The sequence below is a fragment of the Amblyomma americanum genome, chromosome 10 (assembly GCF_052857255.1).
Source record: "Amblyomma americanum isolate KBUSLIRL-KWMA chromosome 10, ASM5285725v1, whole genome shotgun sequence".
Classification (NCBI taxonomy): Eukaryota; Metazoa; Arthropoda; class Arachnida; order Ixodida; family Ixodidae; genus Amblyomma; species Amblyomma americanum.
Genome location: NC_135506.1, coordinates 25,003,997 through 25,075,157, shown reverse-complemented (window position 1 = coordinate 25,075,157; position 71,161 = coordinate 25,003,997). Strand labels below are relative to the sequence as shown.

The 71,161-nt window shown below is 49.2% G+C and overlaps 3 protein-coding genes and 1 pseudogene across 3 annotated transcripts; all 4 read left to right on the top strand.

Moving 5' to 3' along the window:
• Positions 1-15,663: 15,663 nt before the first annotated feature.
• Positions 15,664-20,366, top strand: LOC144107615 (uncharacterized). The gene is made up of 2 exons (XM_077640718.1): positions 15,664-16,226; positions 20,104-20,366. Exons 1-2 carry the CDS (start codon positions 15,811-15,813, stop codon positions 20,339-20,341), a joined length of 654 nt encoding a protein of 217 aa, XP_077496844.1. The 5' UTR covers positions 15,664-15,810; the 3' UTR covers positions 20,342-20,366.
• A 6,286-nt stretch (positions 20,367-26,652) lies between these two features.
• On the top strand, positions 26,653-36,588 carry LOC144107699 (uncharacterized). The gene is made up of 3 exons (XM_077640829.1): positions 26,653-27,293; positions 35,045-35,312; positions 36,100-36,588. The coding sequence occupies exons 1-2, from the start codon at positions 26,878-26,880 to the stop codon at positions 35,280-35,282; spliced, it is 654 nt and encodes a 217-aa protein (XP_077496955.1). The 5' UTR covers positions 26,653-26,877; the 3' UTR covers positions 35,283-35,312; positions 36,100-36,588.
• A 2,332-nt stretch (positions 36,589-38,920) lies between these two features.
• On the top strand, positions 38,921-39,060 carry LOC144108961 (U2 spliceosomal RNA; annotated as a pseudogene).
• A 1,774-nt stretch (positions 39,061-40,834) lies between these two features.
• Positions 40,835-59,068, top strand: LOC144108086 (uncharacterized). Its single transcript, XM_077641367.1, has 6 exons — positions 40,835-43,415; positions 46,023-46,257; positions 53,545-53,649; positions 54,734-55,146; positions 57,674-57,941; positions 58,721-59,068. Exons 1-5 carry the CDS (start codon positions 43,282-43,284, stop codon positions 57,858-57,860), a joined length of 1,074 nt encoding a protein of 357 aa, XP_077497493.1. The 5' UTR covers positions 40,835-43,281; the 3' UTR covers positions 57,861-57,941; positions 58,721-59,068.
• Positions 59,069-71,161: the final 12,093 nt, after the last annotated feature.

The window sequence follows — 71,161 nt, the reverse complement described above, 5'->3', positions numbered from 1 at the left end:
ACAGACGCAAGATTTCACGGTACCTCGGTGGTTTGGGATGTATCGGTGTTCCGAGCCCGGCGAGCAGACCTTTCTTGGTATCTGCTTACTAATTCGAAGCGTGTATTGCCTGTTTCCCCATGTGTGTGGTACGGGAAAGTTCATATATTTGTGTTTTGTCGTTTGGGTAGTTACTTGGAGCAGCGTTTTGCGGTGATGATGGAGCTAACGATAGCGAAACTGTGCTGTTTTGTGTATGGTCACAATTTCACGGCTGCTTTTTTGGTTGCGCAGGTGGCGTGAATGTGGAACAACCTTCAAGAATTGTGAACTTATGAACAACGAGCAATATTACGACGAGGCTTGCTTTTCTGAGTTCTTGTGAGCGAGCTTAAATTTTGTTTTTGCCTTGCAGGTGTCCCTGATGACGGTGAATGTTCGGAGGTGCAGAGAATTCTCGAGGACATTTTACCAAGCTGCTTGCAACTGCTGTGGGGTGGACTGTGAAGATTACAGCTTCGTATGGTCGCCGAGGACTAAAACTGACATTCGCGCCGCGAAATCCTACATGGCTGCGTGTCAGATATGCTATGCATACAGTGACATGTTTGGGCTTGCTATCTAAGTGTTCTAAGGGGCGCGGTTTGTGTGTGCTGCACCTTTGCTAACGTTTTGTCATGAATGATGTTTCTCTGCTGCTCTCATCGCCATGCATGTTTTCACCCTCTCTGTTTTTGCTTGTTTTTCTTCACAAGTTTTTGCGCATGCATTTCCAAAGCATTTTACCAGCCAGCTTCAATTAACGTCTTGAAAATTTCTCTTGCTGTCTACTTGGTGTGCATGGCCCTGATATATTTCTCATTAACGGCTGCTGATTTCATGTTCTGTCGCATACTGGTTCTTGCTAACAAAATGTCTTGGAAACAAATTTTTCATTACGACACCCCGGTTTCTGTGCGACAAAAGCAAGGCGCAAAAGTGCGTACTCTTCGGGTATTCCTTTAACGTAGCCTGCAGGAGAAGTCACAGGGGTCTCCAGTACTAGGCTTCCTACATTTGCATACCAAAGGCTCGAGTGGAGCACGCAGTACACGTACAAATGAACGGAGGCCCGGCGTTGTAAGGTAGCAGGCAACATGGTGATTGACAGATGGCTGCCAGATGCCGCAGCAAAGTGTACATGTGATTCATTCTTACATGTCAATAATATACTTATGTGTTAAAGGCTGCGGAACCGCTGTAACTGTCTTGACGGCTGCTCTTAGCTAATACGTCGCTCATCAGAAGGGGTACTGGAGACGTAATCGCGTCACCTCCCATCATCACGTGCACATGGCAAAATCCTACCGGGGGTCAAGATTTGAAAAGCTGCCAGCTCGCCAGTAACTTGCGGATTCGCGGTTCGTGAAACCCTCAGCAAGAAAATTGCAGCGGGTTGGGAGTCCGAGTCTGGGACCGCCAGTCTCACGATACGGGTCCCAGATCCACCGCGCTTGCACATAGCTGAAATCTAGAGTTCTGTACATGCGCAGTGTAGCCTAGCTGGCAGCACCATCCGGTGGCCAGAATCACACCCTGCCCAAAATGCAGTGTTTTCGCGCGGTCGCAGTACGAGAGAACTACCACCCGGATCATGAGAGTTTCGCTGGTCCTGGTGACAGGCGCTTCGGCCAGTACCTGGGAGCTTCTGCAGTGAATTTACAGGGGCGGCGAACCGGTGGAACGGCGCCGGTGGTGGCGAGTGGCCCCAGTGCCAGCTGTGCGGCGGTGTGTTCGCGCACCTGCAGGACCTGTTGGAGCACAGGGCCTCGGTTCACGGCGAGAGGCCCTTCGGCTGCAACCTGTGCCCCAGCCCAGTTCGCCAGCAAGATGCTCCTAAACAAGCATGTGCGCAGGCATGCGGGAGAGAGGCCCCACCTGTGCCACGTGTGCCAGCGCCGGTTCACGCAGAGGACGCACCTGGTGGAGCACATGCGGCTCCACACGGGAGAGAGGCCGTTCAGGTGGGCCAACGATCTGCGTCGATATTTGTGCAGAAGGCTTTCTCTCGGCTAGAAGGGGCCGCTGTTGGCTTGGGATAGGCTGACTGAAAAGTATGGAGTTCGCCTGCTTCTGAACATGTGTCCTCTGTGGTCATATGATTTGCAGTCGGATACAACTTGAGAACGAAGCGGCTAATGCCTCCCTAAGGATGTCCTCCAACCTATGCCGTCTAGTAATATAGCCATTACGTCACTGTCCACCACCTGGCCAGTGATACTCCATTCGAGAAATTTTCCCCTTTGCAGGAAATATGCTCCATTCTTGTTGATTAGCGCGTTAAAGCACAGGGACAGAAGAAACACAGAGGACGCTGTCAACAAGAATGGATCATTACCAACTAGCCCGGCAATTTGTCCTATTCAGGAAATATGCGCCAAGTTCGGAAAAAAGGAATTTTAGGGGATCGAAATTGTAACACTTCTTCCGACTTGCCGAGTTTGCAAGCTACGCAGTGAAAAAGGCCTGGCATATATATTTTTTGGTATAATTGAGGAAATTTTCGGCTACGTCATTGAACATCACCTCATCATCCCCCTTCTACAGTGGCCAAGGCTGGTGCAAGACGATTTACCGCAGTTTCATGACCATAAGTAATTGCATTAATTGGACACTCAGGACGAATTGATGATGGCTTAATAATAAATAATACTTGTTTGGGGGGGGGGGGGGAGGAAATGGGCGCAGTATCTGTCTCGTACATCGTTGGACACCTGAACCGCGCTTTAAGAGAAAGGATGAAAGAGGAAGGTGAAAAAAGAAAGGGAGCAAGAGGTGCCGTAGTGGAGGGCTCCAGAATAACTTCGACCACCTGAGGATCTCTAACGTGCACTGACATCGCACCAGCACACGGGCGCCTTAGCGTTTTGCCTCCATAAAAACGCAGCCGCCGCGGCCGGGTTCGAACCGCGGGCGGGCTTCCATCGACAGAGCACCGCGCTGAAATGATAAGGAGACTGCCTTCCATAGAAACGCAGCTTTCATGATCTAGGAAAAGGCAAAAAATGAAATACAGGTGTCGTTGCAAACTGCGGTGCTTCAAAATACTTTTTGAGTTCAAATTGGTGACGCTATCCTGCATCACCTGTGACTTCAAAATGGCGACCACAGAGTCTTTTGTGGTTTACCAGCCGCGGTGGCTCAGTGGTTAGGGCGCTCGATTACTGATCCGGAGTTCCCGGGTTCAAACCCGACAGCGGCGGCTGCGTTTCGATGGAGGCAAAACGCTAAGGCGTCCGTGTGCTGTGCGATGTATGTGCACGTTAAAGATACCCAGGTGGTCGAAATTATTCCGGAGCCCTCCACTACGGCACCTCTCTCTTCCTTTATTCTTTCACTCCCTCTTTTATCCCTTCCTTACGCGCGGATCAGGTGTCCAATGATATGTGAGACAGATACTACGCCTATTCCTTTCCCTAAAAAACTAATTATGGTTGACACTTTCGTGGTACGAGCAGGTGCGGCCAAAATATTACAGAGCACGCATCGGCGTTTGAAAATTCCTTCCACATTCAGCGTAGAAGATATAGTAGATTTTGGAGTGCGAACAAGGGCGTGCCAGTGGCATGCGCTAAGATATGCATACAGCTATTCATAACTTCACAGTATATAGGCAACGTGTGAGAGGAGTTTGATTGCTGAAGCGGGCTCCATGCTATTACGGCCTGGACTGTACGTCACAAGTTTAGATCGAATGGCGGGAAACTTTTGAGAACTGATTTCCTCTCAACAATAGATATGGACAAGCACCCGCATAGCCAGAAAAAACCACAGGATCAACTTTTACTGGTAACAATGTTTGAATGGAGTTGAACTTAGTATCTTTAACAAGCATCCCGTGATTGTTGCCTATGGACTGGGTTGCCATGCATGCGCAATTGAACCTCAAATACTAGTACTATTAATATAGGTGGTCGATACAATTGGCAGGAGAGTTCTACATGGGTGGCAAGCTGGGAGACGTGGTATGCATTCACACTGTTTAAGCGCCACGAAGACGACAAAGACGCACAAAAAAAAATAATAATTGGTTTTGGGGGGAAAGGAAATGGCGCAGTATCTGCCTCATATATCGTTGGACACCTGAACCGGCGCCGTAAGAGAAGGGATAAAGGAGGGAGTGAAAGAAGAAAGGACGAAGAGGTGCCGTAGTGGAGGGCTCCGGAATAATTTCGACCACCTGGGGATTTTTAACGTGCATTGACATCCGCACAGCACACGGGCGCCCTTAGCGTTTTTTCCTCCATAAAAACGCAGCCGCCGCGGTCGGGTTCGAACCCGGGAACTCCGGATCAGTAGTCGAGCGCCCTAACCACTGAGCCACCACGGCGGCGGGCCACAAAAAAAAGCTGGCTGTGAAAAGATGTAGTGAAAGTTTAGTTCTTTTTGAGTTTTCTGCCTGCGTCGTGGTGTGGTTTGGTTTATGGGGTTTAACGTCCCAAAGTGACTCAGGCTATGAGGGACGCCGTAGTGAAGGGCTCCGGAAATTTCGACCACCAGGGGTTCTTTAACGTGCACTGACGTCGTACAGTACACGGGTCTCTAGAAGTTCGCCTCCATCGAAATTCGACCCGCCGCGGCCGGATCGAACCCCCGTCTTTCCGGTCAGCAGCTGAGCGCCATAACCACTGAGCCCCGTCGTCTTTGTGGTGCCCGAACACTATAAAGGGAGGCCCTTGTTTGAGAGGCGTTTGCCTCTTTCTTGAGTTGTATTCGGTTATAAGTATCTACAGCACAGCCGGCAAATCTATTCGATGGTCACAGACTGTGTGCCCCCAAGTTCCCCTCACACTGCAAGCAATCAGCTGGCTCGCGAACTCGCCCGCAATACTCTACACCGGGCACCGGCGGTCCCCCAGGTCGAGTCCAGGCGCAACGATGACGGTATCCTCCTCTTCAAGAAGCATATCACGAACATTTGCACGCATGTTTGCGCATTCCTTTGGACGCCCTCATTACCGAGCAAAGTCTCTTCGTCACCCACACCCCAGCGTGTTCTGATAAATATATTTCAGCACCTTCCCCCTATCCAGCCCTACTATTCCTGGACGCCCCCCCCCCCCCCCCCACCTCCCCTAAATAAATTATGGAGAGCAGTACTTCTTTCAATGCCGAGTGACCATTCAATACCCCTACTTTCCTCTCCCCCTCCAAAAGCTGGCGGTCTTGGAAAGGGGTCGGCTCAACATTCTGACCAACCATTCCAGCTGTGGTAGGCCCTAAGACTTGGCCAGTGCAACATCCTGCAACTAATTTTGCCGTAGTAGCAGTGTGCAGACAGTTCTATTCACTGCCGAAACAAGAGTGAACGTGGATTTTCGCTCCTCGGGAAATTTATTGGGAGTAAATAGCTGCTAGATAGAGTGCAGTTGATGGCTAACCCCCTTTTTTTGTAGCTGCCAGATTTACAGCGACGGCTGTATGAGCAACGTTCACCGAAATCATGAGCATCGCCGTAGTCCCTAACACACACACACACACACTTTCTACCCAACGCCACACCACCGCCTACCTTGCTGTGCCTCTCCTGGCCTAACGCTCGTCTTAACGTGCGTGACGTACCCATGTGGCATCTTCGATGAACTTGCACCGGAGTTACTCCGAAACCAATGCAGTTGCTAGTGACCCATGCTATGCACGCCCGGTGCGAACTATTCCGCGCCAGTGCACACCGGTTTCGTTTATCGAAGATGCTCGTATCAGATTGAAACCCCATACCCAGAGTTACTACGCACTCGAACTGGAATCAGCATTTCGCACCCACTCCAGCTTTTGTTGAAATTCGCACTGCCGTTAAAGTAAACCTCAGGTGGATTACTTAAAGAAATGTCTTGCGAAGCGGTCCATTTTCCATTTCTTTCAACCGCTGCGCACAGGTGCGACGTGTGCCAGGCGACCTTCGTTCAGAAGACCCACCTGGTAGGCCACATGGGGACGCACATGGGCGAGAAAACCGTTCCGCTGCCCCAACTGCCCTAAGGCGTACGCTTCCAGAAGCGCGCTCAACAAGCACCGCTTCGCAACCCACTTCGTCCGCGGCGAAGAGGAGGCAGGGCAAGACGAAGAGGATCGACCGCCAGTTCCCGCCGCCGGCGATGGCTTCCGGGATCCCTGACCGGACTGAGGAAACTTCCGAGAGAAACACGTAGGCACTTTCTTGGTTCTGCAAAAGCGCGTAAAAGAAGACTGAACAACATTGACTAGAAAACTCAGTGCATTGCCATAAACCTTATGCGAATGTGTATTGGCAGATGTGCACGTGCAACTTACTGCATCATGCACATGAGCCAGAGCGTCAGAGAAGGCAAAATATGCCTGTGTGCTGCGCCATGTTAGCGCACGTTAAATTACCCAGGCGGTCTAAGTTAATCCTGAGCCCTCTACTATATACGGTTTTACTCATAGTCCATGCCTCTGCTTCGAGACATTGAAACCTCGCAATTTACAATTTGGAAAGCAGAGACAAGAGAAGAAAAAAAAACTTCACAGAACCACGTCACATCATTCAGAAAATTCTTGACACCTGCGTATACCGATAGCTGTCGACGTAAATCACAGCTATGGGGGGAAACGCGCCCAAGATTATGTGAATTATTTTACTTTATTGTAATGCGATAGCATGTCACAGTAAATTGGGAAAAAATTTTGTCGACGGAAGCTGAATTCGCTGATTGGTTGGAGGGAATTGACGTCCCCAGACCGGAGCATTCCGACTGGCTGGAGGGATATGACGTCCGTTCCTGTAAAGGCTTTACCAGCTTCGAATGCTATCGCACGTCAGCACATAACGTAGTTGGGTATCCCTGCGAATTTTGGCTCCTGCTTCTGCTGACTCGCTGATGTATATGCATTCGCAACGTGCAGCAGTAAAATCAGGTGCTAGTGAAGCGGTATTGCGTAGCCTTCTCTAACCTGTTTGGTGTCTGTCATGTGCACTGGTCCAGGATCAGCGTGTTGCATCCAGCAGCTCAACGATTCGTCTCAAGCACCACCTTTTCGTGTCCGTGTGCTTCCCCGCCCCTGCCACGGCTAGTTGGGCTGCGCGTGGAAGATGGGCGGTGATGACTTCCGGGACGTGGTGGATGCTGCGAATTGTCATACTTGTCTCCACTTTGAAGCCTACCCTATAGTTTGTTGTGTGTGAAGACACATGCATATCGCATTTCTTTGCAAGGGTCCACATCGTTCGCAAGGAACCTCACGAGGTCGTTGTAGTTTTGCCGCGATGACATGTCACATGACTGCTCGTCTCTGTATTCCTGGAAGATGTTTTCCACATTTGCAATGAATTTGGAGATGTGTGCGATTCTTTGAGTTTTTTCTTAATAAACCATAGCACCTTATAAGCTGTGCAAATGAAAAATAATATTCTATGCAGTATGCCTCACGTAAACTCGTGCTAAGGCTTCTAAAAATGCAACGTATAAAAGCTTGTACATGAATCTAGTATCAAAGTAAAGTTTTTATAGTTATAGGCTTCCAGCTTCCACAGATACGCTGTTGTCTCAATGGCTTGCCATGCATGAATTTTCCAGTCCTGAGGTTCTTTAACGCGCGCCTCACGTCACACAGTACACGGATGCTTTTTTTGCATTTCACCTCCGTCGAAGTGCAATCGCCACGGCTGGGACCGAATTTGGGACCTTTGCCTGACGAACGCCCAGACCGCCTGGCCATAGACGCAACGCCTGAGACCCTCTTTAAAACATCACCTCCCGGGCCACCACTGCACAAGAGCCCTGTACATGGGCTCTGGGAAAACAACATCACAAAGATTTTGGTTAAATGTTATGGGCCAAAGCCAGGCAATGAAGGAAGAAAGGGAGAGAGATTTTTGCCGATGAGTGCAGGCCCTTTGCGCTAAGCAGGACATTCTATGCCACCACTTATCTGAAATTTGAGAACGCAGAGAAGGACAAAAGGACAAACTGATAGACGCGCCGCGGTGGCTCACTGGTTAAGGTGCTCGTCTACTGAGCCGGAACGAGACCGTGGCGGCAGCGTGTCGATGGAGGAAAAACAGAAAAGACGCCAGTGCGCTGTGCAATGTCAGTGCACTTTAAAGATGATCCTAAGGTGTTCGAAATTATTGCCGAGCCCCTCCACTACGACACCTCTTTCCCTCTTCTTTCATTCCTTCCTTTATCCCTTCCCTAACAGCGCGGTTCAGGTGTCCGCCGATATATGAAAGACATACAGCGCCATTTCCTTTCCCAAATCCAATAATCCAATATTATTAAATTGATGGACGCGCCGCGGTGGCTCAGTGGTTAAGGCGCTCGTCTACTGAGCTCGAGTACCTGGGATCGAACCCGACCACGGCGGAAGCGTTTCGATGGAGGCAAAATGCAAAAGGCGCCCGTGTGCTGTGCGATGTCAGCGCACTTTAAAAATGATCCCCAGGTGGTCAAAATTATTCCGGAGCCCACAACTATGGCTCCTGTTTCTTCCCTTCTTTCTTTCAACCCCTCCTTTATCCTTTCCCTTTAACCGCGGTTCGGGTGTCCACCGAGATATGTGAGAGAGCCAGTGCGTCATTTCCTTTCCTCAACAATCAATTTCTGCATGCATTTCCTCGCGGAGATATATATGGGTGTCACACACAATAGGATATCTAAAAATAAAATCATGAGGGAAAGAGGCGTGAAGAAGGCGACGTGAATTTGCCGAGGACTGAAGAAGATGAAGAGGCATTCGGTGAGGTGGAGAGAGATGACTGGTGGAGAAGCATTCGGTGAGGTGGACAGAGATGATTGGTGGAGAAGAGAAGAAGACGACGACAAGGCTTACGTGGACTAACGCCAAGGTTATAAAAGGGCGATTGAGAGCGAGGCACAGGGGGAAGAACAGAGAAGTGGAGGCTCCGGCGGGTCAGGGACGCTTTGGTTGGAAAGCGACGCCGGCTACTGCTCCGGTGAGCTCGCTTTCAACGGCTTCGCATCGTGGATTTCCTGCGGTTCCTGAGCCTGTGCCGGGGAGTTAACTGAGGACGCTACCACCTGCCACGGCCGGGGTGTCTCCAGCGCTGTGGCCACCCGTCCGGGTGGTGTCCCCAACGCCAACAACACCGGCTTCACATCCACGGGCGCGTGGACCGGGAGTTTGTACGACGCTGCCAGCGACGCCGCCAGCGACGCTCGCCGCAGCACGTCGATCGCCATCTCGACGCCGGCTACTGGACCGTCCAACGCCGCAGCCACACGGAACCAATCGTGAGCACGAACGCCCGCCGCTAACAGTATAACGCTAGTAGTAGACGCTGGTAGCAGTGTTGCCGGGCCGTGTGTATTTATAGACAGTGTTTCGTGTTAGTTTGTTGGTTAGTTTTGTGTGCTAGTGTGTGTGTAACGTAGGGTGTATTAAATGTGCGTCTGTGTGGGTACACCTGTCGCCTAGTCCATCCTTTCGGTCCTGGTGTTTTTCGGTGAGATCCGTGACAATGGGCAAGCGTCTATATTACAGATACCGCTCCGTCCTTTCGTTTTTTTCCTACTATTATCATCCGCCTGGAGGAAGCGGTGGTGGCACTCGCCCTCACGGATCTGACGTGCACCACGGTTCTTTGTGACTCGCGACAAATGGTCCGAAACTTCGCCAAGGGATGGATCTCGCAGAGCGCAGCCGAGTCCTGAGACAGCGGGAGGTAGATTTTCATACCAGAATTCAGTGGTTCCCGGCGCACATGGGAGAAGTATCGAAGACACATAGCAACCGAAACGAGGCGGCACACGTCAAGGCGCGCGAGCGACCGTCGTCCATGAGAGAGCACCAAAGACTGCTTGACCAGCTGCAACGAGATTACCATGGCCCTCTGCCTGGCCCGCCGAACCTTCCCTCCTCCCAGCGACGAACTGGGCAGGGCGGACGTGGTGGCCCTCAGACAACTGCAGACGCTCACGTACCCCAAACCGGAACGACACCAGTGGCTCTACCCCGGCACTTACCCGACAAATATATGCAAGGTCCGCCACACGGATATCGCCACTTTAACCCACATGCTCAGGGACTGTAACAAAAACCCGCACCGTGCTAACTCCGGAACCCTCCCGCCGCGGTGGGCCGCTGCCTTGCGCAGCCCCAGCCCCGGTGACCAACTTTTGGCCATCCAGCAGGCCGGCAAGGTGACGACGAGGCAACACCTCGACGTCCCCACTTGGGAGACCTAAGGCCTCGTCGGCGAAAGCTCTGCAGGACATTAGATAAAGTTGTTACCAACAAAAAGAGGTAGTTAACGTGTGGTTGTTTTCTGAGTTCTCTGCCTGCGTAGTCTTTGTGTTGCCCGATCAGTATACAGGGGCGCCCTTGTTTGAGGCGAGTTTGCCTCTTTCTGGAGTTGTATTCGGTTATAAGTATCTACAGAAGAGTAGGCAAATCTATTCGATGGCCGCAGACTGTGCCCCCAAGTTCCTCACACTGCAGGCAATCAGCTGGCTCACCAACTCGCCCGCAATACTCTACACCGGGCACCTGCGATCCCCTGGTCGCGTCCACCCACAACTGTGATGATATCCTCCTCTTCAAGAAGCATGTCACGAACATTTGCACTCATGTTTGCGACTTCCTCTGGACGCCCTCTTCCCGAGCCAAGCCTCTTCATCACCCACACCCGCCTGTTCTGATAAATCTATTTCAGCACTTTCCCCTCTCCAGCCCGACTCTTCCTGGACGCCCCCCCCCCCCCTAAAGAAATTATGTACAGCAGTACTTCTTTCAATGCCGAGTGACCATTCAATTCTCCTACTTTCCTCTCCGCTTCCCCACCTGGCGGTCGTGGAAAGGGGTCGGCTCCACTGTCTGACTAACCATTCCAGCTGCGGTAGGCCTAAGACTTGGCCAGTGCAACATCCTTCAACTAATTTTGCCGCAATAGCAGTGTCCAGACAGTTATATTCTCTGCCAAATCAAGAGTGAACGTGGCATTTCGCTCCTCGGGCAATTCATTCGGAGTAAACAGCTGCTAGAGAGAGTGCAGTTGATGGTTAACCCACTCCCCCCCCCCTCCCCCCAGTTTTTTTTGTTGCTGCCAGATTTACAGTGACGGCTGCTTGAGAAACCTTCATAGAATCATAGAATCGCCGTATTTCCAAGACACACACACACTTCTATCCAAACGCGAACCACAACCTACCTTGCTGTGCCTGTCCTGCCTAACGCCCGTCTGACCGTGCGTGACGTACGCATATGGCATTTCGATGAACTTGCACCGGAGTTACCCCGAAACCAATGCAGTGCCTAGGGAGCCATGCTATGCACGCCGGTGCGAACCATTGCGCGCCAGTGCACACCGATGTCGTATATCGAAGATGCTCGTATCCTTTTGAACCCCATACCCAGAGTTACTACTACTACTAATAATAATAATAATTGGTTTTGGGGGAAAGGAAATGGCGCAGTATCTGTCTCATATATCGTTGGATACCTGAACCGCGCCGTAAGGGAAGGGATAAAGGAGGGAGTGAAAGAAGAAAGGAAGAAGAGGTGCCGTAGTGGAGGGCTCCGGAATAATTTCGACCACCTGGGGATCTTTAACGTGCACTGACACGATAAGTGCCGGCAACACGACGAAAGTGCTCCAGCAAATGGCTTCCCACCACGGACATCTGGATCGCAGATTTGTGTACGTTATTTTCAGCTTTGAGCCCATTCAAATTCTTTATAATTTTTTTATTTTAAAAGTCTTGTTATAATAAATTAGAAACATACGCGTAATAACGTTTTTTTATTTTCTTCATGTGCGGGCTTGCATTGAGGCCGAAGCCGGAGAAAGGCGCCACATTCAAATAGGACTATGAAGCAGAACAATAATATGCCGCATAGCAAATCAAAGAAAAGGGGTGAAGGAAAGAGATTTATGCCGACGAGTGCAAGCCGTTGCTCTAAGCAGGATACTCTGCCACCCCTTATCTGAAATTTGAGAACGCAGAAAAGGACAAAAGGGCAAATTGATAGACTCGCCGCGGTGGCTAAGTGGTTAAGGCGCTCGTCTACTGAGCCGGAGTACTTGGGGTCGAACCCGACCGCGGCGGCAGCGTTTCGATGGAGGCAGAACGCAAAAGGCGCCCGTGTGCTGTGCAATGTCAGTGCACTTTAAAGATGATCCCCAGGTGGTCGAAATTATTCCGGAGCCTTACACTACGGCTCCTCTTCTTTCAATCTCTCCTTTATCCCTTCCCTTACAGCGCGGTTCGGGTGTCTACCGAGATATGTGAGAGAGTTAGTGCGTCATTTTCTTTCCTCAAAAAACAATTTCTACATGTGCTTCCTCCCGGAGATATCTATGGGCTAGCGTCCATATTACAGATACCGCTCCGACCGTTCGTTTTTGTCCTAAAAGGCAGGAGGTAACGTGGCGCCGGCTTCAGACGCGAGCCTTCTCTAACCCGTCAAAACCAGCTCACATGCACCCAACACAATACAATCCAACTTGCAAAGAATGCGGCGAGATAGCCGGATACGATCACATTCTATGGGGCTGCAAAAAGGCGCCGCCACCGGCGGACCTACTACCAGTCCCTTCTCTAGAGCGGTGGGAGGCTATACTGGCCAACTCAGACCCGTTGACAGAAGTCCGGGCCACTGAGTGGGCTCACAAGATCGCAGAGAACCACGGGCTCGAGGCCATATAGTATAGCGCCCATATAGGGCTCAATGCTGACAATAAATGTTTTCCAATCCAATCCGCCTCCTCTGAGCTTTCGTTTGTACAGTAGCGCTCCTTCGGGTTAAAGTGACATGCAGCTTAAATTTAAAGCCAGTGAACGCCATTTATGAAAGAAAAGAAGGGCCACACTTGTTCGTCGTACTTCCGAAAAAGAGAACAATGACGCTTGACGAAGGTGACGTCCGCCACGTACACGTCACGCCACGTGCCTCGCCCCCGTGTCTACTACACGAGCAAACACTTCGAAACGTGTGCTTGTTCGAGCGCTAGCGCTACTTCCAGGTAGCAGCTGCCGTTTTTTTTAATCATTCGAATCCTTTCTACTCCAGGGCTCTTCTGGTAACCGGTCCAAGGAGGTTGCTCGCCCGAAGGTAAGACCTCGTCATCGAAGCATCTCCGTCATGGCCTCGGATCGACAACGATGGAGGAGGACCCTGTTCAGCGAGGCTTCCATGTCAAGTGTACTCGTCCAACGGTCAGACCCGAGGAGTGTTCGCGTGGCCAGGCCTTCAGCGGGACAGTAGTGAGTGTTGCGCGGCTCTTGGGACACGACACGCCGAGGGACTCGAACTGTCTCCCGAAATGCCCCGTGCATACCGTTTATAGCGTTTGCTTCGATCCTGCTATGCACTTAAGCATCTTCTTTATGTGGACAGTTCGACGTCTCGCTTGCATCGAACTGCGTAAATTTGAACCTTTAAATAGATATTGTTGCAGCCACATAGTCTTGTGCGCGCTTGTGTAGATGACGCATGACAAGGGTTTTTATTTTTTTTCATCGCTGTTTACTCATGAGTAGCCGCGGTGTCACGTCGTATGTACTGCATGCTTGGTATTTAGAGTATGGCTTTTACGTTACAGCTGCATTCGCGGCGTGCTCGGTGTAGCAGGAACCCGCTGGATGTAGGGACACGCACAGCGATGCCAATGCCGCGCGCTGGGTTCCTAGACTCTGATGGTCGTCCTGGGTTGAGAACGTGTTCATCTGGTCCAGCCATTCGAGCACAGCGGCCATAAATGACTGTGTTATGTAAAACGGAATGTGGCGCTTGCAAAAATTATTCCTCACTTTACAGCGGCGCCCTGTCCTGACCCCCGTAGGTGCATAGTCTTCGCGTCCTTTGCCATCTGCCGCGGCATCCTCAGTTCCTGCGCCACAAATTCCGCGCGGCGTGTACCGACGGCGTGTCGCTACTCGTAACATGTGACCTCACCCTCGTGTGCAGCGGAACGTTTGATGCAGACTGAAGGTACGGAAGGAAGTTTTCTATGCTTTGGTGGAAAGCCACGTGTTGGACGTTCACAAGAACTGTTACACTGTGCACCCACTAGAGGCTACTTAATCAGCCGCAGTGTTGCCACGTGTTGGGCACTATCGTCAAAGGAACTGTTACATTGTGCACCCACTAGAGGCTCTTTGATCAGCCGCAGTGTTGCTTGTGTTTGATGGAGTGGCTTTTGTGCTAAGTGATATTGTGATATCCTCGGTTTATAAGTTTCTACATTTATAGAAACTTGGGTCAGGTGGCAAATGTTGGTAGAGGGGCCGGCTCGGCTTGTCCGGTTAAACACCGACAGACGCAAGATTTCACGGTACCTCGGTGGTTTGGGATGTATCGGTGTTCCGAGCCCGGCGAGCAGACCTTTCTTGGTATCTGCTTACTAATTCGAAGCGTGTATTGCCTGTTTCCCCATGTGTGTGGTACGGGAAAGTTCATATATTTGTGTTTTGTCGTTTGGTAGTTACTTGGAGCAGCGTTTTGCGGTGATGATGGAGCTAACGATAGCGAAACTGTGCTGTTTTGTGTATGGTCACAATTTCACGGCTGCTTTTTTGGTTGCGCAGGTGGCGTGAATGTGGAACAACCTTCAAGAATTGTGAACTTATGAACAACGAGCAATATTACGACGAGGCTTGCTTTTCTGAGTTCTTGTGAGCGAGCTTAAATTTTGTTTTTGCCTTGCAGGTGTCCCTGATGACGGTGAATGTTCGGAGGTGCAGAGAATTCTCGAGGACATTTTACCAAGCTGCTTGCAACTGCTGTGGGGTGGACTGTGAAGATTACAGCTTCGTATGGTCGCCGAGGACTAAAACTGACATTCGCGCCGCGAAATCCTACATGGCTGCGTGTCAGATATGCTATGCATACAGTGACATGTTTGGGCTTGCTATCTAAGTGTTCTAAGGGCGCGGTTGTGTGTGCTGCACCTTTGCTAACGTTTTGTCATGAATGATGTTTCTCTGCTGCTCTCATCGCCATGCATGTTTTCACCCTCTCTGTTTTTGCTTGTTTTCTTCACAAGTTTTGCGCATGCATTTCCAAAGCATTTTACCAGCCAGCTTCAATTAACGTCTTGAAAATTTCTCTTGCTGTCTACTTGGTGTGCATGGCCCTGATATATTTCTCATTAACGGCTGCTGATTTCATGTTCTGTCGCATACTGGTTCTTGCTAACAAAATGTCTTGGAAACAAATTTTTCATTACGACACCCCGGTTTCTGTGCGACAAAAGCAAGGCGCAAAAGTGCGTACTCTTCGGGTATTCCTTTAACGTAGCCTGCAGGAGAAGTCACAGGGGTCTCCAGTACTAGGCTTCCTACATTTGCATACCAAAGGCTCGAGTGGAGCACGCAGTACACGTACAAATGAACGGAGGCCCGGCGTTGTAAGGTAGCAGGCAACATGGTGATTGACAGATGGCTGCCAGATGCCGCAGCAAAGTGTACATGTGATTCATTCTTACATGTCAATAATATACTTATGTGTTAAAGGCTGCGGAACCGCTGTAACTGTCTTGACGGCTGCTCTTAGCTAATACGTCGCTCATCAGAAGGGGTACTGGAGACGTAATCGCGTCACCTCCCATCATCACGTGCACATGGCAAAATCCTACCGGGGGTCAAGATTTGAAAAGCTGCCAGCTCGCCAGTAACTTGCGGATTCGCGGTTCGTGAAACCCTCAGCAAGAAAATTGCAGCGGGTTGGGAGTCCGAGTCTGGGACCGCCAGTCTCACGATACGGGTCCAGATCCACCGCGCTTGCACATAGCTGAAATCTAGAGTTCTGTACATGCGCAGTGTAGCCTAGCTGGCAGCACCATCCGGTGGCCAGAATCACACCCTGCCCAAAATGCAGTGTTTTCGCGCGGTCGCAGTACGAGAGAACTACCACCCGGATCATGAGAGTTTCGCTGGTCCTGGTGACAGGCGCTTCGGCCAGTACCTGGGAGCTTCTGCAGTGAATTTACAGGGCGGCGAACCGGTGGACGGCGCCGGTGGTGGCGAGTGGCCCCAGTGCCAGCTGTGCGGCGGTGTGTTCGCGCACCTGCAGGACCTGTTGGAGCACAGGGCCTCGGTTCACGGCGAGAGGCCCTTCGGCTGCAACCTGTGCCCAGCCCAGTTCGCCAGCAAGATGCTCCTAAACAAGCATGTGCGCAGGCATGCGGGAGAGAGGCCCCACCTGTGCCACGTGTGCCAGCGCCGGTTCACGCAGAGGACGCACCTGGTGGAGCACATGCGGCTCCACACGGGAGAGAGGCCGTTCAGGTGGGCCAACGATCTGCGTCGATATTTGTGCAGAAGGCTTTCTCTCGGCTAGAAGGGGCCGCTGTTGGCTTGGGATAGGCTGACTGAAAAGTATGGAGTTCGCCTGCTTCTGAACATGTGTCCTCTGTGGTCATATGATTTGCAGTCGGATACAACTTGAGAACGAAGCGGCTAATGCCTCCCTAAGGATGTCCTCCAACCTATGCCGTCTAGTAATATAGCCATTACGTCACTGTCCACCACCTGGCCAGTGATACTCCATTCGAGAAATTTTCCCCTTTGCAGGAAATATGCTCCATTCTTGTTGATAGCGCGTTAAAGCACAGGGACAGAAGAAACACAGAGGACGCTGTCAACAAGAATGGATCATTACCAACTAGCCCGGCAATTTGTCCTATTCAGGAAATATGCGCCAAGTTCGGAAAAAAGGAATTTTAGGGGATCGAAATTGTAACACTTCTTCCGACTTGCCGAGTTTGCAAGCTACGCAGTGAAAAAGGCCTGGCATATATATTTTTTGGTATAATTGAGGAAATTTTCGGCTACGTCATTGAACATCACCTCATCATCCCCCTTCTACAGTGGCCAAGGCTGGTGCAAGACGATTTACCGCAGTTTCATGACCATAAGTAATTGCATTAATTGGACACTCAGGACGAATTGATGATGGCTTAATAATAAATAATACTTGTTTGGGGGGGGGGGAGGAAATGGCGCAGTATCTGTCTCGTACATCGTTGGACACCTGAACCGCGCTTTAAGAGAAAGGATGAAAGAGGAAGTGAAAAAAGAAAGGGAGCAAGAGGTGCCGTAGTGGAGGGCTCCAGAATAACTTCGACCACCTGAGGATCTCTAACGTGCACTGACATCGCACAGCACACGGGCGCCTTAGCGTTTTGCCTCCATAAAAACGCAGCCGCCGCGGCCGGGTTCGAACCGCGGCGGGCTTCCATCGACAGAGCACCGCGCTGAAATGATAAGGAGACTGCCTTCCATAGAAACGCAGCTTTCATGATCTAGGAAAAGGCAAAAAATGAAATACAGGTGTCGTTGCAAACTGCGGTGCTTCAAAATACTTTTTGAGTTCAAATTGGTGACGCTATCCTGCATCACCTGTGACTTCAAAATGGCGACCACAGAGTCTTTTGTGGTTTACCAGCCGCGGTGGCTCAGTGGTTAGGGCGCTCGATTACTGATCCGGAGTTCCCGGGTTCAAACCCGACAGCGGCGGCTGCGTTTCGATGGAGGCAAAACGCTAAGGCGTCCGTGTGCTGTGCGATGTATGTGCACGTTAAAGATACCCAGGTGGTCGAAATTATTCCGGAGCCCTCCACTACGGCACCTCTCTCTTCCTTTATTCTTTCACTCCCTCTTTTATCCCTTCCTTACGGCGCGGATCAGGTGTCCAATGATATGTGAGACAGATACTACGCCTATTCCTTTCCCTAAAAACTAATTATGGTTGACACTTTCGTGGTACGAGCAGGTGCGGCCAAAATATTACAGAGCACGCATCGGCGTTTGAAAATTCCTTCCACATTCAGCGTAGAAGATATAGTAGATTTTGGAGTGCGAACAAGGGCGTGCCAGTGGCATGCGCTAAGATATGCATACAGCTATTCATAACTTTCACAGTATATAGGCAACGTGTGAGAGGAGTTTGATTGCTGAAGCGGGCTCCATGCTATTACGGCCTGGACTGTACGTCACAAGTTTAGATCGAATGGCGGGAAACTTTTGAGAACTGATTTCCTCAACAATAGATATGGACAAGCACCCGCATAGCCAGAAAAAACCACAGGATCAACTTTTACTGGTAACAATGTTTGAATGGAGTTGAACTTAGTATCTTTAACAAGCATCCCGTGATTGTTGCCTATGGACTGGGTTGCCATGCATGCGCAATTGAACCTCAAATACTAGTACTATTAATATAGGTGGTCGATACAATTGGCAGGAGAGTTCTACATGGGTGGCAAGCTGGGAGACGTGGTATGCATTCACACTGTTTAAGCGCCACGAAGACGACAAAGACGCACAAAAAAAATAATAATTGGTTTTGGGGGGAAAGGAAATGGCGCAGTATCTGCCTCATATATCGTTGGACACCTGAACCGCGCCGTAAGAGAAGGGATAAAGGAGGGAGTGAAAGAAGAAAGGACGAAGAGGTGCCGTAGTGGAGGGCTCCGGAATAATTTCGACCACCTGGGGATTTTTAACGTGCATTGACATCGCACAGCACACGGGCGCCTTAGCGTTTTTCCTCCATAAAAACGCAGCCGCCGCGGTCGGGTTCGAACCCGGGAACTCCGGATCAGTAGTCGAGCGCCCTAACCACTGAGCCACCACGGCGGGGCCACAAAAAAAAGCTGGCTGTGAAAAGATGTAGTGAAAGTTTAGTTCTTTTTTGAGTTTTCTGCCTGCGTCGTGGTGTGGTTTGGTTTATGGGGTTTAACGTCCCAAAGTGACTCAGGCTATGAGAGACGCCGTAGTGAAGGGCTCCGGAAATTTCGACCACCAGGGGTTCTTTAACGTGCACTGACGTCGTACAGTACACGGGTCTCTAGAAGTTCGCCTCCATCGAAATTCGACCGCCGCGGCCGGGATCGAACCCCCGTCTTTCCGGTCAGCAGCTGAGCGCCATAACCACTGAGCCCCGTCGTCTTTGTGGTGCCCGAACACTATAAAGGGAGGCCCTTGTTTGAGAGGCGTTTGCCTCTTTCTTGAGTTGTATTCGGTTATAAGTATCTACAGCACAGCCGGCAAATCTATTCGATGGTCACAGACTGTGCCCCCAAGTTCCTCACACTGCAAGCAATCAGCTGGCTCGCGAACTCGCCCGCAATACTCTACACCGGGCACCGGCGGTCCCCAGGTCGAGTCCAGGCGCAACGATGACGGTATCCTCCTCTTCAAGAAGCATATCACGAACATTTGCACGCATGTTTGCGCATTCCTTTGGACGCCCTCTTCCCGAGCAAAGTCTCTTCGTCACCCACACCCGCGTGTTCTGATAAATATATTTCAGCACCTTCCCCTATCCAGCCCTACTATTCCTGGACGCCCCCCCCCCCCCCCACCTCCCCTAAATAAATTATGGAGAGCAGTACTTCTTTCAATGCCGAGTGACCATTCAATACCCCTACTTTCCTCTCCCCTCCAAAAGCTGGCGGTCTTGGAAAGGGGTCGGCTCAACATTCTGACCAACCATTCCAGCTGTGGTAGGCCTAAGACTTGGCCAGTGCAACATCCTGCAACTAATTTTGCCGTAGTAGCAGTGTGCAGACAGTTCTATTCACTGCCGAAACAAGAGTGAACGTGGATTTTCGCTCCTCGGGAAATTTATTGGGAGTAAATAGCTGCTAGATAGAGTGCAGTTGATGGCTAACCCCCTTTTTTTGTAGCTGCCAGATTTACAGCGATGGCTGTATGAGCAACGTTCACCGAAATCATAGCATCGCCGTAGTCCTAACACACACACACACACACTTCTACCCAACGCCACACCACCGCCTACCTTGCTGTGCCTCTCCTGCCTAACGCTCGTCTTAACGTGCGTGACGTACCCATGTGGCATCTTCGATGAACTTGCACCGGAGTTACTCCGAAACCAATGCAGTTGCTAGTGACCCATGCTATGCACGCCGGTGCGAACTATTCCGCGCCAGTGCACACCGGTTTCGTTTATCGAAGATGCTCGTATCAGATTGAACCCCATACCCAGAGTTACTACGCACTCGAACTGGAATCAGCATTTCGCACCACTCCAGCTTTTGTTGAAATTCGCACTGCCGTTAAAGTAAACCTCAGGTGGATTACTTAAAGAAATGTCTTGCGAAGCGGTCCATTTTCCATTTCTTTCAACCGCTGCGCACAGGTGCGACGTGTGCCAGGCGACCTTCGTTCAGAAGACCCACCTGGTAGGCCACATGGGGACGCACATGGGCGAGAAACCGTTCCGCTGCCCCAACTGCCCTAAGGCGTACGCTTCCAGAAGCGCGCTCAACAAGCACCGCTTCGCAACCCACTTCGTCCGCGGCGAAGAGGAGGCAGGGCAAGACGAAGAGGATCGACCGCCAGTTCCCGCCGCCGGCGATGGCTTCCGGGATCCCTGACCGGACTGAGGAAACTTCCGAGAGAAACACGTAGGCACTTTCTTGGTTCTGCAAAAGCGCGTAAAAGAAGACTGAACAACATTGACTAGAAACTCAGTGCATTGCCATAAACCTTATGCGAATGTGTATGGCAGATGTGCACGTGCATTACTGCACATGCACATGAGCCAGAGCGTCAGAGAAGGCAAAATATGCCTGTGTGCTGCGCCATGTTAGCGCACGTTAAATTACCCAGGCGGTCTAAGTTAATCCTGAGCCCTCTACTATATACGGTTTTACTCATAGTCCATGCCTCGCTTCGAGACATTGAACCTCGCAATTTACAATTTGGAAGCAGAGACAAGAGAAGAAAAAAACTTCACAGAACCACGTCACATCATTCAGAAAATTCTTGACACCTGCGTATACCGATAGCTGTCGACGTAAATCACAGCTATGGGGGGAAACGCGCCAAGATTATGTGAATTATTTTACTTTATTGTAATGCGATAGCATTCACAGTAAATTGGGAAAAAATTTTGTCGACGGAAGCTGAATTCGCTGATTGGTTGGAGGGAATTGACGTCCCCAGACCGGAGCATTCCGACTGGCTGGAGGGATATGACGTCCGTTCCTGTAAAGGCTTTACCAGCTTCGAATGCTATCGCACGTCAGCACATAACGTAGTTGGGTATCCCTGCGAATTTTGGCTCCTGCTTCTGCTGACTCGCTGATGTATATGCATTCGCAACGTGCAGCAGTAAAATCAGGTGCTAGTGAAGCGGTATTGCGTAGCCTTCTCTAACCTGTTTGGTGTCTGTCATGTGCACTGGTCCAGGATCAGCGTGTTGCATCCAGCAGCTCAACGATTCGTCTCAAGCACCACCTTTTCGTGTCCGTGTGCTCCCGCCCCTGCCACGGCTAGTTGGGCTGCGCGTGGAAGATGGGCGGTGATGACTTCCGGGACGTGGTGGATGCTGCGAATTGTCATACTTGTCTCCACTTTGAAGCCTACCCTATAGTTTGTTGTGTGTGAAGACACATGCATATCGCATTTCTTTGCAAGGGTCCACATCGTTCGCAAGGAACCTCACGAGGTCGTTGTAGTTTTGCCGCGATGACATGTCACATGACTGCTCGTCTCTGTATTCCTGGAAGATGTTTTCACATTTGCAATGAATTTGGAGATGTGTGCGATTCTTTGAGTTTTTCTTAAATAAACCATAGCACCTTATAAGCTGTGCAAATGAAAAATAATATTCTATGCAGTATGCCTCACGTAACTCGTGCTAAGGCTTCTAAAAATGCAACGTATAAAAGCTTGTACATGAATCTAGTATCAAAGTAAAGTTTTTATAGTTATAGGCTTCCAGCTTCCACAGATACGCTGTTGTCTCAATGGCTTGCCATGCATGAATTTTCCAGTCCTGAGGTTCTTTAACGCGCGCTCACGTCACACAGTACACGGATGCTTTTTTTGCATTTCACCTCCGTCGAAGTGCAATCGCCACGGCTGGGACCGAATTTGGGACCTTTGCCTGACGAACGCCCAGACCGCCTGGCCATAGACGCAACGCCTGAGACCCTCTTTAAAACATCACCTCCCGGGCCACCACTGCACAAGGCCCTGTACATGGGCTCTGGGAAAACAACATCACAAAGATTTTGGTTAAATGTTATGGGCCAAAGCCAGGCAATGAAGGAAGAAAGGGAGAGAGATTTTTGCCGATGAGTGCAGGCCTTTGCGCTAAGCAGGACATTCTATGCCACCACTTATCTGAAATTTGAGAACGCAGAGAAGGACAAAAGGACAAACTGATAGACGCGCCGCGGTGGCTCACTGGTTAAGGTGCTCGTCTACTGAGCCGGAACGAGACCGTGGCGGCAGCGTGTCGATGGAGGAAAAACAGAAAAGACGCCAGTGCGCTGTGCAATGTCAGTGCACTTTAAAGATGATCCTAAGGTGTTCGAAATTATTGCCGAGCCCTCCACTACGACACCTCTTTCCCCTTCTTTCATTCCTTCCTTTATCCCTTCCCTAACAGCGCGGTTCAGGTGTCCGCCGATATATGAAAGACATACAGCGCCATTTCCTTTCCCCAAAATCCAATTATTATTAAATTGATGGACGCGCCGCGGTGGCTCAGTGGTTAAGGCGCTCGTCTACTGAGCTCGAGTACCTGGGATCGAACCCGACCACGGCGGAAGCGTTTCGATGGAGGCAAAATGCAAAAGGCGCCCGTGTGCTGTGCGATGTCAGCGCACTTTAAAAATGATCCCCAGGTGGTCAAAATTATTCCGGAGCCCACAACTATGGCTCCTGTTTCTTCCCTTCTTTCTTTCAACCCCTCCTTTATCCTTTCCCTTTAACCGCGGTTCGGGTGTCCACCGAGATATGTGAGAGAGCCAGTGCGTCATTTCCTTTCCTCAACAATCAATTTCTGCATGCATTTCCTCGCGGAGATATATATGGGTGTCACACACAATAGGATATCTAAAATAAAATCATGAGGGAAAGAGGCGTGAAGAAGGCGACGTGAATTTGCCGAGGACTGAAGAAGATGAAGAGGCATTCGGTGAGGTGGAGAGAGATGACTGGTGGAGAAGCATTCGGTGAGGTGGACAGAGATGATTGGTGGAGAAGAGAAGAAGACGACGACAAGGCTTACGTGGACTAACGCCAAGGTTATAAAAGGGCGATTGAGAGCGAGGCACAGGGGGAAGAACAGAGAAGTGGAGGCTCCGGCGGGTCAGGGACGCTTTGGTTGGAAAGCGACGCCGGCTACTGCTCCGGTGAGCTCGCTTTCAACGGCTTCGCATCGTGGATTTCCTGCGGTTCCTGAGCCTGTGCCGGGGAGTTAACTGAGGACGCTACCACCTGCCACGGCCGGGGTGTCTCCAGCGCTGTGGCCACCCGTCCGGGTGGTGTCCCCAACGCCAACAACACCGGCTTCACATCCACGGGCGCGTGGACCGGGAGTTTGTACGACGCTGCCAGCGACGCCGCCAGCGACGCTCGCCGCAGCACGTCGATCGCCATCTCGACGCCGGCTACTGGACCGTCCAACGCCGCAGCCACACGGAACCAATCGTGAGCACGAACGCCCGCCGCTAACAGTATAACGCTAGTAGTAGACGCTGGTAGCAGTGTTGCCGGGCCGTGTGTATTTATAGACAGTGTTTCGTGTTAGTTTGTTGGTTAGTTTTGTGTGCTAGTGTGTGTGTAACGTAGGGTGTATTAAATGTGCGTCTGTGTGGGTACACCTGTCGCCTAGTCCATCCTTTCGGTCCTGGTGTTTTTCGGTGAGATCCGTGACAATGGGCAAGCGTCTATATTACAGATACCGCTCCGTCCTTTCGTTTTTTTCCTACTATTATCATCCGCCTGCTCTGATCTTTCGTTTGTACAGTAACGCTCGTTCCGATTAAAGTGTCATGCGGCTTAAATTTTAAGGCCAGTGAACATAGTTTACGATATGAAAGAAGCGCTACAATTGTTGTTCGCACTTCCGAAAAAAGAATGACGCGTGGCGAAGATAACGTCACGCCACGCGCACGCCACATACACGTCACGCCACGTGCCTCGACCCCGCGTGTACTACACGAGCAAACACTTCGAAACGTGTGCTTGTTCGAGCGCGAGTACTACTACCAGGTGGCAGCTGGCGTTTCCCTCATTCGAATCCTTCCTGCTCCAGGGCTCTTCTCGTAACCGGTCCAAGGAGGTTGCTCGCTCGAAGGTAAGACCTCGTCATCGAAGCATCTGCGTCATGGCCTCGGATCGACAACGATGGAGAAGGACCCTGTTCAGCGAAGCTTCCATGCCAAGTGTACTCGTCCAGCGGTCAGACCTGAGGAGTGTTGGCGTGGCCAGGCCTTCAGCGGGACAGTAGTGAGTGTTGCGCGGCTCTTGGGACACGACACGCCGAGGGACTCGAACTGTCTCCCGAAATGCCCCGTGCATACCGTTCACAGCTTTTGATAAGCACCTGCTATGCACTTAAGCATCTCCTTTATGTGGACAGTTCGACGTCTCGCTTGCATCGAACTGCGTAAATTTGAACCTTTAAATAGATATTGTTGCAGCAAGTCAGTCTTGTGCGCGTTTCTGTAGATGACGCATGACCAGTGTTTTTATTGTTTTCATCGCTATTTACTCATGAGTAGGCGCGGTGTCACGTCGTATGTACTGCATGCTTGGTATTTAGAGAATGGCTTTTGCGTTACAGCTGCTTTCGCGGTGTGCTCGGTGTAGCAGGAACCCACTGGATGCAGGGGCACGCACAGCGATGCCAATGCCGCGCGCTGGGTTCCTATACTGTGATGTTCGTGCTGTGTTGAGAACGCGTTCATGTGCTCCAGCCATTCGAGCAAAGCGGCCATCCACGACCGTGTTATGTAAAAGGGGATGTGGCGCTTGGAAAAATAATTCCTCACTTTACAGCGGCGCCCCGTCAAGACCCCCGTAGGTGCATAGTCTTCGCGTCCTTTGCCATCTCCCTCAGCATCCTCAGTTCCTGCTCCACAAATTCCGCGCGGCGTTTACCGACGGTGTGTCGCTACTCGTAACAAGTGACCTCACCCTCGTGTGCAGCGAAACGTTTGATGCAGACTGAAGGTACGGAAGGAAGTTTTCTATGCTTTGGTGGAAAGCCACGTGTTGGACGTTCACAGGAACTGTTACACTGTGCACCCACTAGAGGCTACTTATTCAGCCGAAGTGTTGCTTGGGTTTGATGGAGTGGCTTTTGCGCAAAGTGATATTGTGATATCCCCGGTTTATCAGTTTCTGCATTTATAGAAACTTGTGTCAGGTGGCAAATGTTGTAGAGGGGGCCGGTTCGGCTTGTTTGGTTAAACACCGATAGACGCAAGATTTCACGATACCTTGGTGGTTTGGGATGTGTCGGTGTTCCGAGAGCGCCGAGCTTACCTTTCTTGGTATCTGCATACTAATGCTAAGCATGTATTGACTGTTTCCCCATGTGTGTGGTACGGGAAAGTTCATCTCTTTTTGTGTTTTATGGTTTGGTAGTTACTTGCAGTAGCGTTTTGCGGTGATGACGGAGCTAACGATAACGAAACTGTGCTTTTTTTGTGCAGCAGCGTTTTCCGGTTATGATGGAGCTAACGATAACGAAACTATGCTTTTTGTGTACGGTCACACTTTAACTGCTGCTTCCTTGGTTGCGCAGGTGGCGAGAATGTGGAACAACCTTCAAGAATTGTGAACTTATGAACAACGAGTAATATTACGACGAGAATTGCTTTTCTGAGTTCTTGTGAGAGAGCTTAAATTTTGTTTCTGACTTGCAGGTGTCCCTGATGACGGTGAATGTTCTGAGGTGCAGAAAATTCTCGAGGATATTTTACCAAGCTGCTTGCAACTGCTGTTGGGTGGACTGTGAAGACTCCAGCTTCGTATGGTCCCCGAGGACTGAAACTGCTATTCGCGCCACGAAATCCTACATATGGCTGCGTGTCAGATATGCTATGCATACAGTGACATATTTGGGCTCGCTATCTAAGTGTTCTAAGGGCGTGGTTCTGTGTGCTGCACCTTTGGTAACGTTTTGTCATGAATGATGTTTCTCTGTTGTTCGCATCGCTATGCATGTTTTACCCTCTCTGTTTTTGCTTCTTTTCTTCACAAGTTTTACGCATGCATTTCCAACGCATTTTACCAGCCAGCTTTAAATAGTTTATTTGATTAACGCGTTGAAAATTTCCGTTGCTGTCTACTTGGTCAGCAGGACCCTGATATATTTTCTCATTAACCGCTGCTGATTTCATGCTCTATAGTATACTGATTCTCGATAACAAAATGTCTTCGAAACAAATTCGCTTGAAGACTATGGTGTTATCATATGCCTAGGTGAATTTGAGCGATACTCCTATTTGCGTGTTATGAAGGTTTTTTCATTGCGGCCCCCAAGTTTCTGTTGGACAGAAGCAAGGCGGAAAAGTGCGTACTCTTCGGGTATTCCTTTAAGGTAGCCTGCAGAAGTCACAGGGGTCTCGAGTACTAGGCTTCCTACATGTGCATACCAAAGGATCGAGGGGTACACGCAGTACACGGACAAATAACGGAGTTCCAGCGTTGTAAGGCAGAAGGCAACATGGTGTTTGACAGATGGCTGCCAGATGCCGCAGCAAAGTGTCCATGTGATTCATTCTTTCATGTTTATAAAGTACTTACGTGTTAAACGCTGCGGAACCGCTGTAACTGTCTTGACGGCTGCTCCTTGCTAATACGTCACTGATCAGAAGGGGTACTGGAGACGTAATCGCGTCACCTCCCACCTTCACGTGCACATCTCGAAATCCTTGTATCCGAGTGAAGATTTAAAAAGCTGCCAGTTCGCCAGTAACTTCCGTATTCGCGGTTCGTGAAACCCTCAGTTTGAAAATTGCAGCGGGTTGGGAGTCCGAGTTCGGGACCGCCAGTCTCACGATGCGGGTCCAGATCCACCGCGCTTGCGCATAGCTGAAATCTAGAGTTCTGCACATTCGCAGTGCCAGCACCATCCGGTGGTCAGAATCACACCCTGCCCTAAATGCTGTGTTTTCGCGCGGTCGCAGTACGAGAGAACTACCACCCGGATCACGCGAGTCTCGCTGGTCCTGGTGACAGCCGCTTCGGCCAGTACCTGGGAGCGTCTGCAGTGAATGTAGAGTACGGCGACCCGGTGGACGGCGCCGGTGGTGGCGAGTGGCCCCAGTGCCAGCTGTGCGGCGATGTGTTCGCGCACCTGCAGGACCTGTTGGAGCACAGGGCCTCGGTTCACGGCGAGCAGCCCTTCGGCTGCAACTTGTGCCCAGCCAAGTTCGCCAGCAAGATGCTCCTGAACAAGCATGTGCGCAGGCATGCGGGCGAGAGGCCCCACCCGTGCCACGTGTGCCAGCGTAGGTTCACCCAGAGGACGCACCTGGTGGAGCACATGCGGCTCCACACGGGAGAGAGGCCGTTCAGGTGGGCCAAAGGTCTGCGTCGATATTTGTGCAGAGGGCTTTCTCTCGGCTAGCAGGGGCCGCTGGTGGCTTGGGATATGCTGACCGAGAAGTATGGAATTCGCCTGTTGCCCGGAGTCCGCCTGTTCTTGAACATCTGTCCTGTGTGGTCATATGATCTGCAGCCCGATACAACTCGAGAATGAAGCGGCTAATGCCTCCCAAAGGTTGTCCTGCAACCTATGCCGGCTTCTAATATTGTCATGACTTTGCTGTCAATCACCTGGCCAGTGATACTCCATTCGGGAAAATTTTCCCCTTTGTAGGAAATATGTTCCAAGTTCGGAAAAAAGGAATTTTAGGGGATCGAAATTGTAGCACTTCTTCCGACTTGCCGAGTTTCCAAGCTGCGCAGTGAAGAATGCCTGGAATATATAAATATTTTTTGGTAAAATTGAGGAAATTTTCGGTGACGTCATTGAACATCACTGCATCGTCCCCCTTATACAATGGCCAAGGCAGGTGGAAGGCAATTTACCGCAGTTTCATGACCCTAAGTAACTGCATTAATTGGACACTGGGGACGAATTAATGATGGCTTTCATCGACAGATTATCGCGCTGAAATAATGAGACTGCCTTCCATGGAAACGTAGATTTCATAATCTAGAAAAAGGGAAAAGTGAAATACAAGGGTCGTAGCAAACTGCAATGCTTCAAAAAAGTTTTGAGCTCGGATGTGTGACGCTATTCTACACCGCCAGTCACTTCAAATCGACGACGAGAGAATCTTTTGTGGTGCGAGCAGGTGTGGCCAAAATATTACGGAGCACGGTTCGGCGTTTGAAAATTTCTCTCACATTCAGCAGAGAAAATATAGTGGCTTTTGGAGTTCGGACAAGGGCGTTCTAGTGGCATGCGCTCAGATATGCATACATCTATTAATATCTTTCACAGTATATAGGGAAGGAGTGAGAGTTTTTGCTGAAGCGTGCTCCATGCTACAACGGCCTGGACTGTACGTCACAAGTTTAGATCGAATGGCGGGAAATTTTTTAAATCTAATTTCCTCAAGAATAGATCTGGACAAGCACCAGCATAGCCAGAAAAAAACCACAGGATAAATTTTTACTGTTAACAATGTATGAATGGAGTTGCCCTTTGTATCTTTAACAACCACCCCACGTTTGTTGCGCTATATGGCCTGGGTTGCCATGCCTGCGCAATTGTACCTCAAATACTAGTACTATACTACTACAGTTGGTCGATACCTTTGGCAGGAGGGTTTCAGATGGGTGGCAAGCTGGGAGACGTGGTACGCCTTCGTACTATTTAAGCGTCACGAAGACGGCAGAGACGCACAAAAAAAAAGATGGCTGTGAAAAGAGGTGCGCGGACGCGTTGACATCGGCTCTGTCTTCTACACATGATTTCGCAGCGATTTGATTCGTACTTCACTGCCAATATTTCACCCAGGAATCCATGAAGTCTAGAGGCATCGACGGGTACCCAGTTTTGAGGTGGGCCACCATTCTTCGCAGAGATATCGCACTTTCAGCGCTCCTACCACGCCGTAGCCTCGCTAGGTCTAGGCGTGTACGCCGACGCTAGGCCTAGCGGGCGCAACAGCTGCGCGCCGCCGACGTACGCGGTGCCACGTATACGGACTCTTTCCAACGAAGCGGCACAAACCGACGAACGTGACTCAAGAATGAACGTGCAAGTGATGGGGGAAGACGTTTCCGCCGACGAAATTACCGAAGAAGCCGGATGGAAGTCCGCCGGAGCGCGGCGTTGGAGACCCCGAGTGCGCGGTGCGAATTCGACGCACGACATCGATGCAAGAACGAACGCGCCTGGCACCGGCCAGCAAGGTACGAAACCCATGCATGTCAAAGGAAAGGTTATCAAAGCGGGACGCATGCCCAGACTACCGAAGGAGGAAATCAAAATTGTGGTTGGACCAAAAGGTGGCCTCGACATCAAGGTCGGCGCCCCGACGGTCATCGCCGCAATCTTCGCGGTCGCCGGCATAACGGGAGACGAAAGTGCGGAAGACACGGTCTGTCCGAACTTACACCAGAACATCGTCGTCGTCAGCACACCGAAACGAACGAACGCGGACCGCTATTCCAAACTGCGGCAAATTCACATCCAAGGGACATCGCGCGATGTCAACGTGTTCGAAATGGCATCCGATAATACAACCAATTGAGGGAGTGATTCGTGGCATCCCCATTGAGGACGGACCGCGAGCACTGGATGAGAACATCGTAAACCCGAGAAACCCACTGGCATTGGCGGCCAAACGCATAGGCACGACGACCACGGTTGTAATTGCCTTCGACGGACTCAAAGTGCCGAACCTCGTCAGGTACGGCGCAACACTCGTCCGTGTCACGTTGTATTCCAAGCAGATTGACATCTGCTACCAGTGCGGACACCTCGGCCACCGCATGGAAGTTTGCTCAAATTCCGCCAACCCTATTTGCAGGGGTTGCGGAGTTCGCAACCCAGGCTAGGGACACCAATGCTCGCCGAAGTGTAACCTGTGCGACGGCTCTCACATGACGGCCGACAAGGCCTGCAAAGCAAGGTACAAGACTCCGTACGTGATTCGCAGGCGACGATGGGAGCGCCAAAACGCACATGCCCAACTGACACAGCAAGACTTGTCGCCCTTCCAGCCGCACAAACTCAAATCCACGTCGCGATCGCGTGGCCGGTCTCGGTCCCGCAGCCGGCAAAGACACAGCCGCGCTCCGACAAGATCGAGATCCAGGACACCAACTCCCGTAGACAAGGTGAGCTGCGCGGACACTGTCCGGGGCATCGCGCGGGAGGGAGTCGTAGCAGCACCTACAGTCCCAGAGCAAAATCAAAAAGCCGATAGTGGCATTTTAGAGTAATAATAATAATAATAATAATAATTGGTTTTTTGGGGGAAAGGAAATGGCGCAGTATCTGTCTCATATATCGTTGGTCACCTGAACCGCGCCGTAAGGGAAGGGATAAAGGAGGGAGTGAAAGAAGAAAGGAAGAATGAGGTCCCGTAGTGGAGGGCTCCGGAATAATTTCGACCACCTGGGGATCTTTAACGTGCACTGACATCGCACAGCACACGGGCGCCTTAGCGTTTTTCCTCCATAAAAACGCAGCCGCCGCGGTCGCATTTTAGAGGCGCCAAGGATAGACAATGCATCTCTTGCATTAGCTTTTGTACTTGTTCGCGCATTACCGCGTTCTCTTTTCGCATTTCATTTTAGAGGCGCCAAGGATAGACAATGCAGAAATGCGAAAAGAGAACGCGGTAATGCGCGAACAAGTACAAAAGCTAATGCAAGAGATGCGAGAACTCAGACGCGAGCGCGTGGTGGTGGAACAAAACAAACAACGCTAAACAGCAGGTACCGGCGAGCGTTCCTGACGCGGACGCGCCCACCCCGAAGCAACGGTGATACAACAACAGCACGAGGTTGGTTTCGAGAGCCAGGTGCGAGCGCAAAATTTCAGACAAGAAAATGCTATGCATCATGTAAAGTGTCATTGAGACTTTACACGGAACAGCCATCGGACTAGCAAACAGGACCACTAACCTCGAAGGAAATATGCAAATAATGATGACCCAATCTGTATTCACGCAACACGCACATGCACCGGCGAGCAGTGATGCGGGACCGAGCCACCATCAAGGGCAGCCGGGTAACTCCCATCAGCATCAACATGGGCAACGATAATCAAGGAAAAGTAATATGGCAGTGGAACTGCCGCGGCTTGGCCGGCAAAAAGGCGGTTCTACAGCAACACATCAGGCACGCAACACGTAAGCCGGACGTAATATTACTCCAAGGAACACTCACCAGCGCGGCTAGCTTAACAGACTACAAAACGCACGGCAGAAAATTAGAGGGGGGAAGTGAACGCACGCTCGTTAGGAAGCGTCTCACATTCTTTGACCACGAACTAAGCGGCGTCCAGATGGAACACGCTCTCATCGAACTGATACCCACCAAGCAGAGGAAACAAAGTATATTCATACTGAACGTATACAGCAGCCCGTCGAAACACCGCCAACGCTTCCATGCGCGGTTTCAGAAGATAAGATTGCAGGTTCCCGGACGCTGATTGCAGGGGGAGATTTCAACGCGGCAGACTCGGCGTGGGGTTACAGCTACAGCACGACCAAGAGAAGACAACTCGGACAAGATGCGTAGGAACTCGACTTCACGTTACTTACGGATCCGGCGTACCCGACTAGAATCGGTAACTCCACTACCAGGGGGGGGGGGGGGGGGGGGTCGGCGTGGTTCAGGTGTCCAACGATATATGAGACAGATACTGCGCCATCTCCTTTCCCCAAAAACCAATTACTATTATTACCAGGGACACGACCCCGGACCTGACGTTCGTCCGAAATGCCGGGGCGACGGCCACCACGTGGAAAAACAAGTCGGCCGACCTGGGGAGCGACCACGTGATCGTCGAAATACACGTACACACTCCGGACACGGCGAAGGGCAGTAAGCGAAAATTCAAGTGGACCGATGGGGAATAATAATTGGATTTTGGGGAAAGGAAATGGCGCAGTATCTGTCTCATATATCGTTGGACACCTGAACCGCGCAGTAAGGGAAGGGATAAAGGAGGGGTGAAAGAAGAAAGGAAGAGAGGTGCCGTAGTGGAGGGCTTCGGAATAATTTAGACCACCTGGGGATCTTTAACGTGCACTGACATCGCACAGCACACGGGCACCTTGGCGTTTTACCTCCATAAAAACGCAGCCGCCGTGGTCGGATTCGAACCCGGGAACTCCGGATCAGTAGTCGAGCACCCTAACCACTGAGCCACCGTGGCCGGTGGACCAACTGGGAAGATTTAAGGAGGAAAGGAGACCAACAACTGTCTTCAGGAGATACGATCACGGACATCGAAGCCTGGACCCGCTCGCTAGTTGCAGAGAGGCCGAAGTGTCAACCAAGGCCGTCGAAAACGAGGTTGAAACTGACAAGATGGACAGCCGCCTGGCGCATCTCATCGAGGCGAAGAACTCGGTCATGGCTAGGTGGAAGGGACAGAGACTCAATCGGAGACAGAAAGAAAATAGCGGAGATAATAATAATAATAATTGGTTTTTGGGGAAAGGAAATGGCGCAGTATCTGTCTCATATATCGTTGGACACCTGAACCGCGCCGTAAGAGAAGGGATGAAGGAGGGAGTGAAAGAAGAAAGGAAGAGTTGCTGTAGTGGAGGGCTCCGGAATAATTTCGACCACCTGGGCATCTTTAGCGTGCACTGACATCGCACAGCACACGGGCGCGTTAGCGTTTCTCCTCCAGAAAAACGCGGCCGCCGCGGTCTGGTTCGAACCCGGGAGCTCCGGATCAGTAGCCGAGGGCCTAACCACTTAGTCACGGCGGTGGAGCGACCACATGATCGTCGAAATACACGTCCAGACGCCGGACAAGGCGCAGGGCTGTAATCGAAAATTCAAATGGACCGATTGAGAAGATTCCAGAAAGAAAAGAGACCAACAACAGTCTTCTGGAATTACGATCATGGACATCGAAGCCTGAACCCGCTCGCTGGTTGCAGATGCCAAAGCGTCACCCAAGTTCGCCGAAACCGAGCTTGAAACTGACAAGATAGACAGCCACCTGGCGCATCTCATCGAGTCGAAGAACTCGGTGCTGGCTGGGTGGAAGGGACAGAGACTCAATCGAAGACTTAGAAAGAAAATAGCGGAGATCAACCGCAACATCGAGGAGCACTGCCGAACGCTCAACCGCCAGCAATTGGACAAGATATGCAATGCGGTCGACGGCCAACTACAAAACTTGAAATCGTGGAACCTGCTCAGGTATCTGTTGGACGAAACGAAGACCAAGTCCCACCAGAGGAACTGCCTCTAACTCCTATTCCACAAGGAGCTCGAGAAACACGGTGAAGATGCAGTGACCGTCCGGTTACGAGCGAAGTACTTGCCGCACACTTCGACCGCACAACACGGCCCGTATGAGGGGGATCCGAACGCAGAACTGGATAAGGACCTTAGTGCAGAAGAGATCAGGACGGAGCTGCACAAGCTCCACAGCAGTTCTGCGCAGGGCCCTGACGGGGTGTCGAATCGCGCCCTGAAGAGTCTCGACGACCGATCCGTGGAACAGTTAACGGCATTCATAAATGACTGCTGGCAGAGCGGCAGCCTCCCGCAACAGTGAAAAACTGCGAGAATGATACTAATCCCGAAACCCAGAAAAGCGCCGAGCGTCAACAACCTTCGCCCCATATCGCTAACGTCGAGCGTCGGCAAGACCATGGAGCACACACTTCTTAACCGCTGGCAAGCCCACTTAGAGCAGAAAGAGGCATACTTACCATCCATCATAGGATTCCACCCACAGTTGTTCACGCACGACACAATGATACAACTGAAGCACCAGGTGCTTGACGGCACGACGAGAGGCACCAGAGCAATTCTCGGCCTCGACATTGAAAGCGTGTTCAACGGAATCGCGCACTTGGCGATCTTACACCAGATATCGCGGCAAAACCTAGGTGTACGCACGTAGAACTACGTAAAAGATTTCTTGACAGACAGGCGAGCTTTTTTAGTGGCAGGGGACCTCCAGCTAGAAGAGCAAACGCTGGGAAGCACCGGCACCCCGCAGGGCTCCGTCACCTCGCCCACGCTCTTCAAGCTGGTCATGATCGGGCTAGCAGAAAAGCTACAATAACTCGAAGACGTCCGGCACACCATATACGCCGACGACATAACCCGCTGGGTGGACGGAGGCAGCGACGGTCACATCGAAACGGCACTGACACTAGCAATGGAGACAATAGAGGAATACCTTGTGGGTATGGGATTACGATGTTCGCCGAAAAAGTCGGAACTTCTACTCTACTGCCCTACGCAGAGGGGCAGACCACCCGGGGGTGGTTAGAATGCGGGAAAGACCAGACGAGAATACGAAGAGATCAGCCTTCGCACGAGCAATGGAGCAACCATCCCTATAGTGCACAGAATTAGGATCCTCGGCATGATAATCGAAGACAATGGCGTCAACGGCGAAACGATCGCTAAATTACAGCGCAAGACGGCTAACGCCATGCGACTCTGAAGAGGGTCACGAGCAGAAGAAACGGAATGAGGGAGGCGAGTCTCACACGACTCATACACTCTTTCATCATGAGCCATATTGCGTACGTCGCGGCATTCCACAACTGGCACAAGGGAGAAGAAGCGAAGATCAACGTCCTAATCCGAAGGGTGTACAAGATAGCACCGGGTCTAACCGAGTCCACCAGCACGGACCGATTGCTCCAACTCGGGCTTCACAACACGCTTAGCGAAATCGCCGAAGCACAGCGCACTTCACAACTTCGCGCCGTAAGACAAGGGATAAAGGAGGGAGTGAAAGAAGAAAGGAAGAAGAGGTGCCGTAGTGGAGGGCTCCGGAATAATTTCGACCACCTGGGGATCTTTAACGTGCACTGACATCGCACAGCACACGGGCGCCTGAGCGTTTTTCCTCCATAAAAACGCAACCGCCGCGGTCGGGTTCGAACCCGGGAACTCCGGATCAGTAGTCGAGCGCCCTAACCACTGAGCCACCGCGGCGGGAACTAGAGTTACTACTGGAATCAGAATTTCGCACTACTACAGCTTTTGTTGAAATTCGCATTCCCGTAAGGGTAAACCTCTGGTGAATTACTTAAAGAGATGTCGAGCAAAGCGGTTCATTTACCATTTCCTTCGACCGCTGAACACAGGTGCCACGAGTGCCAGGCGACGTTCGTCCAGAAGACCCACCTGGTGGGCCACATGCGGACGCACACGGGCGAGAAGCCATTCCGCTGCCCCGACTGCCCCAAAGCGTACGCTTCCAGAAGCGGCCTCATCAAGCACCGGTTCGTCACCCACTTCGTCCGCGGCGAAGAGCAGGCAGGGCAAGGCGAAGAGGGTCGACCGCCAGTTCCCGGCCCCGGCGATGGCCTCCGGGATCCCTGACCGGACGGAGGAAACTTCCGAGAGAAACACGTAGGCACTTTCTCGGTTCAGCAAAAGCGCGCAATGAAGACTCGACAACATTGACTTGAAACTGAGTGCATTGCCATGATCTTTATACGAATGTGTATGGCTTATGTGCGTGTGCATAGCTACACATGCACATGAGCCAGAGCGTCATAGAAGGCAGAAGGTGCCTTTGTGTTGTGCTATGTTAGCGCACGTTAAATTACCCAGGCGGTCTAAATTAATCCTTAGTTCTCTGCTATATACGGCTTTAATCATAGTCCACGCCTCGCTTCGAGACATTGAACCTCACATTTAACAATTTAGAAAGCAGAGACAAGAGAAGAAAAAAAAATCACAGAACCACGTCACATCATTCAGATAAATCTTGATACCTGCGTATATCGGTAGCTGTCGACGGAAATCATAACTATCGGGGGAAATGCGCCACGATTATGTGAATTATTTTACTTTATTTTAATGCGTAGCACTGACAGTTCTTAGGGAAAAAAGTTCCTTGATAGAACTTGAATTCTCTGATTGGTTGGAGGGAATTGACGTCACCCGACCGGATCATTCCGAGTGGCTGGAGGGATATGACGTCCCTTCCTGTAAAGGCAGTACCAGCTTCTAATGCAATCGCACTGTCAACACATAACGTAATTATTTACCCCTGCGAATATTGGCCCCTGCTTCTGCTGACTCGTTTATGCATATTCATTCGCACCGTGTAGCAGCAAAATCAGGTGCTAGTGAAGCGGTTATGCGTAGCCTTTTCTAACTTGTTTGGTGTCTGTCATGTGCACTGGTCCAGGATCAATGTGTTGCATCAAGCAGCTCAACGATTCGTTTCAAGCACCACCTCTTCGTGTCCGTGTGCCCCGCCCCTGTCACGGCTAGTTGTGCTGCGCATGGAAGATGGACGGTAATGACTTCCGGGACGTGGTGGATGTTGTGAATTGTCATACTACTCTGTACTTTGAAGACTACCCCATAGTTTATTGTGTGTGAAGAGACATTGACGTCGTGTTTCTGTGTTAAGGACATCGTTCGCAACAAACCTCTCGAAGCCGTTCTAGTGTTTGTGGCTATAAATTGTCACATGACTGCTCGTCTCTGTGTTCCTGGAAGATGTTTTCTCCTTTGTTATGAATTTTGAGGTGTGTGCGACTCGTTGTTTTTCTTAATTAAACCATAGCAATTTATGAACTGTGCAAATGAAAAATATTATTCTATGCAGTATGCCTCACGTAACGCCTGGTAAGGTTTCTTAAAATGCAACAAGTAAATGCTTGTACCGGCATCGAGTATCAAAGTAAAGTTTTTTTTTTTAAAGTTGTAGGCTTCTAGCTTCCAAAGCTACACTGTTGTCCCTATGGATTGCAATGCATGCATTTTCTTCTTCTAGGGTTCTTTAACGCGCGCTCAGGTCGCACAGTACACGGATGTTTTTTTTGCATTTCACCTCCATCGAAGTGCAACCGCCACGGGTGGGACCCAATTTGGGACCTTTGCCTCAGCAACGCCCAGAGCGCTTCGCCATCGTCGCAACGTCTGAGGCTAAATCATTGTGCGCTTAACAGATGGCGCCATTTCTAGTGCCACTTCTAGGAGAGTGAAAGGAAAGTAGACTTTAAGCGGATAGAAGTAACGAAGGGAAGGTTATCTGATTGGTGGCTAAAATCAAAACAAGAGCAACAATTCCACAAGTCATGGCTAGGTGGCTGGAACCACCGCCCGATTTAAAGGGTTCAGCCTTGTCCGTCCGTCCGTCCGTCCGTCCGTCCGTCCATCCGTCCATCCATGAGTTCTTAAACACGACGTGGGCCGGCGAGACGACGAAAGTGCTCCTGCAAATGAAGCCACCACGGACATCTGGATCGCAGATTTATGTACGTTATTTTCAACTTTCAGGTAATTTAAATTCTTTACAAATTTATTTCATTTAAAAAGCTCTCCTTTGAAATACAACCGCCACGGGTGGGACCGAATTTGGGACCTTTGCCTCAGCAACGCGCAGAGTGCCTGGCCATCGGCGGAATGCCTGAGGCTAAATCGGTGTGCGTTTAACGAGATAAAAAATAGAAACGCGTAATAACGCTTTTCTTAAGCGGGCTTACATTGAGGCCGAAGCTGGAGCAAGGCGCAATATTCAAATAGGACTCTGTCGCAGGACATAAATCCGCCACAGAGCAAATAAAAGACAAGGGATGAGGGAAGAGATTTATGCCGACGAGTGCAGGCCTTTGCGCTAAGCAGGATAGTCTATTCCACCACTTATCTGAAATTGAGAACGCAGTAAAGGACAAAAGGACAAATTGATAGACGCGCCGCGGTGGCTCAGTGGTTAAGGAGCTCGTCTACTGAGCCGGAACCTGACTGCGGCGGCAGCGTTTCGATGGAGGCAAAACGCAAAACACGCCCGCGCGCTGTGCAATGTCAGTGCACATTAAAAATAATCCTCAGGTGGTTGAAATTTTTCTGGAGCCCTCCACTACGTCACCTTCTTGTTCATTTCTTCTTTCACTCCCTCCTTAATCCCTTCTCTCCCGGCGCAGTTTAGGTGTCCGCCGATATGTGAGACAGATACTCCGCAATTTCCTTTCCCCCAAAACAAATTTTTTTCCAATTTTGAAATTGTTCGACCCGCCGCTATGTGCGACAGATACTGCCATTTCCACTCCCCAAAAATCAGTTTTCCAATTTTCAAATACCCACCGCGGTGGCTGAGTGGTTAGGGCGCTCGACTACTGATCCGGAGTTCCCGGGTTCGAACCCGACCGCGGCGGCTGCGTTCTTATGGAGGAAAAACGCTAAGGCGATTGTGTGCTGTGCGATGTCAGTGCACGTTAAAGATCCCCAGGTGGTCGAAATTAATCCGGAGGCCTCCACTACGGCACCTCTCTCTTCCTCTCTGCCTTCACTTCCTCCTTTTTCCCCTTCCCTTACGACGTGGTTCAGGTGTCCAACGTTATATGAGAGAGATACTACGCCATTTCGTTTCCCTAAAAACCAATTATTATTATTACACCCGCCGCGGTGGCTCAGTGGTTAATGCGCTCGTCTACTTAGCCGGAGTACCTGGTGTGGAACCCGATCGCGGCGGAAGCGTTTCGATGGAGGCAAAACGCAAAAGGCGCCCGTGTGCTGTGCGGTGCCAGTGCACTTCAAAGATGATCCCCAGGTGGTCGAAATCATTCCGGAGCCCTCCACTTCGGCTCCTATTTCTTCCCTTCTTTCTTTCAATTCCTCCTTTATCGATTCCATTAAACCGCGTTCGGGTATCACATGCGAGAGTTAGTGCGTCATTTCCTTTCCTCAAAAACCAATTTCTACATGTACTTCCTCGCGAAGATATCTATGGGGAATCTTATATACATATAATAATACACATATAATAAGGAATCTAAACTAAAATTATGAAAGAGGTGTGAAGAAGACTGCATGGATTAACCGAGGACTAAAGATGAAGAAGCATTCGGTGAGGTGGAGAGAGATGATTGGTGGAGAAGCACTCGGTTAGGTGGAGATGGATGATTGGCGGAGACTAGAAGAGAGAGATGACGATAAGGCTTACGTGTACTAACGCCAAGGCTATAAAAAGGCGAGGGAGAGCGAGGCACGGGTGAGAAGCGATTGTCCGGACCCGTGGAGTATCTGTTACAGGTCCAAGTTGGACTTATTTTTGGAAATGTGGCGGAGAGTTTGAAGGATGCTTCACTCCCGCCACCGGTTGGCCCGGTATTGCACTACCTCCGGGATCGGCCTTGTCTTTAGCGCGTCTTTACTATCCTGTCTTTCTATCCCATCTTTCAACTCTCCTTCTATCTGCACGTGGTAGCGATTGTGGCTCGACTTGAGCCAGTGAGCAGGCCTGTGCACTTTCCTTTCTTTTCTTCCTGGCAGCAACAGCCAGACAGACAGACAGGCACGTGTGTAAAGGGACAGAGAAGCGGAGGCTCCGGCGGGACAGGGACGCTTCGGCTGGAAGAGAGCGACGCCGGCTACTGCTCCGGTGAGCTCCCTTTCTACGGTTTCGTATCGTGGGCTTCCTGCCCATCCTGAGCCTGTTCCGGGGAGTTACCCGAACACTATACCAGCTGCTACGGCCAGGGTTGTCTCCAGCGCTGTTGCCACCCGTCCGGGTGGGGCCCCCAACGCCAACAACACCGGCTTCACCTCCACGGGCGCGTAGACCGGGAGCTTTCACGACGCAGCCAGCGACGCCGCCAGCGACGCCCGCCGCAGCACGTCGAACGCCATCTCGACGCCGGCTACTGGAGCGATACAACGCCGCAGCCGCACCGAACCAACCGTGAGCACGAATGCGGGCCGCTAACAGTAGAACGCTAGTAGTAGACGCTGGTAGCAGTGTTCCCGGGTTGTGTGTATTTATAGTCTTTGTGTTTCGTGTTAGTTTGTTAGTTTTGTGTGCTAGCGTGTGGGTCACGCAGGGAGTATTAAATGTGCGTCTGTGAGGGTAAACGTGTCGCCTAGTCCATTCTTTCGGTCCGAGTGTTCATCGGGGAGATCCATGACAATGGGCAAGCGTCCATATTACAGATACCGCTCCGTCCTTTCGTTTTTGTCCTAATAGCATCTTCCGCCTGCTGTGAGCTTTCGTTTTAACAGTAACGCTCGTTCTGATGAAAGTGTCGTACGGCTTAAATTTTAAGGCCAGTGAACGTCATTTATGAAAGAAAAGAAGCGCTACACTTGTTGTTTGCCCATCTGAAAAAGAGAATAACGCTTGGCGAAGATGACGTCACGCCACGTTCTATTTACGTCAAGTGCATCGCCCCCGTGTGTACTTCATGAGCAAACGCTTCGAAACGTGTGCTTGTTCGAGCGCGAGCGCTACTTCCAGGCGGCAGCTGGCGTTTCCATCATTTGAATCCTTTCTACTCCAGGGGTATTCTCGTAAGCGGTCCAAGGAGGTTGCTCGCCCGAAGGTAAGACCTCGTCATCGAAGCATCTCCGTCATGGCCTCGGATCGACAACGATGGAGGAGGACCCTGTTGAGCGAGGCTTGCATGCCATGTGTACTCATCCAACGGTCAGACACTAGGAGTGTTCGCATGGCCAGGCCTTCAGCGGGACAGTAGTGAGTGTTGCGCGGCTCTTGGGACACGACACGCCGAGGGACTCGAACTGTCTCCCGAAATGCCCCGTGCATACCGTTTATAGCGTTTGCTTCGATCCTGCTATGCACTTAAGCATCTTCTTTATGTGGACAGTTCGACGTCTCACTTCCATCAAACTGCGTACAGTTGAACCTTTAAATAGATATTGTTGTAGCAAGTCGGTCTTGTGCGCGCTTCTGTAGATGACGCATGACCAGTGTTTTTATTGTTTTCATTGCTGTTTACTCATGTGTAGCCGCGGTGTCACGTCGTATGTACTGCATGCTTGGTATTTAGAATATGGCTTTTGCGTTACAGCTGCATTCGCGACGTGCCAGGTGCAGCAGGAAGCCACTGGATGAAGGGGCATGCACAGCGATGCCAATGCCGGGCGCTGGGTTCCTATACTCCGATGGTCGTCCTGGGCTGAGAACGCGTTTATGTGGTCCAGCCATTCGAGCACAGCGGCCATCCACGACCGTGTTATGTAAAACGGGATGTCGCGCTTGAAAAAATAATTCCTCACTTTACAGTGGCGCCCCGTCAAGATCCCCGTAGGTGCATAGCCTTCGCGTCCTTTGCCATCTCCCGCGGCATCCTCAGTTCCTGCTCCTCAAATTCCGCGCGGCGTTTACCGACGGCGTGTCACTGCTCGTAACAAGTGACCTCACCCTCGTGTGCAGCGAAACATTTGATGCAGACTGAAGGTAGGGAAAGAAGTTTTCTATGTTTAGTTGGAACGCCACGTGTTGAACATTCATAGGAACTCCAAGGAACTGTTACAATGTGTTCCCACTAGAGGTTATTTCATCAGCCGCAGTGTTGCTTGTTTCATGGTGTGGCTTTTGTGGAAAGTGATATTGTGATATCCTCGGTGTATCAGTTTCTGCACTTATAGGAACTTGGGTCAGGTGGCAATTGTTCGGCTTGTGTGGTTAAACACCGACAGACGCAAGATTTCACGGTACCTCGGTGGTTTGGGATATGTCGGTGTTCCGAGCCCGGCGAGCTAACCTTTCTCTGTAGCTGCATACTAATTCAAAGCATCTATTGCCTGTTTCGCCATGTGTGTGGTACGGGAAAGTTCATCTTTTTTGTGTTTTATCGTTTGCTAGTTACTTGCAGCAGCGCTTTGTGGTGATGATGGAGCTAACGATCACAAAACTGCCTTTTTTGTGTGTGGTCACACTTTAACGGCTGCTTTTTTGGTTGCGCAGGTGGTGTTAATGTGGAAGAACATTGAAGAATTGTGCACTTATGAACAACGAGCAGTATTACGACGAGGCTTGCTTTTCTGTGTTTTTGTGAGCCAGCTCATATTTTGTTTTTGCCTTGCAGGTGTCCCTCATGAAGGTGAATGTTCTGAGGTGCAGAGAATTCTCGAGGACATTTTACCAAGCTGCTTGCAACAGCAGAGGGGTGGACTGTGAAGATTCCAGCTTCGTATGGTCGGCAAGGACTGAAACTGACATTCGTGCCGCGAAATCCTACATGGATGCGTGTCAGATATGCTATGCATACAGTGACATATCTGGGCTTGCTATCTAAGTGTTCTAAGGGCGCGGTTGTGTGTGCAGCACCTTTGGTAACGTTCTGTCATGAATGATGTTTCTATGCTGTTCTCATCGCTATGTATGTTTTCACCTTCTCTGTTTTTGCTTGTCTTCTTCACAAGTTTTACTCATGCATTTCCAACGAATTTTACCAGCCAGCTTTAAAAACTTGATTTGATTAACGCCTTGAAAAATTCCCTAGCTCTCTACTTGGTCTGTGGGACCCTGACATATTTTCTCATTAACTGCTGCTGACTTCATGCTTTATCGCATACTTTATCGCATACAAAAAGCCTTCGAAACAAATTCGCTTGAAGACGATGGTGATATCTTATGCCTAGGTGAATTCGAGCGATATTTCTATTTGCGTGTTATGAAGGTTTTTTCAGTGCGGCCGCCTAGTTTCTGTGCGACAAAAGCAAGGCGCAAAAGTGCGTACTCTTCGGGTATTCCTTTAACGTAGCATGCAGGAGAAGTCACAGGGGTCTCCAGTACTAGGCTTCCTACATTTGCATACCAAAGGCTCGAGTGGAGCACGCAGTACACGTACAAATGAACGGTGGCCCAGCGTTGTAAGGCAGCAGGCAACATGGTGTTTGACAGATGGCTGCCAGATGCCGCAGCAAAGTGTCCATGTGATTCATTCTTGCATGTTTATAATGCACTTACGTGTTAAACGCTGCGGAACTACTGTAACTGTCTTGACGGCTGCTCTTTGCTAATATGTCGCTCATCAAAAGGAGTACTGGGCACGTAATAGCGTCACCTCCCATCTTAAAGTGCCCGTGGCAAAATCCTTGTATCCGAGTGAAGATTTAAAAAGCTGCCAGTTCGCCAGTAACTTCCGTATTCGCGGTTCGTGAAACCCTCAGTTTGAAAATTGCAGCGGGTTGGGAGTCCGAGTCCGGGACCACCAGTCTCACGATGCGGGTCCAGATCCACCGCACTTGCGCATAGCTGGATCCTAGAGTTCTGCACATGCGCAGTGTAGCCTATCTGGCAGCACCATCCGGTGGCCAGAATCGCACCCTGCCCTAAATTCTGTGTTTTTGCGCGGTCGCAGTACGAGAGAACTACCACCCGGATCACGAGAGTCTCGCTGGTCCTGGTGACAGGCGCTTCGGCCAGTACCTGGGAGCGTCTGCAGTGTATGTAGAGGACGGCGAACCGTTGGAAGGCGCCGGTGATGGCGAGTGGTCCCAGTGCCAGCTGTGCGGCGATGTGTTCGCGCACCTGCTGGACCTGTTGGAGCACAGGGCCTCGGTTCACGGCGAACGGCCCTTCGGCTGCAACCTGTGCCCAGCCAAGTTCGCCAGCAAGATGCTCCTGAACAAGCATGTGCGCAGGCATGCGGGCGAGAGGGCCCACCCGTGCCACGTGTGCGGGCACCGGTTCACCAAGACGACGCACCTTGTGGAGCACATGCGGCTCCACACGGGAGAGAGGCCGTTCAGGTGGGCCAACGGTCTGCGTCGATATTTGTGCCGAGAGCTTTCTCTCGGCTATAAGTGGCCGCTGTTGGCTTAGGATATCCTAGCTGAAAAGTATAGAGTTCGCCTGTTGGCCGGAGCTCGCCTGCTCCTGAACATGTGTCTTCCGTGGTCGTATGATCTGCAGTGAGATACAATTCGAGAATGAAACAACTAATGCCTCCCTAAGGATGTCCTTCAACATATGCCGGCTGCTAATATTGTCATGACGTCACTGTCAACCACCTGACCAGTGATATTCTATTCGGAAAATTTTCCCCTTTGCAGGATATATGCGCCAACTTCGGAAAAAAGGATTTTTAGGGCATCGAAATTGTAACACTTCTTCCGGGTTGCCAAGTTTCCATGCTACGCAGTGAAAAAGGCCTAGAATATATATTTTTTGTAAAATTCAGGAAATTTCTCCCTTATAAACTGGCCAAGGCAGGTGGAAGGTGATCTACCACAGTTTTCTGACCATAAGTGACCGCATTAATTGGAGTCTGAGGACGAATTTATGTTGGCTTCCATCGACAGATTACCGAGCTGAAATAATAAGAAGACTGCCTTCCACAGAAACGTAGATTTCACAATCTAGAAAAAGGCAAAAAGTTTAATACAAGTGTCATAGCAAACTGCGGTGCTTCAAAACAGTTTTTGAGCTCGGATCCGTGACGCCATTCTACACCGCCAGTCATTTCAACATGGCGACCACAGAGTCTTTTGTGGTGCGAGCAGGTGCGGCAAAAATATTACGGAGCACGCTTGGGCGTTTGAAAATTTCTCCCACATTCAGGAGAGAAAATGTAGTGGATTTTGTAGTTCGAACAAGGGCGTGCCAGTGGCATGCGCTATGATATGGGCACAGCTATTCATAACTTTCGCAGTATATAGGAAAGGTGTGAGAGGAGTTTGATTGCTGAAGCGGGCCCCATGCTATAGCGGCCTGGACAGTACGTCACACGCTTAGATCGAATGGCGGGAAATTTTTGAAATCTAATTTCCTCAAGAATAGATCCGAACAACCACCAGCATAGCCAGAAAAAACTACAGGATCAATTTTTACTGGAAACAATGTTTGAATGGAGTTGCCCTTAGTATCTTTAACAACCACCCCATATTTGTTGCCTATGGACTGGGTTGCCATGCCTGTGCAATTGAACCTCAAATACTAGTACCACAACTAGAGTTGGTCGATACCATTGGCAGGAGGGTTTCAGATGGGTGGCAATTTGGGAGACGTGGTACTTATTCATACTGTTTAAGCGCCATGAAGACGACAATGACGCACAAAAAAAGATGGCTGTGAAAAGAGGCAGTGCAGGTTTGGTTCTTTATTCACTTCTCTAACTGCGCCGTCTTTGTGATGCCCGAACAGTACAAGGGAGGCCCTCGTTTGAGGGGCGTTTGCCTTTTTCTTGAGTTGTAGTCTGTTTTAAGTATCTACAGCACACTCGGCAAATCTATTCGATGGTCGCAGACTGTGTCCGCAAGTTCTTCACACTGCAGGCAATCAGCTGGCTCACCAACTCGCCCGCAATACTGTATATTGGGCACCTGCAATCCTCTGGTCGAGTCCACCCACAACGATGACGATATTCTCCTCTTCAAGAAGCATATCACGAACATTTGCACTTATGTTTGCGACTTCCTTTGGAGGCCCTCATCCCGAGCAAAGTCTCTTCGTCACCCACACCCGCGTATTCTAAGAAATCTATTTCAGAACCTTCCCCTCCACAGCCCGACTGTTCTAGATGCCCCCTTCCTTCCTTCCCTCCCCCCCCCCCCTCACACCCTCGCTAAACAAATTGTGTAGAGCAGTACTTCTTTCAATGTCGAGGGATTATTGAATTCCGCTACTCTTCTCTCCCCTCCCCCACCTGGCGGTCTTGGAATGGGGTTTGTTCGACTGTCTGACCAACCATTCACTCTGCGGTAGGCCTAAGACGTGCTCAGTGCAACGTCCTGCAACTAATTTTGCCGCAGTAGCAGTGTGCATACAGTTCTATTGTCTGCCGAATCAAGAGTGAACGTGGCATTTCGCTCTTCGGGCAATTCATTCGGTGTAAACAGCTGCTTGAGAGAGTGCAGTTGATGGTTAACCCCCCCCCCCACTTTTTTTACCTTTTTTGTTGCTGCGAGATTTACAGCGACGGCTGCATGAGCAACCTTCGGCGAATTCATAGAATCGCCGTATTCCCAACACACACACACTTCTACCCAACGCCGCACCACACCCTACCTTGCTGTGCCTGTCCTGCCTAACACCCGTCTCACCGTGCCTGACGTACCCATATGGCATCTTCGATGAACTTGCACCGGAGTTACCCCGAAACCAATGCAGTGCCTAGGGACCCATGCTATCCACGCCGGTGCGAACCCTTGCGCGCCAGTGCACACCGGTGTCGTTTATCAAAGATGCTAGTATCATTTTGAACGCCATACCCAGAGTTACTACTGGAATCAGAATTTCGCACTACTACAACTTTTGCTGATATTTGCATTCCCCTAAGGGTAAACCTCTGGTGAATTACTTAAAGAGATGTCGAGCGAAGCGGTCCATTTACCATGTCCTTCAACCGCTGCGCACAGGTGCGACGTGTGCCAGGCGACCTTCGTTCAGAAGACCCACCTGGTAGGCCACATGGGGACGCACGCGGCCGTGAAGCCGTTCAGCTGCCCCAGCTGCCCCAGGGCGTACGCTTCCAGAACCGCGCTCAACAGGCACCGCTTCGTCGCCCACTTCGTCCGCGGCAAAGAGAGGGCAGGGCAAGACGAAGAGGGTCGACCGCCAGTTCCCACCGTCGGCTATGGCCTCCAGAATCCCTGATCGGACGGAGGAAACTTCTGAGAGAAACACGTAGGCACTTTCTTGGTTCTGCAAAAGCGCGTAAAAGAAGACTGAACAACATTGACTAGAAGATGAGTGCATTGCCATATACCTTATGCGAATGTGTATGGTGTATGTGCTCGTGCATGACTGCACATGCACATGAGCCAGAGCATCAGAGAAGGCAAAATATGCCTGCGTGCTGCGCCATGTTAGCGCACGTTAAATTACCCAGACGATTTAAATTAATCCTGAGCACTCTACTATATACGGCTTTACTCATAGCCCATGCCTCGCTTCGAGGCGTTGAACCTCACAGTTTACAATTTGGAAAGCAGAGACAAGAGAAGAAAAAAATTCAAAAAACCACGTCACATCATTCAGATAAATTTCGATACCTGCGTATACCGGTAGCCGTGCACGTAAATCACAGCTATCGGGGGAAACGTGCCACGATTATGTGAATTATTTTACTTTATTTTAATGCCATAGCATTGACAGTTCATTGGGAAAAGCTTTTGTCGGTGTAAAGTGAATTCGCTGATTGGTTGGAGGGAATTGACGTCCCCAGACCGGAGCATTCCGACTGGCTGGAGGGATATGACGTCCCTTCCTGTAAAGGCAGTACCAGCTTCTAATGCTATCGCACTGTCAACGCATAACGTAATTAGGTATCTCTGCGAACATGTGCCCCTGCTTTTGCTGACTCGCTGATGTATATTCATTCGCACTGTGTAGCAGCAAAATCAGGTGCTACTGAAGCGGTTATGCGTAGCCTTTTCTAACTTGTTTGGTGTTTGTCATGTGCACTGATCCAGGATCAACGTGTTGCATCAAGCAGCTCAACGATTCGTTTCAAGCACCATCTCTTCGTGTCCGTGTGCCCCCGCCCCTGCCACGGCTAGTTGTGCTGCGCGTGGAAGATGGACGGTGATGACTTCCGGGACGTGGTGGATGCTCCGAATTGTCATACTAGTCAATTCTTTGAAGACTACCCTATAGTTTCTTGCGTGTGAAGAGATATGCATGTCGTATTTCTGTGCATGGGTCGACATCGTTATCAACGAACGTCACGAGGTCGATGTAGTGTTTTCCGCGATAACTTGTCACATGACTGCTTGTCTCCGTGTTCCTTGAAGATGTTTTCGGGTTTGCAATGAATTTTGTGATGTGTGCGAATCTTGTTTTGCTAAATTAAACCATAGCATTTTATAAACTGTGCAAATGAAAAATAATATTCTATGCAGTATGCATCACGTAGCGCGTGATAAGGTTTCTAAAAATGCAACGTGTGAAAGCTTGTACATGCATCGAGTATTAAATTTTTTTAAAAGTTAAAGGCTTCCAGCTTCAAAAGCTACACTGTTGTCTCTATATCTTGCCATGCATGAATTTTCATCTTCTGGGGTTCTTTAACGCGCGCTCACGTCGCACAGTACATGGATGTTTTTTTTGCATTCCACCTCCATCGAAGTGCAACCGCCACGGGTGGGACCCAATTGGGGACCTTTGCCTCCGCAACGCCCAGAGCGCCTGGCCATCGGCGCGACGCCTGAGGCTAAATCAGTGTGCGCTTAAAAGATGGCGCCGCTTCTAGTGCCACTTCTAGGACAGTGGAAGGAAAGTAGATTTGAAGCGGGTAGAAGCAACCAAACAAAGGCTATCTGATTAGTGGCTAAAATCAAGACAAGAGTAAAATTTCACAAGTCATAGCTAGGTGGCTTTAACCACCGCCCGATTTGAAGGGTTCAGCCTCCGTCCATCCGTCCATACATACATACATACATACATACATACATACATACATACATACATACATACATACATACATACATACATACATACATACATACATACATACATACATACATACATACATACATACATACATACATACATACATACATACATACATACATACATACATACATACATACATACATACATACATACATACATACATACATACATACATACATACATACATACATACATACATACATACATACATACATACATACATACATACATACATACATACATACATACATACATACATACATACATACATACATACATACATACATACATACATACATACATACATACATACATACATACATACATACATACATACATACATACATACATACATACATACATACATACATACATACATACATACATACATACATACATACATACATACATACATACATACATACATACATCATTATTTTATTTAAAGAAGTTCTCCATCGAAGTGCAACCGCCACAGGTGGTACCGAATTTGGGACCTTTGCCTCAGCAACGCCCAGAGCGCCTGGCCATGGACGCAACGCCTGAGGCTAAATCGGTGTGCGCTTAACAGATGGCGCCAATTCTTGTGCCTCTTCTAGGACAGTGAAGGGAAAGCAGATTTTAAGCGGGTGCAAGTAACCAATTGAAGGTTATCTGATTGGAGGCTGAAATTAAGGCAAGAGTAAAATTTCACAAGTCATGGCCATCCATCCTTCCATCACATCCGACCCCACCCTACCCTACCCCACTTCATCCCATCCCATCCCATCCTTATCCCCATCCATCACGCAATAAACACGGTGAAAAACTACCTTTGAAGATGAGTTCTTAAACCCGATATGTGCAGGCGAGACGATGAAAGTGCTCCTGCAAAGGCCTTCCCACCACGCACATCTGGATCGCAGGTTTATGTAGGTTATTTTCAAATTTCAGCTAATTTAAATTCTTTACAATTTCATTTTATTTAATAACGTTCTCTATCCAAGTGCGAACGCCATGGGTGGGATCGAATTTGGGACCTTTGCCACAGCAAAGCCCAGAGCGCCTGGCCATCGGCGCAACGCCTGAGGCTGAATCGGTGTTCGCTTAACGAGATATTACAATAGAAACATACGCGTAATAAGGTTTTTTTTTCTTACTCGGGCTTACATTGAGGCCGAAGCCGGAGAAAGGCGCAATATTCAAATAGGACTCTGAAGCAGAACATTAATCCGCCGCAAAGAAAATCAAGGACAAGGGATTAGGGAATGCCGACGATTGCAGGCCTCTGCGCTAAGCAGGAAACTGTATGCCACCTCTTATCTGAAACTGAGAACGCAGGAAAGGACAAATTGATAGACGCGCCGTGGTGGCTCAGTGGTTAAAGTGTTCGTCTACTGAGCCAGAACCCGACCGCGTTGGCAGCGTTTCGATGGAGGCAAAACGTAAAAAGACGCCCGTGCGCTGTGCAATGTCAGTGCACTTTAAAGATGATCCTCATGGGGTAGAAATTATTGCGGAGCCCTCCACTACGGCACCTCGTTCTCCTTACTTCTTTCACTCCTTTCTTTATTCCTTCCCTTACGGCGCGGTTCAGGTGTCCCCCATAGGTGAGACATATACTGCGCAATTTCCTTTCCCCAAAAACCACATTTCCAATTTCCAACTTGATAGACCCTCCGCGGTGACTCAGTGGTTAAGGCGCTCGTCTACTGAGCCGGAGTACCTGGGGTCGAACTCTACCGCGGCGGAAGCGTTTCGATGGAGGCAAAACGCAAAAGACGCCCGTGTGCTGTGCGATGCCAGTGCGCTTCAAAGATGATCCCCAGGTGGTCGAAATTATTCCCGAGCCCTCCACGACGGCTCCTCTGTCTTCCCTTATTTTTATTGCGAAGCAATACTACTTTAGGTCGCACTTCAGCCCGTTCCGTGGCGAGGCGGTGGTAGGCACCATTGACCTTTAGCGTGACCTCGCTGCGTGACGTCACACCACGTGACCTAGAGTGACGTCACACCAGCTGTGTAAAAACGGGGCCCCATCTCAAGCCGTCGCGAGGCGAGGCGGTAGCCACCAACGGCGGCCTAACTCCCGCTCCTCTCACCAGGGGCGCTACGGTCAGAGTGACGTCACACCAGCTGTATAAAACAGCCCCGCTCCTCTCGCCAAGGCAGTCATACAGCCAGATGTTACGATGGTGCCTACGAACAAGGCAGCTCGGCAGAATGCAAAGAGGAAGCATCAGCGAGCTACGGAGACGGAAGAAGAACGACTTTCTAAGTGGCGTGCCCAGTATGCAGCTCGGCGACAACGTGCAACCTCCTCTGTGGAAACAGCAGAAGCAAAGGAAGAAATTATGAGTTTGCCCGACGGTGAGTCTCCTTCTACTAGTTCAGAACGCTCAAACTCATAATTTCTTCCTTTGCTTCTGCTGTTTCCACAGAGGAGGTTGCACGTTGTCGCCGAGCTATTGCTTCGCAATCACCAGGCTTAACCAAGCTAAGCCACGGCCGTTTTTTTTTCAATCCCTCCTTTATCCATTCCTTTAAACCGCGGTCCGGGTGTCCACAGTGATATGCAAGAGAGTTAGTGCGTCATTTCTTTTCCTCAAAAAGCAATTTCTACATGTATTTCCTCGCGGAGATATATATGTTTGACACACATAATAGGGAATCAAAAATAAATTTATGAAGGAAAGTGGTGTGAAGAAGACGACATGGATTAACCGAGGACTAAAGATGATGGATTCGGTTAGGTGGAGAGTGATGAGTGGTGGAGAAGCATTCGGTGAGGTGGACAGAGATAATTGGTGGAGACGAGAAGAGAAGGATGACGACAAGACTTACGTGGACTAACGCCAAGGCTATAAAAAGGCGAGGGAGAGCGAGGCACGGGGGTGGGGGGACAGAGAAGCGCAGGATCCGGCGGGACAGGGACGCTTCGGCTGGAAGAGAGCGACGCCGGCTACTGCTCCGGTGAGCTCCCGTTCTACGGTTTCGCATCGTGGACTTCCTGCCGTTCCTGAGCCCGTTCCGGGGAGTTACCCGAGGACGATACCACCTGCTACGGCCAGGGGTGTCTCCAGCGCTGTTGCCACCCGCCAGGGTGGTGCCCCCAACGCCTCCGACGCCTGCTTCACCTCCACGGGCGCGTGGACCGGGAGTTTGCACGACGCAGCTAGCGACGCTGCGAGCGACGCCCGCCGCAGCACGTCGAACGCCATCTCGACGCCGGCTACTGGAGCGATACAACGCCGCAGCCGCACCGAACCAACCGTGAGCACGAACGCCGGCAGCTAAAAGTAGAACGCGAGTAGTAGACGCTGGTAGCAGTGTTGCCGGGTCGTGTGTATTTATAGTCTTTGTGTTTCGTGTTTGTTAGTTTTGTGTGCTAGTATGTGTGTCACGTAGGGTGTATTAAATGTGCATCTGTGCTGGTTCACCTGTCGCCTAGTCCATTCTTTCGGTCTGACTGTTCTTCGGGGGGATCCATGACAATGGGCAAGCGTCTATATTACAGATACCGCTCCGTCCTTTCATTTTTGTCCTACTATTATCATCCGCCTGCTCTGATCTTTCGTTTGTACAGTAACGCTCGTTCCGATTAAAGTGTCATGCGGCTTAAATTTTAAGGCCAGTGAACGTAGTTTACGATACGAAAGAAACGCCGCACTTGTTGGTTGCCCTTCCGAAAAAGAGAATGACGCTTGGCGAAGATGACATCACGCTACGTGCAAGCCACGTACATCGCCCACGTGTGTACTACACGAGTAAACACTTCGAAACGTGTGCTTGTTCGAGCGCGAGCGCTACTTCCAGGTAGCAGCTGCCGTTTTTTTCATCATTCGAATCCTTTCTACTCCAGGGGTCTTCTCGTAACCGGTCCAAGGACGTTGCTCGCCCGAAGGTAAAACCTCGTCATCGAAGCATCGCCGTCATGGCCTCGGATCGACAACGATGGAGGAGGACCCTGTTCAGCGAGGCTTCCATGCCAAGTGTACTCGTCCAACGGTCAGACACGAGTACTGTTCGCGTGGCCAGGCCTTCAGCGGGACAGTAGTGAGTGTTGCGCGGCTCTTGGGACACGACACGCCGATGGACTCTAACTGTCTCCCGAAATGCCCCGTGCATACCGTTTATAGCGTTTGCTTCGATCCTGTTATGCACTTAAGCATCTCCTTTATGTCGACAGTTCGACGTCTCGCTTGCATCGAACTGCGTACAGTTGAACCTTTAAATAGATATTGTTGTAGCAAGTCGGTCTTGTGCGCGCTTCTGTAGATGACGCATGACCAGTGTTTTTATTGTTTTCATTGCTGTTTACTCATGTGTAGCCGCGGTGTCACGTCGTATGTACTGCATGCTTGGTATTTAGAGAATGGCTTTTGCGTTACAGCTGCATTCGCGCGTGTTCGGTGTAGCAGGAACCCACTGGATGCAGGGGCACGCACAGCGATGCCAATGCCGGGCGCTGGGTTCCTATACTCCGATGGTCGTCCTGGGCTGAGAACGCGTTCATGTGGTCCAGCCATTCGAGCACAGCGGCCATCCACGACTGTGTTATGTAAAAGGGGATGTGGCGCTTGCAAAAATAATTCCTCACTTTTCAGCGGCGCCCCGTCAAGACCCCCGTAGGTGCATAGTCTTCGCGTCCTTTGCCATCTCCCGCGGCATCCTCAGTTCCTTCTCCACAAATTCCGCGCGGCATGTACCGACGGCGTGTCGCTACTCTTAACATGTGACCTCAACCTCGTGTGCAGCGAAACGTTTGAAGCAGACAAAAGGTACGGAAGGAAGTTTTATATGTTTAGGTGGAACGCCACGTGTGTGACATTCAAATGAACTCAAAGGAACTGTTACAATTTGCACCCACTGGAGGCTATTCCATCAGCCGCAGTGTTGCCACGTGTTGACGCTATCTTCAAAGGAACTCTTGCAAAGTGTACCCACTAGAATCTATTTCATCAGCCGAAGTGTTGCTTGTTTTTGATCGGGTGGCTTTTGTGCAAAGTGATATTGTGATATCCTCGGTTTATCAGTTTCTGTATTTATAGAAACTTGTGTCAGGTGGCAAATGTTGTAGAGGGGGCCGGTTCGGCTCGTCTGGTTAAACACCGATAGACGCAAGATTTCACGATACCTCCGTTGTTTTGGATGTGTCGGTGTTTCGAGCCCGGCCGCTTACCTTTCTTGGTATCTGCATACTAATTCGAAGCATGTATTGCCTTTTTCCCCCATGTGTGTGGTACAGGAAAGTTCATCTTTTTTGTGTGTTTTATGGTTTGGTAGTTGCTTGCAGCAGCATTTTGCGGTGATGGCGCTAACGATAACGAAACTGTGCTTTTTGTGTATGGTCACTCTTTAACGGCTGCTTCTTTGGTGGCGCAGGTGGCGTGAATGTGCAACAACCTTCAAGAATTGTGCACTTATGAACTACGAGCAATATTACATTGAGGCTTGCTTTTCTGTGTACTGTAAGTGAGCTGATACTTTGTTTCTGCCTTGCAGGTGTCCCTCATGAAGTTGAATTTTCTGAGGTGCAGAAAATTCTCGAAGACATTTTACCAAGCTGCATGCAACTCCAGTGGGGAGGACTGTGAAGATTCCAGCTTTGTACGGTCGCCGAGGACGGAAACTGCTTTTTGCGCCGCGAAATCGTACATGGCTGCGTGTCAGATATGCCATGCATACAGTGACATATTTGGGTTGCTATCTAAGTGTTTTCAGGCCGTGGTTGTGTGTGTTGCACCTTTGGTAACGTTTTGTCATGAATGATGTTTCGCTGCGGATCTGTGCATGCAGTTCCAACGCATTTTACCAGCCAGCTTCAAATAGTTTATTAGATTAACGCGTTGAAAATTTCCGTTGCTGTCTACTTGGTCTGTGGGACCCTGATATATTTTCTCATTAACTGCTGCTGATTTCATGCTTTATCGCATACTGGTTCTCGCTAACAAAAAGTCTTGGAAAAAATTCGCTTGAAGACGACGGTGATATCATATGCCTAGGTGAATTTGAGCGATATTTCTATTTGCGTGTTATGAAGGTTCTTTCATTGCTGCCGCCAAGTTTCTGTGCGACAAAAGCAAGGCGCAAAAGTGCGTACTCATCAGGTATTCCTTTAAGGCAGCCTGTAGAAGAAGACAGAACGGTCTCGTGTACTAGGCTGTCTAATTTGCATACCAAAGGCTCGAGTGGAGCACGTAGTGCACGTACAAATGAACGGAGGCCCAGCGTTTTAAGGCAGCAGGCAACATGGTGTTTGGCAGATGGCTGCCAGATGCCGCAGCAAAGTGACCATGTGATTCATTCTTGCATGTTTATAATGTACTTACGTGTTAAACGCTGCGGAACCACTGTAACTGTCTTGACGGCTGCTCTTTGCTAATACTTCGCTCATCAGAAGGGGTACTGGGCACGTAATCGCGTCACCTCCCATCTTAAAGTGCACGTGGCAAAATCCTTGTATCCGAGTGAAGATTTAAAAAGCTGCCAGCTCGGCAGTAACTTGCGGATTCGCGGTTCGTGAAACCCTCAGTAGGAAAAATTGCAGCGGGTTGGGAGTCCGAGTTCGGGACCGCCAGTATCATGATGGGGGTCCAGATCCACCGCGCTTGCGCATAGCTGAAAACTAGAGTTCTGTACATGCGCAGTGCCAGCACCATCCGGTGGCCGGAATCACATCCTGCCCTAAATCTTGTGTTTCCGCGCGGTCGCAGTACGAGAGAACAACCACCCGGATCACGAGAGCCTCGCTGGTCCTGGTGACAGCCGGTTCGGCCAGTACCTGGGAGCATCTGCAGGGACAGTAGAGGACGGCGACCCTGCGGACGGCGCCGGTGATGGCGAGTGGCCCCAGTGCCAGCTGTGCGGCGTTGTGTTCGCGCACCTGCAGGACCTGTTGGAGCACAGGGCCTCGGTTCACGGCGAGCGGCCCTTCGGCTGCAACCTGTGCCCAGCCCAGTTCGCCAGCAAGATGCTCCTGAACAAGCATGTGTGCAGGCATTCGGGCGAGAGGCCCCACCCGTGCCACGTGTGCGAGCGCAGGTTCAGCCAGAGGACGCACCTGGTGGAGCACATGCGCCTCCACACGGGAGAGAGGCCGTTCAGGTGGGCCAACGGTCGGCGTCGATGTTTGCGCAGAGGGCTTTCTCTTGTTTAGAAGGGGCCGCTGTTGTCTTGGGTTATGCTGACCGAGAAGTATGGAGTTCGCCTGTTGGCCAGAGCCCGCCTGCTACTGAACATCTGTCCTCTGTCGTCATATGATCTGCAGTGGAATACAAGTCGAGAAAGAAGCGGCTAATGCCTTTCTAAGGATATCCTCCAACCTATGCCGGCTACTAATATTGTCATGCCGTTGCTGTCAACCACCTGGCCAGTGATACTCCATTCGGGAAATTTTCCCCTTTCCAGGAAATATGCGCCAAGTTCGGAAAAAAAGGAATTTTAGGGCATCGAAATTGTAGCACTTCTTCCGAGTTGCCAAGTTTTCCTGCTACACAGTGAAAAAGGCCTAGAATATATATTTTTTGGTATAATTGAGGATATTTTCGGCGACGTCATTGAACACCACTGCATCATTTCATGACCGCTGTTTCATGACCATAAGTAACCGCATAATTTGGACTCTGAGAACGAATTGATGATAGCTTCCATGACAGATTACCGCGCTGAAATAATAAGGAAATTGCCTTCCATAGAAACGTAGATTTCATACTCTAGAAAAAGGCAAAAAGAGAAATACAAGGGTCGTAGCAAACTGCGGTGCTTCAAAACAGTTTTTGAGCTCGGATTCGTGACGCCATTCTACACTGCCAGTCACTTCAAAACGGCGACTAGAGAATCTTTTGTGGCAGGAGCAGGTGCGGCCAAAATGTTACGGAGCACGCTTCGGCGTTTGAAAATTTCTCCCACACTCAGGAGAGAAAATGTAGTGAATGTTGTAGTTCGAACAAGGGCGTGCCAGTGGCATGCGCTAAGATATGCACACAGCTATTCATAACTTTCACAGTATATAGGCAAGGTGTGAGAAGTTTGATTGCTGAAGCGTGCTCCATGATATGACGGCCTGGACTGTTCGTCACAAGTTTAGATGGAATGGCGAGAAATTTTTGAAATCTAATTTCTTCAACAACAGATCCAGTCAAGCACTATAGCATAGCCAGAAAGAATCACAGGATCCATTTTTACTGGAAAGAATGTTTGAATGCAGTTGCCCTTAGTATCTTTAACAACCATCCGTGATTGTTGCCTATGGACTGCGTTGCCATGCATGCGCAATTGAACCTCAAATGCTAGTACTACTATTACAGTTGGTCGATTCTATTGGCAGAAGGGTTTCAGGTGGGTGGCAAGCTGGGAGACGTGGTACGCATTCATACTGTTTTTGGTAGTGAAACTTTGGTTCTTTTTTGACTTCTCGACCTGCGTCGTCTTTCTGGTGCCCGAACAATATAAAGGGAGGCCCTTAATTGAGGGGCGTTTGCCTCTTTTTTTCTTGAGTTGTAGTCTATAAGTATCTACAGCACAGTCGGCAAATATGCTCGGTGGTCGCAGACTGTGCCCCCAAGTTCCTCACACTGCAGGCAATCAGCTGGCTCACCAACTCGCCCGCAATACTATATATCTGGCACCTGCAATGCCCTGGTCAAGCCCACCCCCAACGATATCCATACCCTCCTTTTCAAGAAGCATATTACGAACATTTGCACTCATGTTTGCGACTTCCTCCGGACGCCCTCTTCCCGAGCCAAGCCTCTTCGTCACCCAAACCCGCCTGTTTTGATAAATCTTTTTCAGCACCTTCCCCTCTCCCGCCTGCCTCTTCCTGGACGTCCCCCCCCCCTAAAGCAATTATGTAGAGCAGTACTTCTTTCAATGCTAAGTGACCATTCAATTCCCCTTCTTTTCTCTCCCCTCCCCCACCTGGCGGTCTTGGAAAGGAGTTGGCTCGACTGTCTGACCAACCATTCCAGCTGCGGTAGGCCTAAGACGTGCTCAGTGCAACGTCCTGCAACTAATTTTGCCGCAGTAGCAGTGTGCATACAGTTCTATTGTCTGCCGAATCAAGAGTGAACGTGGCATTTCGCTCTTCGGGCAATTCATTCGGTGTAAACAGCTGCTTGAGAGAGTGCAGTTGATGGTTAACCCCCCCCCCCACTTTTTTTACCTTTTTTGTTGCTGCGAGATTTACAGCGACGGCTGCATGAGCAACCTTCGGCGAATTCATAGAATCGCCGTATTCCCAACACACACACACTTCTACCCAACGCCGCACCACACCCTACCTTGCTGTGCCTGTCCTGCCTAACACCCGTCTCACCGTGCCTGACGTACCCATATGGCATCTTCGATGAACTTGCACCGGAGTTACCCCGAAACCAATGCAGTGCCTAGGGACCCGTGCTATGCACGCCGGTGCGAACCATTCCGCGCCAGTGCATACCGGTGTCGTTTATCAAAGATGCTAGTATCATTTTGAACGCCATACCCAGAGTTACTACTGGAATCAGCATTTCGCACTACTACAGCTTTTGTTGATATTTGCATTCCCCTAAGGGTAAACCTCTGGTGAATTACTTAAAGAGATGTCGAGCGAAGCGGTCAATTTCCCATGTCCTTCAACTGCTGCGCACAGGTGCGACGAGTGCCAGGCGACCTTCGTCCGGAAGACCCACCTGGAGGGTCACATGGGGACGCACGCGGCCGTGAAGCCGTTCAGCTGCCCCAGCTGCCCCAGGGCGTACGCTTCCAGAACCGCGCTCAACAGGCACCGCGTCGTCGCCCACTTCGTCCGCGGCGAAGAGGAAGCAGGGCAAGACTAAGAGGGTCGACCGCCAGGTCCCGCCGTCGGCGATGGCCTCCGGAATCCCTGATCGGACGGAGGAAACTTCCGAGAGAAACACGTAGGCAATTTCTTGGTTCTGCAAAAGCGCGCAATGAAGACTCGACAACATTGACTAGAAACTGAGTGCATTGCCATAAACCTTATGCGAATGTGTATGGTTTATGTGCACGTGCATGACTGCACATGCACATGAGCCAGAGTGTGAGAGAAGTCAAAAGGTGTCTGTGTGCTGCGCCATGTTAGCGCACGTTAAATTACCCAGACGATCTAAATTAATTCTGGGCCCTCTACTATATACGGCTTTACTCATAGTCCATGCCTCGCTTCGAGACATTGAACCTCACAATTTACAATTTGGAAAGCAGAGGCAAGAGATGAAAAAAATTCATAGAACCACGTCACATCATTCAGATAAATCTGGATACCTGCGTATACCGGTAGCTGTCGACGTAACTCACAGCTATCGGGGGAAACGCGCCACAATTATGTGAATTGTTTTACTTTATTTGAATATGATAGCATAGACAATTGGTTGGGGAAAAACATTTTGTCGGTGGAAGGTGAATTGGTGTGGAGGGAATTGATGTCACCAGACCGGAGCATTCCGAGTGGCTGCAGGGATATGACGTCCCTTCCTGTAAAGACATTACCAGCTTCGAATGCTATCGCACGTCAGCGCATAACGTAATTGGGTATCCCTGCGTATTTTGGCCCCTGCTTTTGCTGACTCACTGATGCATATTCATTCGCACCGTGTAGCAGCAAAATCAGGTGCTAGTGAAGCGGTAGTGTAGCCTTCTCTAATCTGTTTGGTGTCTGTCACGTGCACTGGTCCAGGATCAACGTGTTGCATCCAGCAGCTCAACGATTCGTCTCAAGCACCACCTCTTCGTGTCCGTGTGCCCCCGCCCCTGCCACGGCTAGTTGTGCTGTGCGTGGAAGATGGACGGTGATGACTTCCGGGACATGGTGGATGCTGCGAGTTGTCGTACTACTCTGTGCTTTGAAGACTATCCTATAGTTTCTTGTGTGTGAAGATACATGCGTGCCATATTTTTGTGTAATGGTCGAAATCGTTCGCGAGGATCCTGACGAGGTCGTTGTAGCGTTTTCCCCAGTAACTTGTCACATGACTGCTCATCTCTGTGTCCCTGGAAGATGTTTTCGCGTTTGCAGTGAATTTTGGTATGTGTGTTATTCGGTGTGTTTTTCTGAATTGAACCATAGCACTAGATAAACTGTGCAAATTGAAAATAATATTCTATGCAGTGTCCTCACGTAACGCGTGCTAAGGTTTCTAAAAATGCAACGTATAAAGCTTGTACATGCGTCGAGTTGGAAAGTAAAGTTTTTTTTATAGCTACACCGTTGGCTCTATGGCTCGCCATGTATGGATTTTCCTCTTCTGGGGTTCTTTAACGCGCGCTCACATCGCACAGTACATCGATGTTTTTTGCATTTCACGTCCAACGAAGTGCAACCGACAAGGGTGGGTCCGAACTTAGGACCTTTGCCTCAGCAACGCCCAGAACGCCTGGCCATCTTCGCAACGCCTGAGGTTAAATTTATGTACGCTTAACAGATGGCGCCACTTCTGGTGCGCAGGAAATTGCCAAAGAAACTATATATGATAATTGTAGGGGAAGCTCTTGGTTGTTTGAGGCATGGACGGGAGTTTTGCGGACTAAGACATGTAGAGTCGACTGACCACGACACGTTGTGCGGTGCATATGGAAAAGAAGAGGAAACGGCTGAACACTTGATACTTTTCTGTTAAGGGCTTCACCCTACAGTGAAAAGCTGCGGGGCTTTTTTATCCAAGGCATTGGGGTTTAAGGACAGTGAAGAGAAATTAGATTATAAGCGGGTATAAGTAACCAAGCGAATGTTATCTGATTGGTAGCTAAAATCAAGACAAGAGTAAAATTTCACAAGTCATGGCTAGGTGGCTTGAGCCACCGCCCAATTTCTCAGACAGTGCCTAAGAGGAGGCCAAGGCTAAAGGCTAAGAGCCTGACGAGGCCTGAAGGGCTCAACCTTATCCTTCCGTCCGTCCGTCCGTCCGTCCGTCCATCCATCCATCCATCCATCCGCCCACCCACCCGCCCATCCATCCATCCATCCATCCATCCATCCATCCACCCACCCGTCCACCCGTCCACCCGTCCATCCATCCATCCACCCACCCACCCACCCACCTATCCATCCATCCATCCATCCATCCATCCATCCATCCATCCATCCATCCATCCCATCCATCCATCCATCCATCCATCCATCCATCCATCCATCCATCCATCCATCCATCCATCCATCCATCCATCCCAACCACGCTGATGGCGGTGGGGCAAGGATAAGGATTATGTTAACCTTCGTCGCCAACATGTTTATTTCATTTTTATGTTTTTATGCGCTAAAAAGTTCTGGTGGAACTATATCACAGCAGCAGTGGCTGTGCGCGCTAAATGCAGCTATCTGTAAAACATTCTTTTTCGCGAATCACTCTTCTCGGTATTTGCGCACGGACCTCATTAAAAAAGGGTTGCAGCACCGATGAAGAGAACACATAAGCAAGCGAGACGGGACAGGCGCAACCTTTAACTGTTTATTCGCTGTGAATATGAATGAATATAAGGACGACAATCAAGATGGGTAGCAAGCACCACACATGCGCTCGAGGGTTTTACAAAAAAGAGTGGATAAATATAGCTGAGTCTGACAGGTATCTCACCCCTGTGTATCTAAAAAAACAGTTTATTCTTATAAATGGCGATAGGTGGCGCACTTGCACAATCACTGAAAGAAACGAAGGCTGTAAGAAACGAAGGTTTTAAACAGAGGTAATGACCAGACAGCCCGTGACCTGTTGGAGGCCTTCTATATTAAATGCAACAGTAGTGATTGTGTTAGTGCCCCATCTATCACCATTTAAAAAACGAAACTGCCTTTTTAGATACACGGGGGTGAGATACTTGTTTGGCATTTCCTTTTAGTGCACGTTGAGGAGTGTTCAAGCGCAGGTGCTGAGGGTAGGTATGCATTCAACTTTCACAGTGTACCTCTACCCAAAACACATTTGAAGAAGCTTGGGGACCCGCCGCTGTGGCTCAGTGGTTAGGGCGCTCGACTACTGATCCGGAGTTCCCGGGTTCGAACCCGACCGCGGCGGCTGCGTTTGTATGGAGGAAAAACGCTAAGGCGCCCGTTGTGCTGTGCGATGTCAGTGCACGTTAAAGATCCCCAGGTGGTCGAAATTATTCCGGAGCCCTCCACTACGGCACCTCCTTCTCCCTTTGTTCTTTCACTCCCTGCTTTATCCCTTCCCTTGCGGTGCGGTTCAGGTGTCCAACGATATATGAGACAGATGCTGCGTCATTTCCTTTCCCCAAAAAACCAATTATTTATTATTAAGCTTGGGCATGCCCTATATCGGTCTACTATTCGTTCGAGCTACTTCGAGTGTTTATAGGTTAATGGGGGTTTAAGGTCCCAAAGCGACTGAGGCTATGAGGGACACCGCAGTGAAGAAGGGCTCCGGAAATTTCGACCACCTGGTGTTCTTTAACGTGCAGCCGCCGCGGTGGCTGAGTGGTTATGGCGCTCGGCTGCTGACCCGATAAACGCGGGTTCGATCCCGGCCGCGGCGGCCGAATTTCGATGGAGGCGAAATTCCAGAGGCCCGTGTGCTGTGCGATGCCAGTGCACGTTAAAGAACCCCAAGTGGTCGAAATTTCCGGAGCCCTTCACTACGGCGTCCCTCATAGCCTGAGTCGCTTGAGTCGCTTTGGGACGTTAAATCCCCGTAAACTAAACTAAACTAAACCAAACCAAACTAAGCAATTAGCTAATTAATATGCACTGATTAATTAACTTTAGAGAACGAAAGAAAATCTGCAGACTAGGCCACGCGGCTCTCAGCAGCCCTCAGTTGGTTTCCCTGTGTTAAGAAACTCAGTCTTTTTTTTTAATTTCTTACTTTTAGCTGGGACATCTGGTATATATGACGAAAAGCTGTCTGAAAAGTAAAGTAAGTTAGTGCTGCGTGTTGTCGTTCTTCTCGTTTTCTGTCCGTGAGCCCTTGAGCTAGTGCCATGACTTTAGTAAATTTTCTAGACCATGCGTAGTTAACACAGGCGCTCGGCTACTGATCTGGAGTTCCCGGGTTCGAACCCGACCGCGGCGGCTGCGTTTTTATGGAGGAAAAACGCTAAAGGTGTCCGTGTGCTGTGCGATGTCAGTGCACGTTAAAGATACCCAGGTGGTCGAAATTATTCCGTAGCCCTCCACTACGGCACCTCATTCTTCCTTCCTTCTTTCACTCCCTCCTTTATCCCTTCCCTTATGGCGTGGTTCAGGCGTCCAACGATACATGATACAGATACTGCGCCATTTCATTTCCCCAAAAACTAATTATTATTATTATTATTATTATTATTAGTTAACACTCCTAGCCAAACATACAGACACGACAGTGCATTGTTTGCTCTGTTTTCGTTGTCTGGGCTCTCGCATGGGTCCTCGGCGTTTTTCCTTCTTTGCTTAATACATTGAGAACAACAGAAGTCTGTCACTGCGCGCTGCGGTGTCAGCGATCCCTATGAACATCTGCGGCGTATCTTGAAGTAGGCTGAGCCGTATCGCTCGCCGCATGCGGTCCTTTCTGCGACGTCGGCTGGAAATAGACCTCCTTTGTTCACGGATGACCCTGACCGATCAGAAAAGCGTTACCAGTGAAAGCCGACTCTGTTTTTGGGCCAAACATTCATAGGTGCGGCAAGAATTTCTCTTCACTTGTTTCTAAAATGCTTCGTGCGCATGCGCGCTTCTCCTCAAAGCAACTTCGAAGTTCCTCTCCACAGGTGCACGGGTCTTGTTTTAGTGCAGTCTGTTCAGTGCGAAAATTTCTCGCGCTCATCGAATCCGTCCAGACTGGACAGAAAGTTTGCTGCATTTTTTATGTTTAGAGAAACGAGATGAAGCTTACAGTGTTCTTTCTTGCCCGCACTGCTTTGCTTGCGATTTGTTCGACCAGAATGTGCATCCTGGCTAAGGGCGATGACGTAAGTTGTGGCTCATCGTATTCTAGACGAATAGAAATCACAGAAATTACAAACGAAATTCCACCTCTATGAATATAGACTAAGGTTCTATAGCTGTATAAGTTTGCTTACTTCTATTTTTGTATCTATTTGTTCCTATACCTCTACTTTTATATTTCTATTATTTCATATATATATATATAATATATATATATATATATATATATATATATATATATATATATATATATATATATATATATATATATATATTTTATGAAGGGAGCCAACAGTCACCGAAACCAAGGTGCATAGGGGAACGATAATTTTTTTTTGTTCTTTTTTCTTATTTTTTTAATGTGTTATGCTTATTAGTGGGATAATAATACTTAGATTAATAAATAGCTGAAAGAAAATTACTTATAAAGCAGCAGAAAAAACAACCATGCCGCCGGTGGGATCCGAACCCACGACCTCCGAATATCGCGTCCGGTGCTCTTACCAACTGAGCTACGGCGACGGCTGTCCAATCTGCTGCTCTCGTGGGTATTTATGTTTACTGGGTGTAAGCGAGCCTTGAGAGTGTTCACCAGTGCACCTTGGTTTCGGTGACTGTTGGCTCCCTTCATAAAATTTGTCAAACGGGCCCCTCATTTCCTTTAACTTGTCTGCTAATATATATATATATATATATATATATATATATATATATATATGTGTGTGTGTGTGTGTGTGTGTGTGTGTGTGTGTGTGTGTGTGTGTGTGTGTGTGTGTGTGTGTGTGTACATACGCTCCCATTTTATTATTAGCAAGCACTTAAAGGGGTAGAGTTGAACAGTCGAGGACTTGAGAAAACTATGATATAAAATGCTTAATATATTTTAACACAAAAATGAAGCGAGTTAGAGAGGAAGCCCTTATTTCTGCTAGTTGCTAGTGGTCGCAGACATCTCACTCATAATTTTATGCTCAGAAAAGAAGAGAAATTTTCGCGCGAAGGCTACCCTCAGAAAATGCGTGATATGTTTATGATTTAAATCATGAATATATAAACATCATACTCAGAAGGTGTTTATGATGCCCGGACTTAAGTTTGGGATTAATTCAAGTTTAAAATTGTTCACCCAGCTTCTGGCTATAACGTGATAGAGTTTTTTCTTGTTGAGATCATATTTTTTTTTCCATGTTTATGTGTTAGGTTCATTATGCATTCTTGTATAATGTGTTTTGCATAGAAACTTAGTTGATCTGTGTGATACAAGGTGCAGTTATCTTACGGAAATAATGTAATAGCGCTGATCGCTCGCCGCATCCTTGGCGTAAGAGCATGTACGTTTTATGCTCCTTTAAAATAACCGATAAAGTTACTACTACTATGCATGGCTGCTGCCTTCCAAGATACTACTAAATGTTATGTCTGTTTCAATTAAAAGTAATAAGATCCCCTGAATGTCATTTTATTTTGCAACATTTTTGGACATTCCTACAGAAACGATAGGTTATAATGCTTTCTCAATTGTGCCCTTAACACCTGCGACACAATCGCATGTTCAGTTTCCTCTAGTAAGTTGAAGTAGCATTCCAATTATCCTTAAGCAGTACGATATACAGGACGTAGAGGAAGAAACACGATACCCGTCCTCTACGTCCCTGTGTTTCGTGCTGCTTAAAGATGAATCCATTCCAACTCGCCCAGTTTTCTGTTCTCGTTAGCATTCCAAGACCGCAGCTGTAAGTATTTAGAACAAACAGCTTCCACTACTGATGTAGAAGAATATATACTCTCAAAGGAGCAAGTAACAAGAAGGCCTAGACTACGGTACAACAATTCAGCTTAAATGCATGCCACACCGATGTACTCACCTGACTCGAAGGTTTTACTCTGGGCTGATGCTTATAATCCGGTCAGAATATGTGTCCCAGTGAGTCCGCGCTTAGTTCTAAATGAGTACAGTTTCTTATAAAATAATTCGATGTATGCATGCGCAATAGACCTTGTACAAGCCAAAAGATTTACTTGCCAAGTTATGTTATGTGCATAATTACTGGATGAACAGTGAGAAAGCCTTTGCGGCAGAGCTGGAGGTGGATATTTGAAATAGACTTGCCTTTGTCTAGAACATGGATGTTTGCGTTGCACCAATATTTCGCTGCTATCACTCAATCATCCAAACACATTGCTTAGTTGAGCATTAATGAGCAACTTTGCCTTGGTCGTTCCACGAGATTTCAGAAATTGAGCAGCAGGCAGAGCGAACCAGGTGGCCTCCATTACCACTGCTTCAAAGAGGACGCGCTTATCATCCCTCCGATTCATCCATAAGACGTCCACATCATCCAGTCAATGCACAGGCTTTAGTAGGACAGATATGCCTCTTTGTTAGCGTTAGCTGTACGAGGGACTTTCTCCGCGGCAAAGGCGTCGTATGTCGCAGCGAAAAATTCTTATGTATACTGCCTGGCCAACGGGATCATTACCCATGGCCAGGCCTACGACATAAGGACCATGTCGGCGTTGGAGTTGGCTGCCTTGAGATATGCAGCTTGTTGTCAAGCTGTCCAGGTTTAGAAAGTGCCTTATACGCGGAGTATTCTTTTTAATGGATGCAAGTTTTTGTTCCAAAAGCCATAAAAACCTGTCGGTGTGCTTTGTGCACGCGGAATATGCTATCAGCGTTAAACGAAACGCCAACAACAGAATTGAAGCGCGAACTGCAAGACTGGAAATAATACACTAGAAAGGCAGACTACTATAGAGAGGTTGAGTTTTGCATAGCAGCCGTAAGGGCAGCTCTTTGGAAATACTAATAGTTCACGCCTATATTTTCTCTCCTGCTGCTAACATTTTTGATTGCTTGTGCTCGCGTTTCAGTTCTGTTGTTCGCGTTTTATTTGACTCTGATAATTCGGCTAAGAGGATATTGTGTCAGTGAAAGAGTGCAAATAAAAAACTACATTCGAATATTTGGCTTCAGGGCAGAATATTGCATTGCGAAAAAAAAAAAAGGCTGCCAGTATCGAGGGCTAGCCCAACTTATAAAAATTTTCCAGTCGACATCGGGATTCGAAATTATGATCATCATCATGATTATCATCGACTGGAGACGTCGGCGGCGGCGGTGAAGGCTGAGAGCGCGAGAAACAGGTCCTATCGCTTATTAGGTTAATGGCCGAATCGCAGTATCGTATGAATTTGGTGTGTTTTTTTTGCATGAGCAACAAATCTAGAAAAAGTATACATTTATAAAATTTTTGAAGACTTGAAGACTTGTAGAAAAATATCGGTTTTACGGTAGCCATAGCAACTGTTTTTGCGTATTGTCGAGACGGCGAAAAACTCGATAAAATATTTGTAATAGCAACGCACGTAAATAATGTGAAAAGTTAAGTTCTAAACACTGAAAAGCGCTTTTTGCCGCGTGTTTAGCCGTAAATTCTACAGCGAATGGCTAATAATAATAATAATAATAATAATAATAATAATAATAATAATAATAATAATAATAATAATAATAATAATAATAATAATTGGTTTTTGGGGAAAGGAAATGGCGCAGTATCTGTCTCATATATCGTGGACAACTTAACCGCGCCGTAAAGGAAAGGAGCGGATGGTTTGAATAAAAATACGTAAGACAATTAGTTGTGTAGGACGATTCAAAGGAATCGGTTTACTGAAGCTTGATCAGAAGATTTTTTTTGTTTCGAGCGAGAAAATAATTTCTTAGGTTGCGTATCTCCACCATACCCACAAATGCAATGCACGTTGCCTGCAGCGGCAAGGAGAAAGAGAATTGGCTCTGCCGTGCTTCAAGACAACCATGTGCTGGACTTGGGCGCTGCAAGCGATCTGCTGAAGAAGCATAGTTGCGAAAAAAAAAAGCATTGCAATCCGCTTCGTAACTGGACATGGGGTCCGAAGATCTTTGCACTCTCTGTTCTCGTGCGGCTTTTGTCTGCACCACCGCCAAACCCAGCGTGAGAGAGACACATTGGGCGGGTTTCGGAGCCAAAGCTCCACTCTCTCTTGAGATATGTGGGACAGTTACTGTGCCATTTCCTTTCCTCAAAAAAAAACAATTTTCATTTTCTGCACTCTCCGCGGCGGCTGCGTTTTTATGGAGGTGAAACGAAAAGGCGGCCGTGCGCTTTGCGATGTCAGTGCACGTTAAAGGTCCCCAGGTGGTCGAAATTATTCCGGAGCCCTCCACTACGGCACCTCTCTCTTCCTTTCTTCTATCAGTCCCTCCTTTATCCCTTCCCTTACGGCGCGGTTCAGGTGTCCAAAGATATATGAGACAGATACTGCGCCATTTCCTTTCCCCAAAAAACAATTATATTATTATTATTATTATTATTATTATTATTATTATTATTATTATTATTATTATTATTATTATTTTATTATTATTATTATTATTTGCAAGGTCAACAAGGTTTCAATTTTTCACCTTGACTCCTTGAGTCAGGCGTCACACGGCTGACGTCATACCACGTGACTGGCCACAGCTGGAGCCGAGCTGCGCTGCGCTGCTCGCCTCGCCGCTGTGCCGAGCCTCCGCCGTACCACGTGATGTGACCACGAGATTAGCCGTATATAACGCGCGCCTTGCCGTGCCCGCTTTTGTAGCGAGCGCTACATTGGCCACGAACTCGCAGTCCCACCGTGGTCGCACCGCACCACGTGACCAACCACGTGACTGGTCACGTGACTAACCGCGTGCCCAGCCACGGCGCCGAGCCGCCGGCAGCTACTCTGCACCACGTGACCCACCTCGTGACCAACCATGCGGCGGTGGCCATTGGAACCCCCGCACGCTCACTGAATAAAAAGCCCTTGTGTCGAGGCCGGGGAATCGAGCTTTGGTTTTATGGAGGAAAAACGCTAAGGCGCCCGTGTGCTGTGCGATGTCAGTGCACGTTAAAGATCCCCAGGTGGTCGAAATTATGCCGGAGCCCTCCACTACGGCACCTATTTCTCTTTCTTCTTTCACTCCCTCCTTCATCCCTTCCCTTACGGCGCGGTTCAGGTGTCCAACGATATATCAGACAGATACTGCGCCATTTCCTTTCCCCAAAAAAGCCAATTAAAAACCAATTTGAGGCAGCGATGCTACCACTCCGCCACGACGGCTCAAGGTTTGATCATGAATAAAGGCGCACGTAGTGAATGTGCGCCTTTCATAAATGAACTCTTCCCGAACCAGATGTCGCCGCGCTTCCGCTACAAATATCCTGGCCTAACAGAGCTAGGCCATCATCAATTTTTTCCGGTCCGACCGGTCTTTCGCTCATCTGATTAAGTTTAAATCCAGCTGTTTTTCTCCCAATAATAATAATAATAATAATAATAATAATAATAATAATAATAATAATAATAATAATAATAATAATAATAATAATAATAATATAAATTGGTTTTTCGTGCAAAGGAAATGGGGCAGTATCTGTCTCATATATCGTTGGACACCTGAACCGCGCCGTAAGGGAAGGTATAAAGGAGGGAGTGAAAGAAGAAAGGAAGTAAGAGGTGCCGTAGTGGAGGGCTCCGGAATAATTTAGACCACCTGGGGATCTTTAACGCGCACTGACATCGCACGTATACAATTTTCAGTTCGCAACTTCAACATCCGAACTCCCCCACCGCTGGTAGTGCACTTTGCGGTTAGGTTGCAAGAAGAGCTCGTCGTTTGCGGTCGCTTCTTCCGCTTTCAACGTGTACGAGTGTTTTTCTAGTACTCTTTGTGACGTCATCGCTGCGTCACGCGAAGCATCGCTCCTTTCCCAGAATGAGCTTCGGTTCCGGTTTGTTATGAAATTGTTCTGCTAGGTATATTGAACAGCGGTTTGCTGGTGCTGAGAGAGCTGGTGCTGGGACTCTAGGTATTGTGATATGACTATCAACTACTCAAAATGTTCGAAAAACCCTCGAAGTTGCCCTTTAAGCTCGTGTAAGTGGCACCTATATTTCAGTGTGCCTAGTGTATCAAAACTACACGCTGTTGTCCTAAAAGAAACTACTGAAGAACTTCTCGCCACGACAGCCTAGACACTGGCAAAACTGTGTGTTTAATAGAAGTGCCATGGGTTCAGGTATTGACTATGCCTATAATCAATGGTTAATGTAGGTACTTACAACCATGGTTCAGCGGCGTACCCTGTCGAGTTGGGACAATTGTTTTAAAGCAGGAAGAGTTCGGAGAGAAATCTGCAGATACTCTGCACAGTCGAAGGTTCACCCTTTTCTAAGCAATCAATAAGCTGTATATTTGCGACAGTTAAAAGCGGACATTCAGAGGTCGACTTTGCAAAGTAATGAAATATCATTGCTCAAAACGCCTCACATTGTAATCATTCCACTTGGTTAGTACGCAAGCCAAGCTGCACATCGCAACGCATATATTTCCGTAAACCAGAAAATAGTGTATACATTTAAGTAAAGTTATTTGTTTTCTTGTTCGACTGCCTAGGAGAGACCAAAGTTCCTGTGTGATGATTTCAGAAAAAAGTACCGAGGTTGCAAAATGATTAGCAGAATGCTGCTAATGAACTAAATTTATTATTTTTTCATTGATCTGACCTCTCAGTGTATGAATTATTGAACTTCGTGAACTTCTCTTCTAGTAAGAAAAATTCGATTTCATTGCAAAATAAAATGTTATTGCCAACTCTCATGCCAAGAGCGCATATTATAGTTTTGGTGGAAATGTAAAGTAATAATAATAATAATTGGTTTTGGGGGGAAAGGAAATGGCGCAGTATCTGTCTCATATATCGTTGGACACCTGAACCGCGCCGTAAGGAAAGGGTAAAGGAGGGAATGAAAGAATAAAGGAAGAGAGAGGTGCCGTAGTGGAGGGCTCCGGAATAATTTCGACCACCTGGGGATCTTTAACGTGCACTGACATCGCACAGCACACGGGCGCCTTAGCGTTTTTCCTCCATGAAAACGCAGCCGCCGCGGTCGGGTTGCCGGAAACAACAACCAGAATTCAGAGTTCCCATGGAGGTCAAATAATCACTCGGCATTGTCTTTTTACAAGAGCGGAGAAAACTGTCAAGCCCGTCGTAGTATCTGGATGCCAAAGAAATTACTTAAACAAAAATTTTAAGCACGCTCAATTATACATGCTAGACTGTCCTACACGGCGACATAGAAGTTTCAAGGGTCGAAACATGACTGAACACGTCAGCAGATGTTTGGAACACTCGAACAATAGGGACGTTTACTAAGAGAAGCGTGGAAGACGGTTCCATGTGTCCTTCCAGCTGCCGGCAGCGTGCATTGCAGTGTAGGCCAAGCACAGAGCAGCGCCGGGGTAAAGCAGAGATGTTCCACTTTAAAAATAATTTCCTCGATTGAAACAAAAACTTTTGATTAAACTACGTTACATGAATTGTATTGTATGGTAGAGTTCTCAGATATAAATAATTTACGAATCACGAATATCTTTTTCCGCAAGCGAGAGAACAGAAAGTAGACGTGGAAAAGCCCTAATGGTGAGACTAAAAATGAGACAGACTTCATACTGTGCGCTCAACCTGGCACCGTATAGGATGTGGAGGTTCTCGAAAAGGTGCGTTGTAGCGACCACAGAATGGTAAGGTCCCGAATTAGCCTAGATTTGAAGAGGACACGAAAGAAACTAGTGAAGCGGAAGCCCATTAACTAGTTAGCGGTAAGAATGAATCTAGAGAAATTCAGTATTTCGCCAAAGAGCAGACATTCGGCTTTAGCTAATGAAGACGATCTTAATCTTCCAGAAATGAGCGATAAGCTCATATTATTTAATTGCGGATTGCGCAGGTTAAAGTAGGCGGCAGAATGGTTCGACAGGATACCGGCAAGCTATCTCAGGAGACGAAAGATCAGATTAAGAAACGCCAAAGCATGATGGCGTCTAATCCTACAGACAGAATAGAACTAGCAGAGCTATCGAAGTTAATAAATAAGCGCAAGGTAGCCGACATCAGGAAGTTTAATACAGGGAGAATCGATTATGCTCTTAAGACCGGAGGTAGCCTAGAAGCTTCGAACAGGAAACTAGGCATAGGTAAAAACCAGATGTATGCGTTAAGACACAAGGAAGGCAATGTCATTAGCAGTTTGGACAAGATAGTTAAAGTAGCCGAAGAATTCTACACAAATATACACAGTACGCAACGTAATCAGAACGTTAATGAGTGAGAAAGTAGCGCACAGCAGTGGGACATCCCGTTAGTAACGAAGGAGGAGGTA

What these genes read in the sequence shown, in the direction of transcription:
- LOC144108086 (XM_077641367.1), top strand. Translation starts at nt 43,282, where the DNA reads ATGCTCCTGAACAAGCATGTGCGCAGGCATGCGGGCGAGAGGGCCCAC. An exon ending in ACTGTGAAGATTCCAGCTTT is followed by an intron (nt 53,650 to 54,733) that starts GTACGGTCGCCG and finishes CTGCCCTAAATC; the next exon opens with TTGTGTTTCCGCGCGGTCGC. An exon ending in ACGGGAGAGAGGCCGTTCAG is followed by an intron (nt 55,147 to 57,673) that starts GTGGGCCAACGG and finishes TGCTGCGCACAG; the next exon opens with GTGCGACGAGTGCCAGGCGA.
- LOC144107699 (XM_077640829.1), top strand. Translation starts at nt 26,878, where the DNA reads ATGCTGTGTTTTCGCGCGGTCGCAGTACGAGAGAACTACCACCCGGAT. An exon ending in ACGGGAGAGAGGCCGTTCAG is followed by an intron (nt 27,294 to 35,044) that starts GTGGGCCAAAGG and finishes CGCTGAACACAG; the next exon opens with GTGCCACGAGTGCCAGGCGA.
- LOC144107615 (XM_077640718.1), top strand. Translation starts at nt 15,811, where the DNA reads ATGCAGTGTTTTCGCGCGGTCGCAGTACGAGAGAACTACCACCCGGAT. An exon ending in ACGGGAGAGAGGCCGTTCAG is followed by an intron (nt 16,227 to 20,103) that starts GTGGGCCAACGA and finishes CGCTGCGCACAG; the next exon opens with GTGCGACGTGTGCCAGGCGA.